This window comes from Mytilus edulis, chromosome 10 (assembly GCF_963676685.1).
Source record: "Mytilus edulis chromosome 10, xbMytEdul2.2, whole genome shotgun sequence".
Classification (NCBI taxonomy): Eukaryota; Metazoa; Mollusca; class Bivalvia; order Mytilida; family Mytilidae; genus Mytilus; species Mytilus edulis.
In genome coordinates this window covers 17,475,317-17,547,405 of record NC_092353.1, presented here as the reverse complement: position 1 = coordinate 17,547,405, position 72,089 = coordinate 17,475,317, and the positions used below count along the sequence as shown (strand labels likewise).

Sequence of the window (72,089 nt, the reverse complement as noted above, 5' to 3'; positions counted from 1 at the left end):
CCATAGGCCGTAATGGTAACGTTTTCTTCTGTTGCTCAGTCCATATCGTTAACTTGGATATGTGTGATGGCGCGTTTCGAAGCTGAGACATTTTGACATATGTGGTTAAATTTTCGGGGTACGAAGTGAGATTACTTTTTCCGTAAATTAGCAAACCCCGAGTATCCTTTTGTGATGCGGCTCCTCATGGTAAATAATCCCATTTTTAACACAAAAAGTTCTTTGAAAATTTAATACTTTGAACACATTTAATAGCTCCATAGATTTTACACATTTATTCTGTGTTCCCCTACTTTCTAAATTAACTCAAATGGTTAAGCTCAGTCACTTGTTTATCATAGAAAAGTGTCAAATATTACTACACAGAGAATTTTTGTTTACACGTGACTTTTGAGTTCCTCATTTCAAGGCGCATTAGGGATCTTATCCCAAATGGGCAACTTTGAACCTCTGTGGTGGCCAGACGGGCCCGGATCCCAGAAAAATATTTAAGTGGGGAATAGCTAGGGTCAATACCTTTAAAATGAGCTAGGTCCGGTTCGGAACTTTGCCGAAGTGATATGCCGAAGAGTACCGAATGTGTGGTCGATATGAAAAATACGTAATGGGCAACTTTGAACCTCTGTGGTGGCCAGACGGGCCCGGATCCCAGAAAAATATTTAAGTGGGGAATAGCTTGGGTCAATACCTTTAAAATGAGCTAGGTCCGGTTCGGAACTTTGCCGTAGGGATATGCCGAAGAGTACCGAATGTGTGGTCGATATGAACAATACGTAAATGGGCAACTTTGAACCTCTGTGGTGGCCAGACGGGCCCGGATCCCAGAAAAATATTTAAGTGGGGAATAGCTTGGGTCAATACCTTTAAAATGAGCTAGGTCCGGTTCGGAACTTTGCCGTAGGGATATGCCGAAGAGTACCGAATGTGTGGTCGATATGAAAAATACGTAAATGGGCAACTTTGAACCTATGTGGTGACCAGACGGGCCCGGATCCCAGAAAAATATTCAAATGGGGAATAGCCTAGTAGGTCAATACCTTTGAAATGAGCTTGGACAGGTTCGAAACTTTGCCGTAAAGATATTCTTAGGAGTTCCGCATGTATGATTGTTGAAGAATCTCAATTAATGCGTTGTGTTTTCTATATTCGTTTAATTGTAGTGATAGGTAATGAATAATACAATAACGTCACTCACTATAACATTATAGTTACAACGTTACCATAGCATAATGTTTGTACTTTGAGTTTTTTCCGACGTTCTTGGGGCCGAGAAAACTGAAGTATGTAACGAATAATTACACGGAAATGTAAGTTCACAATATAGATCAAAGAAATTTAAATTAATGTCCATCTCAAATTAAAGAATCTAGTTCCTTATTCTCAACTGATCACAACTAAAGTTCATTCATGGATTTTTTTTCTGCCACATACGGTAGCTTCACTCCTTATGCGTAGTAAGTTTCTTTCCTGTATCTATTTAGCGTCTTGACTCTACCAGTTGAGGATGTGCTCGTTCGTGCTCGTTCGTCTAGGTAGCAATTTACCTTCTTGGAAATTTTCTCAAATGGATGATCTACTTTGTACGAGCCATTGTGATTTGTCTTGTGGTCTTCTTTTGGCAACGGTCGTACCTGAAGGTATATCATCTGAACGGTCATGTTTCCATAGCAACTTTGCCGTGGACTTTCCTTTTTCGCTGTGTTCTTGTCTTTAATGACGTTTACCATAGCTGTAGATGTTGTCGGATGGTTGATGTTTTTATTTATTAGTCCTGATAACACACATCCGAGAACTTTGACTGTACAACGATGGGTCCTTTTCCTCTTATAACTCTGTCCTCGATAATTTACCAATAGTAGACGTCAATTTCAAAACGTTCTGCACTTAAGTTTAAATGTGTCAAGTTCCTTGTAGTCTGTGAAATCTTGTTTTAAATCGGAACGGCAATCTCTGTAACAATGAGTGTGTCGATATGGACTTTTTCTCCTGTTTCGGTCTGTAACTGTATTGTTGCAGTGTCTAATTAGTTGCGAACCTTCTGGGATAAATCTCAAATCACAGACGAATAAATGCTTACTTTCTGTAGGATTTATTTCTAATTTATCAGTTAATTTCTGAGTTATAAAATAAAAGAAGGCTGTGCTCCCTCGTCAAATAAGATGTTACATTTTACTTCTTGGTCGTTATTTACAACTGGTGCAGTTGTTGTTTTCAGAAGAATGTCGTGACTCTGATATGATAAATACATTACTGTAGTCTCGTTTGATGTTCCAACTACGTTGATTGCTGACTGTTGTATTGTAGGCTGCGGTGTCACACCTGGAATTACCTCTTTTCCTTTACATATACTAGTATGATGTATTCCGTTACACTTTTTGCATCGTTCAGTAGACTGGCATGCGGCCACTTGGTGTGACCCTTAACAGTTAAAGCATAACTGTTTCTGTTTTACAATTTGATTTCTTATGTTTGCGTCTGTTACTTCAGGGCACTCCGTCGGATAGTGCTCAGCTAAACAAAATATACATGTATGTGTATTTACCTTCTTACGTGTGTCTGTGAATTTGCTCTTGTATGAATTTGATTACGTACCCATAAAAAGTGCAGTGGCGTACAATATGTCTAAATTCATGACTCCATCGCCAGCTACAAGTATTTCAATCTCTTTAGTTATTTCTTTTCGTAGATTATTCAGTATCAAGTTATATCTCCCGCGTTTTCTTGCAATAGATTTTCTTATGGCAATCGATAACTTGTCCAAAACTAAAGCGAACCATACATCTCAGGTGTTTGACAAAGTGACTCTAATCCTCGCACATATGATTCAAGTTTGTCTCCGTAAGACCTCAAGCTAAATGCATCATTTGTCGGTGCGGGTAAGCTCATGAGTGATTTCATGTAAGCATTAAAAATTTTGTGTGGGTTTCAAAATCTCTCTCTTATCAAACAAACGGGTGTCTCATAATTGGCGTATGTAAGAGCAAATCTTGCTATGGTTTGGGCGGCGGTTCTTATAAGCTGGGCTTTCAGATAACTAAATTTCTGTATTGGTGTAAGGCTACTATTTTAGTGTATAGTACATTCGTAAAAATCCCAAAATGTGCTCCACTGCAAAACATACCCGTCAAAATGTGGCTAATCTAATTTAGGTAATCTATGGTTTATATTACTAAATACATTTGGTAGTTGGGCTGGTGGTTGTATATACGAACATTCTTCCTGCTCTGTTGCCGACATGTATTGCCTTTAACGTCAGTCACGGTACCATAAATGTTACAGAATCTCAATAAATGCGTTGTGTTTTCTATATACGTTTAATCGTCATGATAGCTTATGAATAATACAATAACGTCACTCACTATAGCGTTACCATAGCGAAATGTTTGTATTTCGCGTATTTTCCGACATGATTATTATGAAAATTATGTTAAGGCACAACTTTAAACCCCAATAGCGGTCAGAATTGCCATGATCCCAGAAAAATATTAAAGCTCGGAACTTTGCCGTAAGGATATGCTAAAAAGTTCCGAATATATGGTTTGTAAGTAAAGTACGTTATATGAATTTCGGAACCACTGTAATGCAGATGGCTCAGGATTATATAAAAAAGTAGTGAATAGCCTGGGTTCATACCAGTGGTGTAAAATAGAGAGTGCTGTCACACTTTCAATTTTAGTAATTAACAGTGAACGTGAAAGGAAGAAGGTGACAGGGAAAAAGAAAGTGACGTCATATCAGTAAGTAAAAGTAATGCCATTACACAGGTAAATTAGCGTCATGGTGTAAAAGTTAAAGTAGTCTGATTTAAAACTGTTTACTAAGGTGTTTAACGTTTTAGGATAAGGTGTGTAAGGGTAAGGGGTGTTAGGGTTATAATTTGAATAGGAGTACAGGGTGATGTTTTTTAAATCGAAAAATAAACAGAATATAGAAATATTTTTTTTAAGTATTAAGATTATGATGGCATCTTATATTCATTGATCTGAATACCTTTGTCACAAAAGAAAAACAAAAATGGAAGGACCTGCCAACAAGCGAGGTGAACCAAATTATTGACACTACAAGTGTGGATGAAATATTTTGTGATAGTTACCTACTAATCTTGAGGTCAAGGAAGTTGGTAACAAGTAAGATGTGGGCTTATAGTGTCTTGTAGTACGAAACGAGAACGTTGGAAGGACCGTTCATCAGACGTACGATCGCCTACACCCTAACTAGACAGAAAACCGCGTAGAAGTACGTGTCCTTGTTTTCCTTTTCACATCTAATAAACATTATATTAAAAAAAATACCAGTGGTGGTTAGGGGTGTAAAATTGAAAAATAAATCATCATAAAAGACATGTGTGTGTAAGGTATTAATTTATTAAATGAACAATGGCATTAACAAACAAAAATATACCGGGTCCGCCTAGATTGTCATTTAATATACATAATATACATAATAAAGAGGTTGCGCTAGGTTTATAAAGACAATACCAACTGGACATTTACAAATAACGGTAAACTAACTACATCGAATGGCAAAGGATTTGGGGTTAAAAGGATATAGTATAAACCCAAAAAGAAGTGTTGGTAAAGCTTATTGAAGACAAAACGCATCAAGTGTTACCCAATAGAGATGTGTTCACTAAAAATGAATTAATACTAAAAGAAACTTGGTATACCTTATAGATCTAGGTAAAGGAAAAAAGATTTCAACAAGACATAGCTAAGGAACCTGTTATTAAGGTGAAAGATGGTAGAAAAGAACTACAGTGCTCATTGGACCATTTGTTAATTTATTTTTAAGGCAAGTCGAAGTGCTTTACATACATTTGATTAGTAAAATTTCAGAAGCACACAACTTAAAGTAGGCATCGAAGGTGCTTCTAGTACAGTTGGTAAAAACAAACCTTGCAATAGGTGACAGTCCACGTTTTAGGTCAACTCAAGTTAGTATTACTGAATCAACCAACTAAGACACTGAGCTAACAGTAATGATAGAAAAGGCAAAAGAAAGCATCGTAACTTGCATGCGTGATGGAAGTGAGTGAACGTAAGTCATATTGTAGAAGTACACCTTCATATGGATAATTTGTGTCCCTGAAGTGTAAGTCTTACCTACGCCTTTCAGTAAAACTAGCACAGAAGAAGGCCATTATTAACGTGAGCTCAAAATCACATCATGAAGAGGTGGATCAGAAAAGTACATTTTTCGAGTGAGTCAATACAAAAAATAGGAAAAGGAGTTGAACAAAAAGGGGAAGGGGCTAGTTATGTCCTTGAAACATATTGACCACATTTTAAAGGCTAATTACTACCATGTATACTTTACGTGTTTCGGTATGGTGTTGAAATAAACAACAACTATTAAGAAATATTGTGTAGTGTACCCGTTAAGAATTCAAAGAACATCAGAAAGAATAGAACTCACACAAACATGTTGTATTTAACCAATGCTACTAAACAACATTAATGTTGGATAAAAAGTTTATCACATTTGTTCAGTCCCCAAGTGTCATTCCACAATGGTAAAGTGTGTTTGTCGAAGATGTATGAACCACTGTTGAAGTGAGGATTTTTAGACGAACATTTAGTGTATCGTGATAATCGGAATGGAGTGAAAATCGAGATTCCAGAAGAAGATACCTTTACAATATCTTACAACATAGTACAAACGTAAAATGCGATTTCCTTATGTTATTTATGGTGACATGCAATGTAGCTCAGAACAGATAGACACTTGCCAACCTGACAAATTAAAAGCTTACACGGATGGTAACCAACAAAATACACCTTCTGGTTTTACTACCGTGTCAAGTATGCTCATGGGGAATACAAAGAAACAAAAGTGTACTCAGTGGAAAACATTATCAAAAGATTTGTGGCTTGCATGGAAGAGATAATGAAGGAGATTGCAGACATGTACATTGATAAAAAGACCTGGTGATGACTGAAGAAGATCCCCAATGTTTTACAGCGAGTTAAGATTGTCACATGTGCGATGATGAATTAGATGACGACAAAGTACGTGATCACGAGCACTTGACAGGTAAGTATCGTGGTGCAGCATATACAAAATTGTAACTTAGACTGTCAATTATCTATCTTTGTTCCCATTGTGTTTCATTACTTAACAGGGTATGACCCCACTTGTTCGTAAAGGCGTTGGGGTTTACCGATGGTGAAGTGAATTGCATTCCCAACACTGATGAAAAGAACATATTTTTTTTCTAAGAAAGTGGATGGGTAAGAAATGCTTTTCATTGATTCGTGTAGGTTTATGATGAATTGGTTCGACACCTTATATAGGTAGCTAAGAATGTAAAGTTGAACCAAATTTAAGGTATGAAAGTCGTGATTTGGGTAGTACAATGAATAAGTGATAAAAAAATGTTTATCTCACGATTTCATGAAGGGTCATTACAACATGACGAAAACACAACTAATATCTGCTGACCGACTTAACAATGAACACATTAGTGTGGCTGACTATGCTCATGTACAACATGTGTTTACCATTTTTTTTAGAAATTTGAAACAGTGTTGTTCCCACGGGTTGGTATTAACCAAAATGCATCGTTTGTCAAAATTTTAACAATCAATTTGGCTTAAAATTTTCATTGACCTGAACACTAACCTTAGAATCATAGCCAGCATCGTATCTGAAAAGTATTCTTTTAAACTGATGAACAACTCAATGTTTGAAAATACCCTGGAAAAGACACGTTAACGGGTGAATATAATATTAATGACTACTGATAGGCAACCGTTGAAACTAATAGCTAAACACAACTGTGACCAATTCGTGGTGTATAACGAGTCCATGGTAGTAGTAAACATAAAGAAAACCAAACTAACGTTTGACAAGCCTGTATACTAAGGAGCATTCATCTTAGACATTTTAAAGATTTTAAATGTACGACATTCATTTGGACTTTGTGCGTAAAACCAACGGGAACAAAGTTCGACTACTGTTTACCGACACTGATAGTTAAGCATATTAAATTCAAACCGACGACTTTTACAAAGACATATCTCACATTCAAAACAAAATTGACACATCAAACTATTGTATGGACAATCCGTTTTTGGAATTCCGACCAACGTCAACAAAAAAAAAAGATTGGTATGCATGTGGTGGTCAAATGATGGCTAACTTTGTAGAGCTTCTTACAAGATGTGCTAATATCGAATGGATGATGGTCAACACACCAGGAAAGCCAAAGGAACGAAGAAACAAGTCAATTGACAGAACATTACATTTAACAATTACAAGACGTATTTGGTGACCTTTTAACCCTTCCATTATGAGACCTGGAACCCATTGGACGTGTTAGTTTAAGACGACAACCAGCAAAGTGTATTGTGATTCTTACGGACTTTCATTCCCCCTTACGTAATGGCAAATTACTTGAAACTTAAGATCTACTACATCACCGATGAACTTCAGATAAGAGCACCAGTGATCTGTGGACACTTTTGTTTGTACATTGTATTTGTCACAATTGTTGTCTGAAGGAAAACCTTGATGAAGTTGCGTTTCCAGGACAGACAAATTTGGACTTTATGGAAATTGAGAAATAAATAGGAGTCAATTGCTTGAAGAATTAAACATGAACAACAATTGTATCACTAACATTAAATCTCCGAATAATAATACGGATGCTGCAACAAAACGACGAGTCATGCGTCAATTGAAATACTATAGGAACCAATTAAAATTACAATTACAATCCGCGTGTAACCAGATGTAGAGGGATATACAATGACTAGAGAAAGGATATGATACAACCATTAAAGAACTCGAGAAAAAGGAAGATGAGTTTAAGACCACTCTGCACCAAGAACTGGAGGTAAATCAAATTAAAAACTCGACACATAAAACATTAATGAACTCTTGAAACTTTAGTTGTCAATAGAAGCTTAAGAGCAAAACAAGGAAGATCTAGAGAGTCTGAGGATGTGTTTTATATCGAAACATGCTGATGTGAGATTAAAAGCCGTTAGTGGTTTATTATTTAATAAAGACGTAGCCCAGATGTTTAAGAGCCTTCACCACAATACTCGCATAACGAAAGTATCCTTTATAATCTTGGGCAAATTGTCAAAGACTATACTTGCTAAAAGGTTGGTACTCCATATATATATCTGATTGTTTGAATCAAGAGTTTAGGGACTTAGGTTACCCTTTTCATCGAACAAAGACCTGTTTCACCCCAAACCTGTTTTGTTTTCGCAAGACCTTTCCAATGCGATTCAAATCCTGAACCGTCTTTTTAAATTAAGGTTCATAAAAAGAACCTTGTTATTCTTCGTCAGTAAAATCCTTGATGCGATACCTGGGCTAAAGTGTTTAGCACTTAGGACAACAGTTAAGACTTTTCTCGGTCCACCTTTTTAAACATTCTTTTCTTTTAAAGTTTTAAAACTGTGTCCGTCCCCTACTTTAAATTTAACCTGTTTCAATGAAAGAAGGTTACCATACAAGTTTCGTACACTTTATATTCGTGTTCTTTTTAATAGTATTATTAGAAGCCATCTTAATTGATCTATATTTGGAGGTGTTGTACTAATGAAGGCGATTATCCACTATAGGGAATCTAAGGTGTGCCTTAACGTACTTTTCATATTAACCACACATGCTTTTGGAATTCTTAGGCTTATCTCTACGGCAAAGTTCCGAACCATACCTAGCTCAGTTTGAAGGTATTGACCCGAGCTGATCGCCACTTAAATATTTTTCTGGGATCCGGGCCCGTCTGGCCACCACAGAGGTTCAAAGGTGTCCCTTAACGTAATTTTCCGTATTAAACACACATTCGGTACTTTTCGGCATATACCAACGGCAAAGTTTCGAACCGGACCTAGCTCATTTTAAAGGTATTGACCCAGGCTATTCCCCACTTAAATATTTTTCTGGGATCCGGGCCCGTCTGGCCACCACAGAGGTTCAAAGGTGTCCCTTAACGTAATTTTCCGTATTAAATACACATTCGGTACTTTTCGGCATATACCAACGGCAAAGTTTCGAACCGGACCTAGCTCATTTTAAAGGTATTGACCCAGGCTATTCCCCACTAAAATATTTTTCTGGGATCCGGGCCCGTCTGGCCACCACAGAGGTTCAAAGGTGTCCCTTAACGTAATTTTCCGTATTAAACACACATTCGGTACTTTTCGGCATATACCAACGGCAAAGTTTCGAACCGGACCTAGCTCATTTTAAAGGTATTGACCCAGGCTATTCCCAGCTTAAATATTTTTCTGGGATCCGGGCCCGTCTGGCCACCACAGAGGTTCAAAAGTGTCCCTTAACGTAATTTTCCGTATTAAACACACATTCGGTACTTTTCGGCATATACCAACGGCAAAGTTTCGAACCGGACCTAGCTCAGTTTGAAGGTATTGACCCGAGCTGATCGCCACTTAAATATTTTTCTGGGATCCGGGCCCGTCTGGCCACCACAGAGGTTCAAAGGTGTCCCTTAACGTAATTTTCCGTATTAAACACATATTCGGTACTTTTCGGCATATACCAACGACAAAGTATCGAACCGGACTTAGCTCATTTTAAAGGTATTGACCCAGGCTATTCCCCACTTAAATATTTTTCTGGGATCCGGGCCCGTCTGGCCACCACAGAGGTTCAAAGGTGTCCCTTAACGTAATTTTCCGTATTAAACACACATTCGGTACTTTTCGGCATATACCAACGGCAAAGTTTCGAACCGGACCTAGCTCATTTTAAAGGTATTGACCCAGGCTATTCCCCACTAAAATATTTTTCTGGGATCCGGGCCCGTCTGGCCACCACAGAGGTTCAAAGGTGTCCCTTAACGTAATTTTCCGTATTAAACACACATTCGGTATTTTTCGGCATATACCAACGGCAAAGTTTCGAACCGGACCTAGCTCATTTTAAAGGTATTGACCCAGGCTATTCCCCACTAAAATATTTTTCTGGGATCCGGGCCCGTCTGGCCACCACAGAGGTTCAAAGGTGTCCCTTAACGTAATTTTCCGTATTAAACACACATTCGGTACTTTTCGGCATATACCAACGGCAAAGTATCGAACCGGACCTAGCTCATTTTAAAGGTATTGACCCAGGCTATTCCCCACTTAAATATTTTTCTGGGATCCGGGCCCGTCTGGCCACCACAGAGGTTCAAAGGTGTCCCTTAACGTAATTTTCCGTATTAAACACACATTCGGTACTTTTCGGCATATACCAACGGCAAAGTTTCGAACCGGACCTAGCTCATTTTAAAGGTATTGACCCAGGCTATTCCCCACTTAAATATTTTTCTGGGATCCGGGCCCGTCTGGCCACCACAGAGGTTCAAAGGTGTCCCTTAACGTAATTTTCCGTATTAAACACACATTCGGTACTTTTCGGCATATACCAACGGCAAAGTTTCGAACCGGACCTAGCTCATTTTAAAGGTATTGACCCAGGCTATTCCCCACTAGAATATTTTTCTGGGATCCGGGCCCGTCTGGCCACCACAGAGGTTCAAAAGTGTCCCTTAACGTAATTTTCCGTATTAAACACACATTCGGTACTTTTCGGCATATACCAACGGCAAAGTTTCGAACCGGACCTAGCTCATTTTAAAGGTATTGACCCAGGCTATTCCCCACTTAAATATTTTTCTGGGATCCGGGCCCGTCTGGCCACCACAGAGGTTCAAAGGTGTCCCTTAACGTAATTTTCCGTATTAAACACACATTCGGTACTTTTCGGCATATACCAACGGCAAAGTATCGAACCGGACCTAGCTCATTTTAAAGGTATTGACCCAGGCTATTCCCCACTTAAATATTTTTCTGGGATCCGGGCCCGTCTGGCCACCACAGAGGTTCAAAGGTGTCCCTTAACGTAATTTTCCGTATTAAACACACATTCGGTACTTTTCGGCATATACCAACGGCAAAGTTTCGAACCGGACCTAGCTCATTTTAAAGGTATTGACCCAGGCTATTCCCCACTAAAATATTTTTCTGGGATCCGGGCCCGTCTGGCCACCACAGAGGTTCAAAGGTGTCCCTTAACGTAATTTTCCGTATTAAACACACATTCGGTACTTTTCGGCATATACCAACGGCAAAGTTTCGAACCGGACCTAGCTCATTTTAAAGGTATTGACCCAGGCTATTCCCCACTAAAATATTTTTCTGGGATCCGGGCCCGTCTGGCCACCACAGAGGTTCAAAGGTGTCCCTTAACGTAATTTTCCGTATTAAACACACATTCGGTACTTTTCGGCATATACCAACGGCAAAGTATCGAACCGGACCTAGCTCATTTTAAAGGTATTGACCCAGGCTATTCCCCACTTAAATATTTTTCTGGGATCCGGGCCCGTCTGGCCACCACAGAGGTTCAAAGGTGTCCCTTAACGTAATTTTCCGTATTAAACACACATTCGGTACTTTTCGGCATATACCAACGGCAAAGTTTCGAACCGGATCTAGCTCATTTTAAAGGTATTGACCCAGGCTATTCCCCACTAAAATATTTTTCTGGGATCCGGGCCCGTCTGGCCACCACAGAGGTTCAAAGGTGTCCCTTAACGTAATTTTCCGTATTAAACACACATTCGGTATTTTTCGGCATATACCAACGGCAAAGTATCGAACCGGACCTAGCTCATTTTAAAGGTATTGACCCAGGCTATTCCCCACTAAAATATTTTTCTGGGATCCGGGCCCGTCTGGCCACCACAGAGGTTCAAAGGTGTCCCTTAACGTAATTTTCCGTATTAAACACACATTCGGTACTTTTCGGCATATACCAACGGCAAAGTTTCGAACCGGACCTAGCTCATTTTAAAGGTATTGACCCAGGCTATTCCCCACTAAAATATTGTTTTGGGATCCGGGCCCGTCTGGCCACCACAGAGGTTCAAAGGTGTCCCTTAACGTAATTTTCCGTATTAAACACACATTCGGTACTTTTCGGCATATACCAACGGCAAAGTATCGAACCGGACCTAGCTCATTTTAAAGGTATTGACCCAGGCTATTCCCCACTAAAATATTTTTCTGAGATCCGGGCCCGTCTGGCCACCATAGAGGTTCAAAGGTGTCCCTTAACGTAATTTTCCGTATTAAACACACATTCGGTACTTTTCGGCATATACCAACGGCAAAGTTTCGAACCGGACCTAGCTCATTTTAAAGGTATTGACCCAGGCTATTCCCCACTTAAATATTTTTCTGGGATCCGGGCCCGTCTGGCCACCACAGAGGTTCAAAGGTGTCCCTTAACGTAATTTTCCGTATTAAACACACATTCGGTACTTTTCGGCATATACCAACGGCAAAGTTTCGAACCGGACCTAGCTCATTTTAAAGGTATTGACCCAGGCTATTCCCCACTAGAATATTTTTCTGGGATCCGGGCCCGTCTGGCCACCACAGAGGTTCAAAAGTGTCCCTTAACGTAATTTTCCGTATTAAACACACATTCGGTACTTTTCGGCATATACCAATGGCAAAGTTTCGAACCGGACCTAGCTCATTTTAAAGGTATTGACCCAGGCTATTCCCCACTAAAATATTTTTCTGGGATCCGGGCCCGTCTGGCCACCACAGAGGTTCAAAGGTGTCCCTTAACGTAATTTTCCGTATTAAACACACATTCGGTACTTTTCGGCATATACCAACGGCAAAGTATCGAACTGGACTTAGCTCATTTTAAAGGTATTGACCCAGGCTATTCCCCACTAAAATATTTTTCTGGGATCCGGGCCCGTCTGGCCACCACAGAGGTTCAAAGGTGTCCCTTACCGTAATTTTCCGTATTAAACACACATTCGGTACTTTTCGGCATATACCAACGGCAAAGTTTCGAACCGGACCTAGCTCATTTTAAAGGTATTGACCCAGGCTATTCCCCACTAAAATATTTTTCTGGGATCCGGGCCCGTCTGGCCACCACAGAGGTTCAAAGGTGTCCCTTAACGTAATTTTCCGTATTAAACACACATTCGGTACTTTTCGGCATATACCAACGGCAAAGTATCGAACTGGACTTAGCTCATTTTAAAGGTATTGACCCAGGCTATTCCCCACTAAAATATTTTTCTGGGATCCGGGCCCGTCTGGCCACCACAGAGGTTCAAAGGTGTCCCTTACCGTAATTTTCCGTATTAAACACACATTCGGTACTTTTCGGCATATACCAACGGCAAAGTTTCGAACCGGACCTAGCTCATTTTAAAGGTATTGACCCAGGCTATTCCCCACTAAAATATTTTTCTGGGATCCGGGCCCGTCTGGCCACCACAGAGGTTCAAAGGTGTCCCTTAACGTAATTTTCCGTATTAAACACACATTCGGTATTTTTCGGCATATACCAACGGCAAAGTTTCGAACCGGACCTAGCTCATTTTAAAGGTATTGACCCAGGCTATTCCCCACTAAAATATTTTTCTGGGATCCGGGCCCGTCTGGCCACCACAGAGGTTCAAAGGTGTCCCTTAACGTAATTTTCCGTATTAAACACACATTCGGTACTTTTCGGCATATACCAACGGCAAAGTATCGAACCGGACCTAGCTCATTTTAAAGGTATTGACCCAGGCTATTCCCCACTTAAATATTTTTCTGGGATCCGGGCCCGTCTGGCCACCACAGAGGTTCAAAGGTGTCCCTTAACGTAATTTTCCGTATTAAACACACATTCGGTACTTTTCGGCATATACCAACGGCAAAGTATCGAACCGGACCTAGCTCATTTTAAAGGTATTGACCCAGGCTATTCCCCACTAAAATATTTTTCTGAGATCCGGGCCCGTCTGGCCACCATAGAGGTTCAAAGGTGTCCCTTAACGTAATTTTCCGTATTAAACACACATTCGGTACTTTTCGGCATATACCAACGGCAAAGTTTCGAACCGGACCTAGCTCATTTTAAAGGTATTGACCCAGGCTATTCCCCACTTAAATATTTTTCTGGGATCCGGGCCCGTCTGGCCACCACAGAGGTTCAAAGGTGTCCCTTAACGTAATTTTCCGTATTAAACACACATTCGGTACTTTTCGGCATATACCAACGGCAAAGTTTCGAACCGGACCTAGCTCATTTTAAAGGTATTGACCCAGGCTATTCCCCACTAGAATATTTTTCTGGGATCCGGGCCCGTCTGGCCACCACAGAGGTTCAAAAGTGTCCCTTAACGTAATTTTCCGTATTAAACACACATTCGGTACTTTTCGGCATATACCAACGGCAAAGTTTCGAACCGGACCTAGCTCATTTTAAAGGTATTGACCCAGGCTATTCCCCACTAAAATATTTTTCTGGGATCCGGGCCCGTCTGGCCACCACAGAGGTTCAAAGGTGTCCCTTAACGTAATTTTCCGTATTAAACACACATTCGGTACTTTTCGGCATATACCAACGGCAAAGTATCGAACTGGACTTAGCTCATTTTAAAGGTATTGACCCAGGCTATTCCCCACTAAAATATTTTTCTGGGATCCGGGCCCGTCTGGCCACCACAGAGGTTCAAAGGTGTCCCTTAACGTAATTTTCCGTATTAAACACACATTCGGTACTTTTCGGCATATACCAACGGCAAAGTTTCGAACCGGACCTAGCTCATTTTAAAGGTATTGACCCAGGCTATTCCCCACTAAAATATTTTTCTGGGATCCGGGCCCGTCTGGCCACCACAGAGGTTCAAAGGTGTCCCTTAACGTAATTTTCCGTATTAAACACACATTCGGTATTTTTCGGCATATACCAACGGCAAAGTTTCGAACCGGACCTAGCTCATTTTAAAGGTATTGACCCAGGCTATTCCCCACTTAAATATTTTTCTGGGATCCGGGCCCGTCTGGCCACCACAGAGGTTCAAAGGTGTCCCTTAACGTAATTTTCCGTATTAAACACACATTCGGTACTTTTCGGCATATACCAACGGCAAAGTATCGAACCGGACCTAGCTCATTTTAAAGGTATTGACCCAGGCTATTCCCCACTTAAATATTTTTCTGGGATCCGGGCCCGTCTGGCCACCACAGAGGTTCAAAGGTGTCCCTTAACGTAATTTTCCGTATTAAACACACATTCGGTACTTTTCGGCATATACCAACGGCAAAGTATCGAACCGGACCTAGCTCATTTTAAAGGTATTGACCCAGGCTATTCCCCACTAAAATATTTTTCTGAGATCCGGGCCCGTCTGGCCACCATAGAGGTTCAAAGGTGTCCCTTAACGTAATTTTCCGTATTAAACACACATTCGGTACTTTTCGGCATATACCAACGGCAAAGTTTCGAACCGGACCTAGCTCATTTTAAAGGTATTGACCCAGGCTATTCCCCACTAAAATATTTTTCTGGGATCCGGGCCCGTCTGGCCACCACAGAGGTTCAAAGGTGTCCCTTAACGTAATTTTCCGTATTAAACACACATTCGGTACTTTTCGGCATATACCAACGGCAAAGTTTCGAACCGGACCTAGCTCATTTTAAAGGTATTGACCCAGGCTATTCCCCACTAGAATATTTTTCTGGGATCCGGGCCCGTCTGGCCACCACAGAGGTTCAAAAGTGTCCCTTAACGTAATTTTCCGTATTAAACACACATTCGGTACTTTTCGGCATATACCAACGGCAAAGTTTCGAACCGGACCTAGCTCATTTTAAAGGTATTGACCCAGGCTATTCCCCACTAAAATATTTTTCTGGGATCCGGGCCCGTCTGGCCACCACAGAGGTTCAAAATTGTCCGGAGGGTTGTCACCATCAATTAAGCAGTCGCTGGTAGGTGTTCACTATACATTAATTTCTTTTCTTTTTTGGCTTTCCATAAATATTTCTATTTATATGTCTATATGTTTCTGGAGTAATCAGATTTTGTTTCATGTTTTATATATTAAATTACATCTTTGGTGAATCTTCGGTAATGTTTGATTGATAAAATTCTATATAACATAAAGACAAATATGCAACTTGTATCAGGGTTTATATTCGAGGACAACGAAAATTTATGACAGCTTGAAGGGGTCATAAAATGGTATTTTTTCCCTCATGCTTTTTAGTGATTTTCAACTAAATTTGAATATTGAACTGACTGCTAGCAGCCGGTTGGATATTGAATATCAATTATCGCATGTCAAATAACGAACAGACCGCTAACTTCACATACATATTTAAAACGGAATGAAATGCTTTAAAAATCAGTAGAAACCGTGAAATTATCGATTTCCGCTGTTAGATTGCATTTAACTAAGATTTAGCGATTTTTGGAACGTTTGAGCCGCACGCAGTTTTTTGGTTTTTAGACATATCATCAAAATTGGCTGCTGGAAAAAAGTGGCTGCTATCTTGATTGGCCGATAAAAGTGGCTGCCAGCTTGAGTCTGGTAAATGTTTTTCATGGTTTAATTTCTTAAATCACACGGTTAAAGATTTTTATATTTCGGCAATAATTTCATATATAATATAACTATATTATCCTATCAAAAAGAGCCAGCTTCCACTCAGTTCATTTCACCTCAAGGCTTTTTTTTAATTTTACCATCTTTATTAAATTTACGTACGTTTGTAGTACAAAAAGTGTCATCTTTGAAGTCTAACAATAGTATAAAATTGAGAATGGAAATGGCTTATTCCGGATCAAGAAAGTTTTGACAAATTTTTAGTACTTGTCCAAACATGCAGATGGTGTTCTTGACAAACGGCCACATTTTGTTGCAGGAAAAGCTACACATTTATTTTAATGGTTTTCGAACCTTCAGTTAACATTTCATAAAAATCCATAAAGGTTTGACAAAGTTATTGATGTGTGAAAAAAACTTTAACTACAGATTGAACTCAAATGTTTAACGACGCCGACCCCTAGGTTGATGACGAAATTTAGGATCAACATGTCTCTTACTCGCGGCATTAAGGTCGCAGACTTGACAAAAAGAAGAGATTCAGATGAGTATTAAAAAATAATCCACAATTATCTGTTGAACAGACTCTTCAGAAAGCTATCCGTAATTCAATCCAAGACCCTGAACAAAACTGACCAACTGCTACAATATATGTACATATAATCTAGAGTTCACCAACACTATTATTGTTCTATAATAATTATAGACTTCTTCTGACATGATTTTATCCTTCTTAGATAAACTTTGTATAAATCGAGATAAAGACTGTCAACATGGCTGTGAGACACTTAACAATAGCGGGCATCTGCCTTATATTTATCATTCATTATGTAAGTTTTAAAATGGTGCAATTTAAACATATTTGCCAAAAACATGTTAACTTTACTCATACCTAAACAAACTGAGTAAAGTCTGTTTGGATAATGTACTTAGGATTTGCACTGCAATGTAACTACTTACGTTATTGAAAGGTTTCAAAAATTAAATGAGCGACTTTCACGGAATTCAGACGTTTTGCACTTGAACTCGGTACCAGGATACAAAATTGTTTCGGATTTAATCTATTAGATGCAAATTCAGAGCATTTTAAAAATTATTCGTAAAACTGGTAAACATTTTCGACAACTTTTAAATCTATTTGAATTTTACAATGCTTTTGTTTGAATGTAACTTCTCGAAACATTTCCATAATGTGTCTTTATAAACTTTTTTTTAAATCAGTCCATACATGACAACTCAATACATTGTCCTTGTCAGTAACAGTTGCGATTTCTGTAGGTATATACTGCAAGCGTAGTTACTACAACCGCAGCTGCCAACCATCATACAACAACCGCAGCTGCCAACCATCATACAACAACCAAACGTCATCACCATCATGGACACCATGTAACTCATAGTGCGGAAAAGATAGAAAATGACCACTTATATTTCCATTACGACAGCTATTCCATTGAGGTAGTAATTTCTAGATAGCATTCAATTTTTATTACAATATCACGATATTGTTATTCCAAATTAAACCAGAATTTGTATGCATAACGACATGTTTTGTGGCCATTGTTTATATTCTCGAGAATTTATGAATTAAGAAACACAAAAATTAGTGACGTATGAAAACAGTAAAAACAGTAATTTTGTCATCCTTTACTATCTATTTCAAAACCCAATACATACAGAATAATACATGGCAAATTCCGTAGCATATGTCGTATCATCCCTAGACACCAATATCAGCCCAAGGCTGTGCAAGTCATGTGATACGGATTTTGCCATGTTTTGTACACTTTATCATATATTTCAACAGAAGAGTATTATATTATATGAACTATTTTCTTACCCATAGCACTGGGTTACCTTCAGTTCTGCCCACAGACCACAATTAATTCTTCTATCAGTTCTTTATAACCTTTTGCATCATTAAAAAAATTGCACCATGCACTTTTGTCAAACTTTTTGTGTGTGTAATGTATAGTCCTAGTCCAAATATATATCCAAAATTCAGAAAGATTGACGCAATCACTTTTACAAATTTAGCCAATACACATCCATACCCCTATTGACAAGTCAAGAGATGTTCCGAAAACTATGGAAGCGCATATGGTACACCCCTTGTAAAGTTATTTTGTTGCTAATAAGTCGGAATTATTAGTCAAGTTGTGTGTTATAAGCTGGAATCTTATCATCAAGTTGAAGTCAAGTTGTCGGAATGATGTAGAAAAATTGTTTTACAATGTCGACTTGCTGATATAAATATAATGGCATAGTAATAAGAAGCCGGCATGTTGAATTCAACTTGTTAATTGATTAAGTCGACAACTTGTTTATTTGATATTAAATCATCATGTTGAAGTCAACTTGTCGGAATGCTACAGAAAAAGTTTTAATTACAATGTCGACTTGCTAATATAAATGTAAATGACATAAAATAAGAAGTCGACTTGTTTATTAATTAAGTCAACTTGCTTATTTGATGTTAACTTTATTCGTTCTCACGGTCAGATTCCCACGGTCCGTATTTTACTTCCTGTGCTGACACATTAAAGATGGAGATCGACAGCAACAACATCAGCGGGAGCAGTGGAAACGAGTCATAAGTAAGTTTATATTTGTTTTCTTTGGAGACTTAGCGTTATATTTTAATATGAAGCAATACTGAACACAAAATGAAAAAGATCATAGGGAGAAAAAAACGTTATTGTTTGAATGAAAGGGCATTGAAAAGTTACAGTTTAACGTGACCTGTGATAAGATCTAGAGTAAGACGTCTGCTATTATTAAAGATATATTCTACTTAAAGGGTTTCACCCCTCTCCCCACCATCCCATCACAAGTACACTACCCGTTCTGTACGACTGTCAATGAAAAATGGAAAAAAACTGAATGGTCCCTCCCTTTCGCCTTTCAGAGTCCTTTGTAGATCAATCTCCATGACTCATTTAATTCATAACAGCTAAGCAAAAAAAAATTAGTAATCTAAACAAATAATTTGATTCACAACTAGCAGGGTGGATCTTGTCATTTATAAGGGTTGGGTATGGGGATCCTAGCCCACGATAAAGGGGAGTTCCAACTATATGTCCCCATTCAATTGCATTGATCTTCCAAATAAATGTAAAAAAGGGTTCCAACCCCTGACCCCCTGGATTCGCCACTAATGCCAGGTAGACAAGCATGATGCGAAACGAAATATGTGTTCACTTTATTTTGATATTGACCGATTAGAAGATTTTGCTATTCATTAAACATTTCAATTGAAGAAATATCGTCTATTTCAGCTGCTTGGTCACCTGCCCGTCTAATAAATGGTCAAAGACTATGGAATCAAACAATATTTTAAAGGTAATGTTGAAAGTAAAACAAAGAAATATGTTGCTGACATCGAACATCAAATCAACACACTTTGGCTTAAAAACAAACAAAATTTGTCAAAACTTTCTTGTATAGTTTTTATAATGTTTTTCTTCATTTAGACTAATCAGCTCCATCTTCGTGGAAAGTATGAAAAAGGTTTAATACTGTATTGTGATTTATTTTTTGTAAAAACTGCACCTTAAACGGCCAAAAATTACAAAAAATAAAGGATTACCAAAATAGGAAAAATGAGCACACATTTACACGGCTCTAGCGAAAAATATAGTGAACCATGATATAAAGTTTTCTTCATATTTTGTCTAGCATGCGCAGTAAAAGCGAGACATGTAGGTACGGTTTTACAGGCGACGGTGAATATATGGCGTTAACATTGCAACCAAGTTTGCTGTTCATGTCTTTATCTCGTGAAGCATAACGAGTAAGGTTCTTATATTTAGGATGCAGATTTCCTACATATTGTTCTTGCCAGTCAGTCATGTGCCATTTATCTTTGACCTATTTTAAATGCTTGAATGACCCTGAAGAACTCTAATAGTCAATTTTGCAACCGAGTTTACTGCTTAAGTCCATATCTCAAGAAATAGAAGTCTAAGGTTGATAATATTTGGCATTAACGTCTCCAACTACAAGGGGATGATAGTCTGAAGTGTAATTTTAGCTTTGACTTAGGTTGATGATATTAGACAAGGAGGTTCCCCACTACCAGGGGATGTCATTTTGATACCTGTAATTTGATCTTGGCCTTGTTTTTATGGTTGATTGACTTTGACAATATGCGACCAAATTTTATAAATTAGTCAATGATTGATAAAGAACTAGATATCATGTTTAAGGAGGCATGATGTTACAACAAATTTAGCAAAAATTGAAACATATTTTTTTCATAACAAATTTTATTCATTAGGTACACTATTCGTTGTTTCTTTAAGTGGTACAAAATCAACCAAACAAAATAAATTCGTTTAGGCATCAGATGACTTTTAAAATGTTTATTCGATTGCAATATGCTGGAAGAAGATATGTCCTCTTGTTTGAAAATGAAAACATGTTCAAATGTAAAAATATCATATGCTTATACCTGATACCTATAACGGGTAAATTTAAAAATGAAATATGTTATAAATATCGCCATGAAGATTTATTTTGGATTGTCAAAACTTACTGTGTATTTTTCCATCTCGTATTCCATTAAATGTGAAGGCGCAGCGCATTTCCTAGTAGTTTTATAGTAAGCTGATGACGTCACAGTGAACACCCTATTTAGATATCAAGCCAATCGGATTTTTCATTTTATCATTACATCATACGTGTAATTTCTATCTTTATGTTTCAGTTACTCTGTTGTCTCCTTTGTGTTGCTGATCATGACGTTACAGGAATACCTTACCCAGGTGATGATGCTTCTGTGCCTGAACTAGTCCAATACTATCATCAATTATGCTACACGTCCCTTCAAATATGTGGATTTCTCTTGTTTGTTCACGGAACATTCATGAGTTGTTCCATGTTAAAAAGACTTAAGAGAAGATTAAATATCAGACGGCGTAACAACCAGTCGCCATTACCTACAGTTGTAAGGACAATCCTGGCTTTACACCGTAATAGCCTGTCTAATGTTGGATACAGGTATATGTGGAGGACTCTGAACATAGGCTTTGGACTTTGCGTCACACAATCAAGAGCAAGGCTTTGCTTAAGAACAATAGACCAACAGGGTGTACTTAACAGATCACATCGAGTTCTTCGAAGGAGAGTGTACTACAATAGAGGACCAAACTATCTGATTCATGTCGATGGTTACGATAAATTAAAACCCTACGGCATAGCTATACATGGGGCAATCGATGGATACTCTCGTAAACTTTTATGGTTGATAGCAAGTCCCTCCAACAATAACCCCAGATATGTCGGTTACTGGTATCTTAATTGGATCAAACAAAGAAAGATGCTTCCAAGGGTTGTTCGATCGGATGCAGGAACAGAAAACGTCATAATGAGGGATTTACAAAGATCGTTGCGACATAATCAAAACGATGAAATGTCGGGACAAAATTCTTTTCTCGTCGGCAGATCTGTTGCAAATCAAAGAATAGAAAGGCTTTGGGGTACACTAAAAACGAGTTTCACCCAGTTTTGGAGAAACCGTTTCCAGGATTTCCAAGACACTGGACTTCTTAATGTATCGTGTCCAGTACATAAAGAATGTGTTCGATTTTGTTTCCTCTCCGTTATCCAACATCAATTGGACATGTTTGCTGAGAACTGGAACTCACATAGAATAAGAAGACAACGTGCTGAAGTTGTAACACCAAGTGGTATTCCAAATATGTTATACTATCAGCCAGAGATCTTTGGTGGAAGAGACTGTTCATTTCCTTTACCATGTAACTTACAAACAATTGACAATCTCATAGAGGAATATACAGAGAACTTTCCAGAGCATGGCTGTAGCAATGAATTTATTAACATTGTCGAGTTGCTTACTGGAAACAGACGAGATCAGTTTCCCATCATCACATCATACGATGACGCAGAGCTATTGTTTCGGACATTGATTGCTGCCTTACCGAATTGAACATTTGCTATACATTTTTTATACAATAATGATTTTGCATAAACATTTTTTTAGAAATTAATTATATATATAATATAAGTAGGTTTGATATTTGGTTTTACCATACAAGAATTAAATCAAACAAAATTACTAGGAGTTATTATATACTGTTTCTTGGTCTAGATTTTTTGTTGTTGATTATGGTAAATATAAAAGAAAATACTCTCTACGCCTAGTTCAGCATGATACGATCACATTTATCAAGGGAACAAACAGTAGGGCAAGTGTTGACACAAAGCTCATGCCTGATTTGTAACGCCTGGTCTCGGCACAAAAAAGTTTGCCAATGGGATATGATATTCCTATGTTGATCGCATTCGTTTGAATGGTTTTGTTTCTACTTTCTTGTACTCAAGGATCTAGTTTAATGACAAACTTTTTGCGCCAATACTTTAGGATATGAAACAAAAGACTATTAAGAGGCTGTATCGCTCACATCAACCGTGGCTACATAAGCCAGCCCAATTTAGACCCCGATATAATATGTATGTTCCCCGTTATTGCCCATCAAGGATGGATATAGCACTGCTTGAAAAGTGTTCATACAAAAACAAATGTTATCAAATTTGGTCTCAGTAGTTTTGTTTAAGATCTTTGATCCCCCTGGCCCTCAGCTCAGGGTCCAATGTTAAACTATGTTGTTAGTAATTCCTGCAATCTTGGGTTATAGTCTTGAACCTACCAGACATAGTTTGCCTGTGCATTTTAAAAGATCATTGTGACCAAGTTTCATTGTAATTTGCACTGTACTTTTAGAAAATATCTTTCAATAAATTTCGCCATATGGTATAATCTCAACTACGTTCGTCACTGGCAATCAAGTTGGATTGTACCCTGTCCTGCCGAACACAATTTTGCTAGAAGGCCATCCAATGATAAGTTTTGCTTCAATTTGCTTAGTAGTTTCTAAGAAGAAGATCTTTCTATGCATTTCCAAATAAGATGCACTTACACTACGTTTTCCGCGGGCGGCCATCTACGATTGGAGACATACCTGACAGATATATTTATTGTAAGGATTTACTAGTAGTTTGTTTGCAATTAGTTCTATAAATTCTGTGTAAAAATGTGCTCCGTAGAGCGTAGCAAGTAACGACCGTATAAAGGGTACATTCGGGTAAGTGTTGACACAAAGTAAATGTAGACATATTAAATTGCTAGACTCCATCCAATTCAATCGCCCCGAAAGGGCCAATCACATCTCTAGACCCGATTTGGGCCTCTTGTTTGTTGGAAACGATAAACAAAAAACTTAAAAAATTAAGTAAAACACAATGTATGAAATCTACAAAATAAAAATATAAATCTATAAAGTATACACATGTCGAACAACATTTTTCGTTTCATCAAGTTGAAGCATTTTCAGTCTAGATCCTTTTTGGTACTCTTCTTTTTCAAAACCGCCAACAAATTACATAATCCATTAAAATACCTTCATATGATTTCTGTTCCAAACATCTTCATCAAAATCGGACAAAAAAAAATTGATTTCCAATTTGTTCTTGGTTCACCCCTTTTGGCCTTGTGTTTCTCAAAAACGGTAAATTCAACATCAAATATTTAAAACTATCTCCTACAGGGTCCAATGTGAAATCGTTGTTCCCCTCGGAGGCCTTGGATCAAACAAAAACCGGCCGGAAACAATTTGCAAAGGGAACTAGGTTTTGTTCCAATTGGTTGTTTTGAGCAACTGTTTAACTATGTTCCCGCTATGCCAGATCGTTTAAAAAGAATCAATACAAGAACCAATGTAAACAAGTTTGGTTCCAATTGACCTATAATTGTTAATGTTTGTGTCATTTTGGTCTTTTGTGGATAGTTGTCTCATTGGCAATCATACCACATCTTCTTTTTTATAAGTAAGTTCAGAGAAGATATTTGAATGCATTTCATACAAGTGAGGCAGTTAGTAGATAGATATAGGAAGATGTGGTGTGAGTGCCAATGAGACAACTCTCCATCCAAATAACAATTTTAAAAATTAAACCATTATAGGTTAAAGTACGGCCTTCAACACGGAGCCTTGGCTCACACCGAACAACAAGCTATAAAGGGCCCCAAAATTACTAGTGTAAAACCATTCAAACGGGAAAACCAACGGTCTAATCTATATAAACAAAATTTATTATGTCATCATTATTTCCCTTGTTTAAAACTATAAATTTCATATTTCTTTATTTGATGATTTAGATGAAGCTTATTCGCTATATATTTGTTAAATAGCATAGCTTTTGCTATTTGAATTCATTGGTAAAGGATATCTATTTATATTGTAAAGTTTAATATTTGCACCGTCGCAAAACCTTTGAGAAACTTATATATTTTATAGAACTCGTTAACCGGATTTTAGGGACAAAAATGTCGGTTATTGATTGGGGATGTACGGCGACCGGGCGGGCGGCAATCAAATGTTGTCCGTGCATTAACTCATGAACCGTTCAACCAAAGCTTTTAAAATACTAATAACTAAATGAAGGTCAAGTTCAATAATGGCGAATTTGACTTTTACCGTTCAGGAGTTATGGTTCTTAAATGATGGAAAAATGGAGTTTCCAGTCGTGTCCGTGCATTAACTCATGAACAGTTCAACCAAAGCTTTTAAAATTTTAATATGTTGTTACTGACAACTAAATGAAGGTCAAGTTCAATAATGGCGATTTTGACTTTTACTGTTCAGGAGTTATGGTTCTTGAAAGATAGAATATTGAAGTTTCCAGTCGTGTCCATGCATTTACACATGAACTGTTCTACCAAATCTTCCCAAATTTTAATATGTTATTATTGATGACAAAATGAAGGTCAAGTTCAATAATGACGATTTTGACTTTTACCGTTTAGGAGTTATGGTTCTTGAAAGAATGTGAAATGGCATTTCCATTCAAGTGGTTGCATCTAAGCTTTTCAAATTTTAATATGTTGATACTGATGACAAAGTGGAGGTCAAATTTGATACTGACAATTTTCACTTTCACCGTCCATCAGTTATGGTTCTTGTGATATTGGCAGGACAAAAATAAATGATAATAAATCCGGTTTGCTGTCGTTGTGACAGCCAGCCTCTTGTTTTAGATTATTATCTTGAATTCTCTAAGGATTGATATTCAGTCCAACCAAGGAAAGCCAAGCTCTCAAAACAGAATTTAGGTTAGTGCATTTGCTACATGCCTCCATAGTACATTAGTGCATTTGCTACATGCTTTCTAAGTACGAGTTTGAAGATATTGAATGCTCCATTTCTGATTACCTTTGGCATGTGATAATAAAAGTTGTACTTTGTTAATTAAATTATATATTGTTTTCAGTTTTTGGTTTTCATTCACTTAGATATATTTTAGCGCATCACATTTGGCATCAGTCATTTCTATTACATCAGTTTACAAACTAGAACTAGTATCTCAATTGTTTGTAAAACAATTGAAAGGTCTTTCCTGTTAAAGTGATGTTTTCGTAATGTACTTTGTACGACCTTTCGTTTGATATACGACAAGCATACCTTCTAAAACTTTTCGCTTATAACACTTAATGGTCTCATCCGCCTAATTTTTTTTAGATCGGAAGTATGATATATGTAACATAGAGTATATGAGCTTTCATTTTATATGCGACAACTCCATGTTCTAGAAAGTTTGATTTTTGCACTTAATAACCCTATTCAACTTATTTTTGGAGGTCGGGAATTTGATATTTCATATGTTCATATCATGACCTTTCATTTGATATACAACAACCCTATCTTAAAAGAAAATGTATTGTTTGCACTCAATAACCTCATTGGCCAAGTAATTTCAGAGGAAAAGATTCTTCAATGTTAAGGTCCTGTTATGTTTTGATATGTTACATGTATGTTGTCAACAATTTTTGTTTAGAAACGAACTTACTGGACTAACATTTTAAAGCAAGTGATCCAAGGACCATTGTGACTAAGTTTCAGAAAAGATCTTTGATGTATTTTTCCTTATTAAAGGTCCATTGTTAAACTAAGTTCCATGATGTATGATATGTACTGGAACGGACCTTGACCTGTCGAACACAATTTTCAAAGGGTACCATTTAAGAGTCGTTGAGACCAAATATGCTTCTAATTGACCATTTAGTTCCAGAGGGAAACAATTGTGAAAGTTTTACCATAGGTTTAAATGTTAAACTCTGTTAACAGCTGTTGGTCATCTTGGAAAATATCTTTGAATGTTTCCTATAGGGTCGAATGTTTTAATGTTTCCCTCTTGCGGTAATCTTGGATGGTACCATAAACTGCTGACATAATTTAATCAAAGCACCGTAAGCGCTGTAGGCAGTTAACCAAAAACCAAGCCAAACATAATTATAAAAACTGTGGCAATGTTGCTTCAATTTTTTTAAAGATTTTTTTAAAATGAACAAACATTAGACAGTCATATATTGTACATTTATGTTCATTTAATGAATTAATCATTAAGGCAAATAATTCATATTTTGTCAAAGTTTTAAAAGCATCGCATATATCAAGTATATTTTTGTCATGGTAATGAGTCTGCAGTGGTACAAGTTTGCAATGATTGTAGTTCTTCTAGTTGATAGTTAACGTTGGTATAAGTTGACTGTTAGTAGTTCAAGTTGCCTTTAGTAAGAGCTTGTAAAAGTATGAATGGACTTGCTTCCCTGGAAAGAAAACTGAGTTTGTGTTCAACAGTACAAAAGTTATGAGACACAAATCAGACAAATGTTTACTACTACAAGGATCAAAGGTGAGGTCTGACTAACCTGTCCATAGTAAATGTTAATGTCCCCCACCTTCACCCCAAGTTTATGATGTCTGAGTTTGGAATAAAATGGCAGGTAATTATAAAAACAGTTGGTCAAACATTCTTGGGCTTGAAAGATATGTTTTCTTTATAATGAGCCATATGAAAATGCAAATTTTTATAGGACCAGTAATAATTCAAATTATAATTAAGGGAAATTCTTTAAACCTACTAATTATTTTCCATCAATAAAATTTTACAATTATCAAAAAAAAATATTGTTACATAATGCTGTTATGAAGTCTTTCAAACAAAACTTCAATAATTATTCATTCCTATGGTCACCGAAAATTGGGCAAGATCTAGTACACGTTGGTTAGGTCTATCAAAGTGACATAGATATAGGACGATATGGTGTGACTGCTAATGAGACAACGCTCCATCCAAATAACAATTTCAAAAAAGTAAATCAGTATAGGTCAATGTACGGCCTTCAACACGGATCCTTGGCTCACACCAAACAACAAGCTATAAAGGGCCCCAAAATTACTAGTGTTAAACCATTCAAACGGGAAAACCAACGGTCTAACCTATAAAAAAAAAACGAGAAACGAGAAACACGTATAAATTACATAAACAAACGGCAACTACTGTACATCAGATTCCTGACTTAGGACAGGTGCAAACATTTGCAGCGGGATTAAACGTTTTAATGGATCCAAACCTTCTCCCTTTTACAGAAACAATAGCATAACATCACAACATAGAAAGACATGCATATGTGACGCCTATGAGATTGACATTGTATGTCATTCAATCTTTTTGAAATGACAAACAGGAATGAATATGATTTAGTTTAGGAGTTGGTTTTTCAATCTTTTACAAGTTCTCAAAACACACACAAGAGGGGATGGGGTGACCCTAGGGACTGCCCTAATATTTCATTTAATGTTTTTGTATCTTGTCCCATACATGCATATATATGGTTTGGGGTGAGGATCTCAATCGTTATCAAGTTTTCAAACAGGAGGGGTGGGATGATCCTTGTATATTTCATTTGATTTGTTATGTTGTCCAATACATGGATATATATTTGAGGAAGTATTATTTGAAACATCAGTGACTAGCAGACTTATAATCCAGATGAAATAAAGTGGAAAATTTTGGATATAAATTTCTGTTTCTAAGTTATCAAACAGGAGTTTGTAGGGTGACCCTAAGGACTCTCCCTATATTTCATTTGATTAGTTCTCAATCATGAATATATATGGTTTAATTTAAAGGTGGGGATCTCGACTGTTTCGACTCGGGGGATTATAAACAACATAAGGAATCCTAATGTGCTCTACTTCCTACGTGCAACTTCAAAACTTTTGGGAAAATCGATCATTTAAGGTTTTTCTGGTCATATCTTTTGTAATCCAGAACGAAAAGTATGAAAAAACTATCCTTTAAGTTATAAATAGCAAAGTTACCAGCTAGATAAGAACAATGGCAAGTATTTCAGCATTTATTGGGTAGAACACAAATCCAGGGTGCTTGCATAAAGCAGCTTAACTGCATAAAAAGGTTACATTCCAAGGACCACCATGATCAATTTTGATCCTTATTGGCCAAAAACTTTCAGCTATCTTAGATTGTGTTTCCCTTTTAAGTTCAAATGTTCAATTAAGATCTGTGGCATGTTGTTAACCATCTTGGATCGGACCCGAACCTTCTGGATACCCATTTTGACCATGTTTGGTTACAATTTGGCAAGTAGTTTCAAAGACTTTCCTTATGGTCCAATGTTTAACTATGTTCCATGCTGGCAGTAATCTTATAATTTGAACCTACCAGACACAATTTTTAAAGGACGCCATCCGTGAATACTTGTGATAGAGTTTGGTTCTAATTGGCATAGGAAGGAACAGATCTCACAATTCATGCCATACCAATATGCAACCACAAAAACTGTTTGAGGCCATATAAAATGAAGTCCGGGATAAAGAGGAAGTGAATGTTTAATTGCTCTCTGATTGCACCCAGGGTATGGCATTAATACATAATGAATTGTCCATCAGGATTCAAAGATGGGTAGTTGCTGAGAAAAATGTGATTAATATTCGGTGAAGTCATCACTTTATTAATTCCACCCAAACTATGAATTTACCAAGTCAAACTGAACTGCTATCGTTAGCTAATAGCTGTTATTTACCAGTTCTTCATATTTTTGGCATTATTTTAGCTGTTCTTAGCATTCCATATAATACCAGTTTGAAAAAACTGTCTAATTTGACCATTTCTTAGCAGTCATGGTACCTTTTAAAGTGTTGTCAATTGGACAACAGTTATGACAGCAGTTCCATAGCAGTTAGATAGCTGATTGGATTTTAATCTTTGTTATAAAAATACTTGGACCTGACTTGTGTTTTCAGCTTGAAAGTAAACCTTCATTTGAATGTGCATTTTTGGCTCCAAACTGTGTGTAAATTCTTGCTAGTGAAAAACTATTTTTGTCAATTATAAATTATAATTTAGGCTAAATGGAATGCATTCACAAACCCACAGTACAGTAAGTTGAAGTTACAGTTAATGCATGTGTATATTCTGACATAAATTTGTAGGGGAAAACAGAAATTACACAGACAGCCCAAAAAGGGGGGATACTGGTTTATTCAAATAGAATAGTTGATGTTGGCAGGAATGTAATAAACTAATATCATATACTTGCAGTGCAAGATGTTATTTGAAAATGAAGATACGACTATTTTAATATGATTTTGTTAAAAAACAAAAATACATCATATTCATTATTCAAGACTTGAAAAACGGGGAGGGAGTATTAGGTAAACATAGGCTGCAAATAGCCGATTGATTATGGTGAATATTGACCAAACAATCCATTTTATGAGTTTGACTGTCCCTCTGGTATCTTTCGTCCCTCTTTTAATGAAGTTGATGTATGTTACTGAAGTTTGTTTCCAAAATTGGAAACATAATTTTGGAAACATAATACAATGTTTTACATATTACATAACATTATTATTACGTGTATTATTTTTTTTTTTTTAAATCCAAAAGAGAAAGAGAATTAGTATAGTTTCACCACTGCAACAAGTGTGTTGCAATATTTCTCCACTGGAGACAGTTAATTTTCAATATTGTAAGTGCTAGGCTTTCTTAGTTTTTTTTAAATTTTACTGTGGAGAATGGAGAAATATTGTAATACACGAGTTATTAGTGGTGAAATCTGTTTCTCTGATGTACAGCTTAGAAAATCAACTTAGCACTTTGTATGAATATGCATTATTGATAGCTGTTAGTATACCAGTTCTCATGAATATTCAGTGCTGACATCAGTTTTTTTGGGGTACATGTATCTCATTTAAAATTTTCGTCACAAAAACCTGCTAATAATTGTGAAGGCTAAATAAACTGCTATGAAATGCCTATTATGCAAACTAGCCATTGCCTTGAATTTGTCAACTGTGAATGCTAATGAACTGCTGTCATTAGTTAGAACTGTGAATGCTAATAAACTGCTGTCCACTTTGACTTGGGTTATCAAAACATTCAAGTATTCATTTTAAAAAGTTGAATCTACTTGACTTTATACTTCATCTGGGCACTGATTGAGTCAAAATTAACAATGAAACAGATGTTATTAGTATCTGTTATTCTTGTATCTTTCTTTGTAAACGCATTTTGTATGTTCAGTTATGTATTGGTTTATTAGGACCCAGCTACAAAATGTGGCTGATGCCTTATAGTGATCAGGTCGTCCAGACATAACACAGTGTCCAGGCTGTGCCTCTTTATATAATTGGCATTACAGTACTGCAACTGATCTCAAAAGAGACGCTTAGTTAACAGTTTAATGTTCATTTTTTTTTACATAAATAAGGCCGTTAGTTTTCTCGTTTGAATTGTTTTACCGGTCTTATCGTGGCCTTTTATAGCTGACTATGCGGTATGGGCTTTGCTCATTGTTGAAGGCCGTACGATGACCTATAGTTGTTAATGTTTGGGTCATTTTTGTGGATATTTATAGTTGCCTCATTGGCAATCATACCACATCTTCTTTTTTATAATATAACAGTTCCGGAATAAAACACGGCTGCAAATTGTTTTAAATGATAGACTAGTATATAGATTTAAATTTCTTTCTGTTCATAAAAAGTTTTGTGATCACATTTTTGTATTTTAGCACTTTTAATTGGGTATACACCTCAATTTACGGTGTTAGTAGTCACCTTTAAATCCCAAAACCAAAATCATTTTGTTATTTATTGACTCTTTTTATTAAAATTTTCGATGCACACATAATCAAGGATCATTGGACTGATGAAGACATAAATTTAATACCATCTTCGAGTAAAACTCTCAAACTTAAAGTTGGCAGTTTCTAAGATGGAAATTTAACGCATTTGTTTTTGGAAAACAAGAAAATATATGATTCAAAAGTAATATTTGACGTTTCAGAGGACAAATCATTATTATTGTGATACTGCATGCAAAATTTGTTGGGCAAATTCCAAAGTTTTGTAAAAAAAAAAAAAAAAAAAAAAAAATTAAATTATCATTTAAAGGGAAACCGGTACTACAATATATTACATTTCCCCAACATTAGGTTGGCCTTTTGTGTACCCAAGGCAGATGAAGGAAGTCAACTTAGAAACGCCGTGATTGGATGCAAGAGTACAATATATTTTTTTTACTGATCTATGAATATTAACCTGCAGTGTGTATATTTACAATAAAAATTTAAAAACCCATTGAAGATTTTCTAGAGAATATTCGAAAAGACTTCCAAAATTTCATAAATTTGGTGTAAAATGACGGCGGGCATGGATAACACTCAGCAATGATGATCTAGTTTTAAAATTGTTTTCATCCTACTTTCCAGATATGCCAGACCTAAATCAGAAACTCGCTGCAAATGTTTGCACCTGTCCTAAGTCAGGAATCTGATGTACAGTAGTTGTCGTTTGTTTATGTAATATATACGTGTTTCTCGTTTTGTTTATATAGATTAGACCGTTGGTTTTCCCGTTTGAATGGTTTTACACTAGTAATTTTGGGGCCCTTTATAGCTTGTTGTTCGGTGTGAGCCAAGGCTCCGTGTTGAAGGCCGTACTTTAACCTATAATGGTTTAATTTTAACCGGATTTTTGTGACAAAAATGTCGGTTATTGATTTGGGGATGTACGGCGGGCGGCCGGGCGGCCGGGCGGTCGGGCGGTCGGGCGGTCGGGCGGGCGGGCGGGTGGGCGGCAATCAAATGTTGTCCGTGCATTAACTCATGAACCGTTCAACCAAAGCTTTTAAAATTTTAATATGTTATTCCTGACAACTATACGAAGGTCAAGTTCAATAATGGCGATTTTGACTTTTACCGTTCAGGAGTTATGGTTCTTGAAAGATTGAAAAATGGAGTTGTCCGTGCATTTACGCATGAACTGTTCTACCAAAGCTTCCCAAATTTTAATATGTTGTTACTAATGAAAGAATGGAGGTCAAGTTCAATAATGACGAATTTGAATTTTACCGTTCAGGAGTTATGGTTCTTGAAAGATTGAAAAATGGAGTTTCCAGTCGTGTCCGTGCATTTATGCATGAACTGTTCTACCAAAGCTTCCGAAATTTTAATATGCTGTTACTGATGACAAAATGGAGGTCAAGTTCAATAATGACGATTTTGACTTTTACCATTCAGGAGTTATGGTTCTTGAAAGATTGAAAAATGGTTTTTCCCGTCGTGTCCGTGCATTTTCTCATGAACCATTCAACCAAAGCTTTTGAAATTTTAATATGTTGTTACTGATGACAAAATAGAGGTCAAGTTCAATAATGACGATTTTGACTTTTACTGTTCAGGAGTTATGGTTCTTGAAAGATCGTAAAATGGCGTTTCCATTCAGGTTGTTGCATTTACTTATGAACCATTCAATCTAAGCTTTTCAAATTTTAATATGTTGATACTGATGACAAAATGGAGGTCAAATATGATATTGACGATTTTCACTTTCACCATTCATCAGTAATGGTTCTTGTGATATTGCCAGGACACAAATAAATGTTAATAAATCCGGTTTGCTGTCGTTGTGACAGCCTCTTGTTAAATTGTTATTTGGATGGAGAGTTGTCTCATTGGCACTCACACCACATCTTCCTATATCTATCTACTAACTGCCTCACTTGTATGAAATGCATTCAAATATCTTCTCTGAACTTACTTATAAAAAAGAAGATGTGGTATGATTGCCAATGAGACAACTATCCACAAAAGACCAAAATGACACAAACATTAACAATTATAGGTCAATTGGAACCAAACTTGTTTACATTGGTTCTTGTATTGATTCTTTTTAAACGATCTGGCATAGCGGGAACATAGTTAAACAGTTGCTCAAAACAACCAATTGGAACAAAACCTAGTTCCCTTTGCAAATTGTTTCCGGCCGGTTTTGGTTTGATCCAAGGCCTCCGAGGGGAACAACGATTTCACATTGGACCCTGTAGGAGATAGTTTTAAATATTTGATGTTGAATTTACCGTTTTTGAGAAACACAAGGCCAAAAGGGGTGAACCAAGAACAAATTGGAAATCAATTTTTTTTTGTCCGATTTTGATGAAGATGTTTGGAACAGAAATCATATGAAGGTATTTTAATGGATTATGTAATTTGTTGGCGGTTTTGAAAAAGAAGAGTACCAAAAAGGATCTAGACTGAAAATGCTTCAACTTGATGAAACGAAAAATGTTGTTCGACATGTGTATACTTTATAGATTTATATTTTTATTTTGTAGATTTCATACATTGTGTTTTACTTAATTTTTTAAGTTTTTTGTTTATCGTTTCCAACAAACAAGAGGCCCAAATCGGGTCTAGAGATGTGATTGGCCCTTTCGGGGCGATTGAATTGGATGGAGTCTAGCAATTTAATATGTCTACATTTACTTTGTGTCAACACTTACCCGAATGTACCCTTTATACGGTCGTTACTTGCTACGCTCTACGGAGCACATTTTTACACAGAATTTATAGAACTAATTGCAAACAAACTACTAGTAAATCCTTACAATAAATATATCTGTCAGGTATGTCTCCAATCGTAGATGGCCGCCCGCGGAAAACGTAGTGTAAGTGCATCTTATTTGGAAATGCATAGAAAGATCTTCTTCTTAGAAACTACTAAGCAAATTGAAGCAAAACTTATCATTGGATGGCCTTCTAGCAAAATTGTGTTCGGCAGGACAGGGTACAATCCAACTTGATTGCCAGTGACGAACGTAGTTGAGATTATACCATATGGCGAAATTTATTGAAAGATATTTTCTAAAAGTACAGTGCAAATTACAATGAAACTTGGTCACAATGATCTTTTAAAATGCACAGGCAAACTATGTCTGGTAGGTTCAAGACTATAACCCAAGATTGCAGGAATTACTAACAACATAGTTTAACATTGGACCCTGAGCTGAGGGCCAGGGGGATCAAAGATCTTAAACAAAACTACTGAGACCAAATTTGATAACATTTGTTTTTGTATGAACACTTTTCAAGCAGTGCTATATCCATCCTTGATGGGCAATAACGGGGAACATACATATTATATCGGGGTCTAAATTGGGCTGGCTTATGTAGCCACGGTTGATGTGAGCGATACAGCCTCTTAATAGTCTTTTGTTTCATATCCTAAAGTATTGGCGCAAAAAGTTTGTCATTAAACTAGATCCTTGAGTACAAGAAAGTAGAAACAAAACCATTCAAACGAATGCGATCAACATAGGAATATCATATCCCATTGGCAAACTTTTTTGTGCCGAGACCAGGCGTTACAAATCAGGCATGAGCTTTGTGTCAACACTTGCCCTACTGTTTGTTCCCTTGATAAATGTGATCGTATCATGCTGAACTAGGCGTAGAGAGTATTTTCTTTTATATTTACCATAATCAACAACAAAAAATCTAGACCAAGAAACAGTATATAATAACTCCTAGTAATTTTGTTTGATTTAATTCTTGTATGGTAAAACCAAATATCAAACCTACTTATATTATATATATAATTAATTTCTAAAAAAATGTTTATGCAAAATCATTATTGTATAAAAAATGTATAGCAAATGTTCAATTCGGTAAGGCAGCAATCAATGTCCGAAACAATAGCTCTGCGTCATCGTATGATGTGATGATGGGAAACTGATCTCGTCTGTTTCCAGTAAGCAACTCGACAATGTTAATAAATTCATTGCTACAGCCATGCTCTGGAAAGTTCTCTGTATATTCCTCTATGAGATTGTCAATTGTTTGTAAGTTACATGGTAAAGGAAATGAACAGTCTCTTCCACCAAAGATCTCTGGCTGATAGTATAACATATTTGGAATACCACTTGGTGTTACAACTTCAGCACGTTGTCTTCTTATTCTATGTGAGTTCCAGTTCTCAGCAAACATGTCCAATTGATGTTGGATAACGGAGAGGAAACAAAATCGAACACATTCTTTATGTACTGGACACGATACATTAAGAAGTCCAGTGTCTTGGAAATCCTGGAAACGGTTTCTCCAAAACTGGGTGAAACTCGTTTTTAGTGTACCCCAAAGCCTTTCTATTCTTTGATTTGCAACAGATCTGCCGACGAGAAAAGAATTTTGTCCCGACATTTCATCGTTTTGATTATGTCGCAACGATCTTTGTAAATCCCTCATTATGACGTTTTCTGTTCCTGCATCCGATCGAACAACCCTTGGAAGCATCTTTCTTTGTTTGATCCAATTAAGATACCAGTAACCGACATATCTGGGGTTATTGTTGGAGGGACTTGCTATCAACCATAAAAGTTTACGAGAGTATCCATCGATTGCCCCATGTATAGCTATGCCGTAGGGTTTTAATTTATCGTAACCATCGACATGAATCAGATAGTTTGGTCCTCTATTGTAGTACACTCTCCTTCGAAGAACTCGATGTGATCTGTTAAGTACACCCTGTTGGTCTATTGTTCTTAAGCAAAGCCTTGCTCTTGATTGTGTGACGCAAAGTCCAAAGCCTATGTTCAGAGTCCTCCACATATACCTGTATCCAACATTAGACAGGCCATTACGGTGTAAAGCCAGGATTGTCCTTACAACTGTAGGTAATGGCGACTGGTTGTTACGCCGTCTGATATTTAATCTTCTCTTAAGTCTTTTTAACATGGAACAACTCATGAATGTTCCGTGAACAAACAAGAGAAATCCACATATTTGAAGGGACGTGTAGCATAATTGATGATAGTATTGGACTAGTTCAGGCACAGAAGCATCATCGCCTGGGTAAGGTATTCCTGTAACGTCATGATCAGCAACACAAAGGAGACAACAGAGTAACTGAAACATAAAGATAGAAATTACACGTATGATGTAATGATAAAATGAAAAATCCGATTGGCTTGATATCTAAATAGGGTGTTCACTGTGACGTCATCAGCTTACTATAAAACTACTAGGAAATGCGCTGCGCCTTCACATTTAATGGAATACGAAATGGAAAAATACACAGTAAGTTTTGACAATCCAAAATAAATCTTCATGGCGATATTTATAACATATTTCATTTTTAAATTTACCCGTTATAGGTATCAGGTATAAGCATATGATATTTTTACATTTGAACATGTTTTCATTTTCAAACAAGAGGACATATCTTCTTCCAGCATATTGCAATCGAATAAACATTTTAAAAGTCATCTGATGCCTAAACGAATTTATTTTGTTTGGTTGATTTTGTACCACTTAAAGAAACAACGAATAGTGTACCTAATGAATAAAATTTGTTATGAAAAAAATATGTTTCAATTTTTGCTAAATTTGTTGTAACATCATGCCTCCTTAAACATGATATCTAGTTCTTTATCAATCATTGACTAATTTATAAAATTTGGTCGCATATTGTCAAAGTCAATCAACCATAAAAACAAGGCCAAGATCAAATTACAGGTATCAAAATGACATCCCCTGGTAGTGGGGAACCTCCTTGTCTAATATCATCAACCTAAGTCAAAGCTAAAATTACACTTCAGACTATCATCCCCTTGTAGTTGGAGACGTTAATGCCAAATATTATCAACCTTAGACTTCTATTTCTTGAGATATGGACTTAAGCAGTAAACTCGGTTGCAAAATTGACTATTAGAGTTCTTCAGGGTCATTCAAGCATTTAAAATAGGTCAAAGATAAATGGCACATGACTGACTGGCAAGAACAATATGTAGGAAATCTGCATCCTAAATATAAGAACCTTACTCGTTATGCTTCACGAGATAAAGACATGAACAGCAAACTTGGTTGCAATGTTAACGCCATATATTCACCGTCGCCTGTAAAACCGTACCTACATGTCTCGCTTTTACTGCGCATGCTAGACAAAATATAAAGAAAACTTTATATCATGGTTCACTATATTTTTCGCTAGAGCCGTGTAAATGTGTGCTCATTTTTCCTATTTTGGTAATCCTTTATTTTTTGTAATTTTTGGCCGTTTAAGGTGCAGTTTTTACAAAAAATAAATCACAATACAGTATTAAACCTTTTTCATACTTTCCACGAAGATGGAGCTGATTAGTCTAAATGAAGAAAAACATTATAAAAACTATACAAGAAAGTTTTGACAAATTTTGTTTGTTTTTAAGCCAAAGTGTGTTGATTTGATGTTCGATGTCAGCAACATATTTCTTTGTTTTACTTTCAACATTACCTTTAAAATATTGCTTGATTCCATAGTCTTTGACCATTTATTAGACGGGCAGGTGACCAAGCAGCTGAAATAGACGATATTTCTTCAATTGAAATGTTTAATGAATAGCAAAATCTTCTAATCGGTCAATATCAAAATAAAGTGAACACATATTTCGTTTCGCATCATGCTTGTCTACCTGGCATTAGTGGCGAATCCAGGGGGTCAGGGGTTGGAACCCTTTTTTACATTTATTTGGAAGATCAATGCAATTGAATGGGGACATATAGTTGGAACTCCCCTTTATCGTGGGCTAGGATCCCCATACCCAACCCTTATAAATGACAAGATCCACCCTGCTAGTTGTGAATCAAATTATTTGTTTAGATTACTAATTTTTTTTTGCTTAGCTGTTATGAATTAAATGAGTCATGGAGATTGATCTACAAAGGACTCTGAAAGGCGAAAGGGAGGGACCATTCAGTTTTTTTCCATTTTTCATTGACAGTCGTACAGAACGGGTAGTGTACTTGTGATGGGATGGTGGGGAGAGGGGTGAAACCCTTTAAGTAGAATATATCTTTAATAATAGCAGACGTCTTACTCTAGATCTTATCACAGGTCACGTTAAACTGTAACTTTTCAATGCCCTTTCATTCAAACAATAACGTTTTTTCTCCCTATGATCTTTTTCATTTTGTGTTCAGTATTGCTTCATATTAAAATATAACGCTAAGTCTCCAAAGAAAACAAATATAAACTTACTTATGACTCGTTTCCACTGCTCCCGCTGATGTTGTTGCTGTCGATCTCCATCTTTAATGTGTCAGCACAGGAAGTAAAATACGGACCGTGGGAATCTGACCGTGAGAACGAATAAAGTTAACATCAAATAAGCAAGTTGACTTAATTAATAAACAAGTCGACTTCTTATTTTATGTCATTTACATTTATATTAGCAAGTCGACATTGTAATGTAAACTTTTTCTGTAGCATTCCGACAAGTTGACTTCAACATGATGATTTAATATCAAATAAACAAGTTGTCGACTTAATCAATTAACAAGTTGAATTCAACATGCCGGCTTCTTATTACTATGCCATTATATTTATATCAGCAAGTCGACATTGTAAAACAATTTTTCTACATCATTCCGACAACTTGACTTCAACTTGATGATAAGATTCCAGCTTATAACACACAACTTGACTAATAATTCCGACTTATTAGCAACAAAATAACTTTACAAGGGGTGTACCATATGCGCTTCCATAGAAAACTGTAAATATTACCTTTTTGCACTTGGCCTAAATCAAAGTCAGTTAAAATACAACATCCAAAAAATTAATTTATTTCACCTCTCTTCTTTCATTTCCACCAAAAAAAATCTAAGAAATGAGTGAAGAAGGGAAAGGAAAAAAATTAAGGAAAAATACACTCTAATTAAAAGGAATTATATTCAGCCATTAATTGATGTCTTGGGCCTATTAGTTGAGGTAGGGGTGTGTAAAGGGTATGCGTCATCAAAGTTGCGCGATATGGATTAAACAGCAAGCTATTTATCAAATATGAAAAACTACTGTATTTACTACTAAACATATGATAAAGACATATACCATCTCCATGACAGCTATAATACATTACACTAGAACACAGCCGTGATATCGCGGGTCCGTGACTTAATTAAAGTATATAACTATTTTAGTATTGGTATTGTCATCTGATAAAGTCATGCTCAGCTTTCTAAACTTTCAAAATCTTTCTGTTTGAACCCGTCGACCTGGAACTTATTATTGGTAATATTAATCATTTGGAAAACAAAAGGGCCTGAAATGGAGTATTTTTCAAGCAACAGCATTGCCATAGTTATAAATAAAGTTCAATTCTTTGGTTCAATGTTTTACGTCATGCCGGACAACAAATTGAAAACTCTACCTTTACACCTCAAGTTATTTTAATTCCAGACTTTTAGTATTCGTATAATTTATTTACTATAACATACAGAGACTCTCTGTATTCTGTCTATTTTTTTTTCTCTGAAATATTTACTATCTAAGGGGTCATATACCAGTTGCATACATATTACTATAAGTAAAACATGTGGAAACAAGAATGTGTCCATAGTATACGGATGCCACATCGCCACCAACATTTACTATGTTTAGTGGACAGTGAAATGGGGTAAAATCTCTAATTTGGCATTAAAATTAGAAAGATCATATCATAGAGAACATCTATATATAATACTAAAATAACGAGGTCTAATTTATCAGCCGTCATGTGGTAAAAACGACAAATCAAAGAATTCAACTTTATATAAAGCTTACATAGGACAATGGTGTTGATTAAAAATTACACCACTCCCTTTTGTTTTCCACATAATTAATATTGCCAATAATTAACAAGTTCCGGGTGGAATCCGATACTGATACCAATAGTATATTTACCTGACTGTTACCTTTTACCTTATCTGTACGTTCCACACCTGACAGGCGCACCACCAAACGGTGTATTTGGGATTTTGCTATAAACACGGGTCATAATCACAGGATTGACGCTACTTAGTTTGATCATTGTCACATTGTTCCTTTTTGTAGTATTTTAATCAGTATGACTTTCTAAGATGACAATAATTCATCGTAGTTTACAGGTGGATAAACGTGAAAACATAATTGTCTCTAAGGAGGTATAATAGTTTTGGTTCTTGCGATCTAAAAACCATGATATGGAGATTGCTCTGATTGGCTTATTTATTTTTCATTTTGTAATCTATCATACGATTGGTTGTTCTTGTTTAAAACCGGAAGTCTTATCTATGACTAAAAGTCAGTCTGATAACGGAAACAATATCCGGACACCTATTTTGTCGTTTTTCTCCCAAAATAACTCAATCTGGATAATCATAAGAATGGATGACAAATGCGACTATGCATGTTACATAAAGAACACAGAGGCATGATGATTCATTTATTGTGGAAGGAAGAGAAGCGACACACAAAATGATGTCTTCTCGTTTAATAGTATAGATACTAAGCTCAAACCATTGATTTATACGACAAGACTCGTAGAACTTAACTTGACATGAATACAATGTAAAGGAAAAGTGTTTATGTTGTAGAAACTATTGGTGGCAAAGCAACACACTACCTGTTATGCGTACCCACTGTCTTCGATGGAAATACAAAATATCCATAAACCAGCGACAGTTTTTGAATTGGAAGTAAGTACACGTGATATTAGCCTAAAAATATAGGGGAACATATTGTAAGCCTAAAGGTCATCTCGATAACAATTCTGTCTGATGAACCGCAGGAGATGCGACGAGAGCGCTAACAGAAACAATGTTCGATTTATGATGTGATTTTTTGTGTTTTTTACTTTTAAACTATATATATCGAATTGTTAAAAGTCTTGAACATAGATAAATATATCTAAATAAAAAAGTCCAATATTTCCGGATTTAACAAATTTAAATTCATAAAAGTTAGACCATTGTTACTACACGTTGTCATGGTTGTGACATGACGTTGTCCATGAAATAAAGTAGTTCCAGTAGGCGGGGCTTATAGTTGAGGTCATTGACGTATAAAGCTAACGTTTATACGTATAGCTTTATCTGTATATATAGATTCTACCACTGCATCGAGTGTGATACGATATTTATCCACTCGAGACAGTTAAATTTTCAAATTTAAAACGCGAGGCTCGCCGAGCGTTTTAAATATTTAAAATTTAACTGTCGAGAGTTGATAAATATCGTATTACACGAGATGCAGTGGTAGAATCTGTTTCTCTAATGATTTTCAAACAATATGCAGGCAAACGTATTCCTTCTTTTCGAATGATCTGAAAGATGTGTTCTTTCTATGTGACGTCATCAGGCATGGTCGCCTTTTTTCATGCCGTCACAATAGGAAATTCAGAGGAAAGCAAATTAAGAACATTCGACATCATAATCGGATTTTAACCAATGAAGACCTGAGATAAACAAACCACACGTTGATTAAATTTGTTTATACAATGGGTGCTGAAAAGGAAAAATTGACGAAGAATTAGAGAAAGTAAAATAGCTGATAGCAGTATAATATTTAATATTCACAAGTAGTGAAGTACTTTCATGTTTTACAACAATCTGCAGGTGAAAGGCGAATAATTGTAACTACAAGACGGTAGTTAAGTACGTAACGTCATAAAACAATTACAAAAGGGAGATAAACGTTCTAAAGTTAAGGAATAACAGTACTGTAGTTGAAGAGTTGCCACCGTCAATTGTAGATTTGACGGTCGCAAATACAGTGTTACTGGCGACGCGTAGCGGAGACAGTAAAACGGAGATTTGCGACCGTCAAATCAAAATTGACGGTGGCAACTCTTCAACAGCAGTACTGTTATTCCGATTCTAATGCATTACCAAAAAGAAAAAAGACGATAAAACTTGAAAAAATGTCTAAATAAATACAAATCCGCGAAACTTCATGAATGATTTTGGCACAAAGACGTCATGGCTAAACGTGACGTCATACAAATGAAAACTTACAAACTGGAGGTTATTACGTTATCTGTACCCTTCAAATTCGAATAAAATTACATCAAAACGGCGAATTCGAGGTAGGTGTTGTTTTATTTTCGATTATATAGTAGTAATCGAACATTTGTTGATTCATCAATTCAAAATGGCGGATCCCTCCTTAGTTACGCCTGGTCAACTGAGGATTTGACGGCAACTTTCAGCCAATGAAAAAAATTGTTACATCCAAATTGCATTAGAATAAAATATGGAAAGCCAATTGTAACGCTATTGAAAGCCAAATACGCATTTAGTTTTGGCTTGAATTTGGTTATAAAATATTGTTCCTTTATGGATCTTCTTATGTCATATTCTACATTTATTAATTTTATAGAACGGGAAAATTTTAAAAAGCCCTCTACCTTAACGATCTTAATGTTCGCTAAGAGGGATTTTCCTATATTGCTGCTGTCGGATGTGTTGTCGATGAATGCGTGTTCTTTCCACTAAACTATTACCGGTTTGTCCGATGTAAATTTCTTTGCAGCCGCAGCATTCAATGCAGTAAATCAAATGTTCTCTTTTACACGTCATGTTGGTATTGGCATATATCGTTTGTCCGCATTTTGTCTTAAGTTCGCTTCCGATATATATATATATATATGCACACGTACCACAAAGAGAATCTGTGCATTTCAACACCTTGAATTGTTTTTTCCTTTCGGTTGGGTCGAACCTGGCACGGGTCAATAGACGTTTTAAGTTCTTAGGTTGCTGTTTGCCTTGTACCAACGTTTCTTGGTTTATAAGGGTACTTAATTTTGAATCTTGTCCAAGAATTGCTAAATTTCTCCTCGCTACAGAAAATATATTCTGTGTGACAACAAACGGTATCTTATAATTTTCGGTAGATTTTTCAATTGTTGATCGTAATAGGGATTTGTTTAGCCATTTGAATACCTCTTTTGATTAAGCTTAAAGGATGTTTTTGTGCAACAAGAAATACTTCGAGTTCTTGCAATCGTTCATCCCTTAATACTTCATTCTCAACTACTGTGCATATTTTCCTGACTAGACAGTAGGGTATGTTTCTTTTTGTATGCGATGGATGGAATTTTTCCTTACCTTGCCAAATTTTTCGGGATTTTTCTTCTTCCTTAGAAATATTGCCTATCCACATTTCATTCATTTTTTCGGTAATGTTACCAGTTGAAATGCGTCGTATCGTCTCCATCATTTCAGAATCTAGTGCTATATATTTTTGTTTGTAGCGAGCTTGTTTCCTCTGAAAAATAGATATGTTAGTTTGAAAACTCGAAATCGTTAAGTCCCAACGTAGCTTGGTTTCTTCATCTGCTTCTCCTTTTATCTCTTTAATAAGATACTTTCTAGGAAGAATCGGCGATTCCTTTGAAATCCAATGCGAATATTTTTCTACATATTTGTCTCATTTAAAAGCATTCCAGTAAGTTTGTTTCCTATCGTTTGGACATTTCCTTTACATCTTCCATGATTGTTACCGTTTACGGAATGCTACTTTTTCCAAATTAGAATCATTCAGTTCGATTATCCATTCTGGTGTACTGGTATGTACCTGATCGATTGAAGGCTGATGATTGATAGTTCCAATAGCATCTTTCAACTTCAATATCTCTGATTTAATGATTCCTGTATCGGTCGAACATCTGATGAATTATTTTCGATATCCTTCAACATACGGGGCGCCGAATGGGACTCTTGTGGTTTTGTACTCAAAATTCAATTTTGTACGGACAAAAGTGACTTTTGTTCAACAAAAATAAGTTCAGTTTAACAAAATTTGTATCATACTACAAATTTAAAATTTTGTCATACAAAATTATCTATCAGCGGACAAAAGTCACTTTTGTCATGACAAAATTCATTTTTGTTACACAGACTTGAATTTTGTTACCTAATTTGAAAATTGGGCGACAAAAGTCAATTTTGTATTCAAATTAGTTTAGTTTGGTTTCTGTGAACTTATTTGCATACAAAATCGACTTTTGTTACACAAAATTGACAAAAATGAATTTTGTCTCAACAAAATTGACAAAATTGACTTTTGTCTCAACAAAATTGACAAAATTGAATTTTGTCTCAACAAAATTGACAAAATTGACTTTTGTCTCAACAAAATTGACAAAATTGACTTTTGTCTCAACAAAATTGACAAAATTGACTTTTGTGAGACAAAATTGACTTTTGTCTCAACAAAATTGACAAAATTGACTTTTGTCTCAACAAAATTGACAAAATTGAATTTTGTCTCAACAAAATTGATTTTTGTCTCAACAAAATTGATTTTTGTCTCACGAAAGTCAATTTTGTCTCACGAAAGTCAATTTTGTCTCATAAAAGTCAATTTTGTTGTTACAAAATTGAATTTTGTCGTCACAAAAATGAATTTTGTCGTCACAAAATTGACTTTTGTCTCAACAAAATTGACAAAATTGACTTTTGTCTCAACAAAATTAACAAAATTGACTTTTGTCTCAACAAAATTAACAAAATTGACTTTTGTCTCAACAAAATTGATTTTTGTCTCAACAAAATTGACAGAATTGACTTTTGTCTCAACAAAATTAACAAAATTGACTTTTGTCTCAACAAAATTGACAAAATTGAATTTTGTCTCACAAAATTGAATTTTGTCTCAAAAAAATCAATTTTGTCTCACAAAAGTCAATTTTGTCTCACAAAAGTTAATTTTGTCTCACAAAAATCAATTTTGTCTCACAAAAGTCAATTTTGTCTCACAAAAGTTAATTTTGTCTCACAAAAGTCAATTTTGTCTCACAAAATTGAATCTTACCTCACACAATTGACTTTTGTGATTTAATTTCCAATTTTGTATGCAAATATGTTTATATTTGCATACCTTTTAGACAAAATTGACTTTTGTCATGACAAATATGAATTTTGTCTACAAAAATGAATTTTGTCATCACAAAAATGAATTTTGTCTACACAAATGAATTTTGTCATCACAAAATTGAAGTTCTCACAAAACAAGTCTGTAGCACATAGTTTTGTAAGACAAAAATGATTTTTTTATGACAGAATTGAATTTTGTACAAAACCACAAGAGTCCCATTCGGCGCCCCGTACAACACTGATACTTGGAAGTCAGACTTGATCACTAACATAGTTGGCTTATCTAATATATCCCCGAGAAGTCTCTCTGTTTCGCTGGCTTTCTTTGTTGCTTCTCTGGCCATATCGGCGTATACTTAATAAACATATATCGAATTGTCATATATGTTCTGCGTCGGGAGGTGCTTCTATTCGAATACCTTTTCACACAGTCATGTCATAATACGATGTAAAGATTAAATTCATTCTTATCTGTGTGGACATTCCCCATTGTACCGAGAAACAACAAACTTGATTGATTTTCAAATATATTAACTTTCCGAATAGGCATCTTAGACTATTTACCGGATTTGTTATCATAAGCAACACGACGGGCGCCACATGTGGAGCAGGATCTGGTTACCCGTCTGGAGCACCTGAGAGCACCTCTAGTTTTTGGATGGGTTTGTGTTGCTTATTCTTTAGTTTTCTATGTTGTGTGATGTGTCTTGTTGTTTGTCTATTTGTCTTTTTCATTTTTAGCCATGGCGTTGTCAGTTTATTTTCGATTTATGAGTTTGACTGTCCCTCTGGTATCTTTCGTCCCTCTTTTAATTGACACTTTACAAAAACAAACATCTGTAGCAAATGAAAGTAACACTATATAGAAATTACATGCGGCCGAATCGCTCTTCTGAATTCATCTTCATCAGTAACTCTCAACAACAAAAAATTAAAAGTTATTGGTGTATAAATACCTGAATAAGTTAGAAGCCATATGACCAGAATACATCTCAGAAGAATGACTGAATTTATCTTGATCAACTTTGCCTTTGGGAGTTTGCAACCCTAATTTTCTGTCATGTAGTTTATGTGTAAACAATGTATGGAGAGGACTTATTCAAGCAGGAATAACTTTTGTAAAACCCTTTTGTTTATTTACAAAAATATGATATAAAACTCAACTTTCAGGACCGGTCAGTTTATTTCTAGCAGTAGTTACGGTGAAATATTAATCATTGTATAACCAGAGTCAACAGTGTGTCAGTACTTTTTTATTGGGAACACTCTTTTAATTTTTATATATGTATTGTCCTATACTGTTTTAAGATCTGAGCACAGAAGACAAATTCGTTGTCACTTAACATCATGTCTCGTCCGTATGATAAGAAATAACTCTTTATGTTTCGGTCCGTCCGGATGCAGATTTAAATTGTCTAAGGCCAAATAACATGTTTTCGTTTAAAACAATGACTTTGAGAAAACAACCTATTCCATTTACGGCTTTGTCGGAGAGAGTTTGAACCTTGCTTTTCCTAATGATATTAATAAATGATGATATAAATCATGTCAGTAACAATGCACTAACTACTGAGCTAATAAATTAATAGAATTGCGGACTGACAACTCTTCAGAAGCCGTATCGATCCAGTGCCAGACAATTGAAGTAACATTTAATGAATTAAAATTATAGTACTTTATTAAAAAAAACAATTATTCCGATTTTTCAAAAACAACAAATACGTCATATCAATAGGTTTTATTTCCATCGTATCTCAACATGTATTACGGCGACTTACGAAATTGTGTTCTGTTGAAATATCAATTCCTACTTATATAAAAAATACAAAAAAAATCTTCTGAGAAATCATATTATTATAAATTATATTGAAATGTTGGAAATAATAAGCAATTGTAATTTATCTCCGTTATACGTTGTGACTGTCTTTATCACATTTTGAAACTACGCTGTCTTCAAATTATGGTAATCTATTTTATTAAAACGATATTGTTTTAGAAACTAGGACTCGGGGTCATCTAGGCGGAGGTTATAAAATTAAAGCTACAGTAGTTCATCCATGTTCAAATCTCATAAGTCGATTTCGAATGGACAATAACTGAGAGAATCGCACTATCGCCAAAAGGGACGAAACGTCTATAGAGTAAGAGTCACCTGCTATGCATCATGCATCACCGGCATGCAAAGTCACACGTAGTCAAAATGTTACACTCAAGAATTGGAAAGAATCGGTAAAATTACAAATTAGACGACTTTACATCAAAGACATCAAAAGATGTAATTACGCAAAACATGTGATTGCTTTTAGTGAGTTGAGACACCGATCAATCGTTATCGATCAACCCATTCATGGTGTTTGAAGTATAATTAATAATTTAAATGTATACATCAAACTTATTAGACAACAAATAGTGAAGAAAAGAGGGGCGAAAGATACCAGAGGGAACGTATATTAACGAGTTAAATGTAAATATTCAGAATTACAACTCTGATGGTGGATTCGCATGTGGTTTTATGGAGCATTTACCAACTCTTGCTGAACAAAGTGACAATTGTCAATTTAACCAAACATATTTTGAACAGGTAAACAACGAGTATGTTGAGATTTTAAATTTATGGAAACATGACTTTAAGGGAGTTCGCTTCTCAGTTTCAAAATAACTACCTTTTCAAAATACTAGTTTATATTGATAGGGGATTAATAAAGAAATCAAAAGAGCAAAAAAATGTATAGGTCAATGTGCTTGTTTTCGAAATATTAGCCATTGAAATTTTGGCGGGAAAATATTCTCTCTTGACTTTCATAGCTTAATCATTGACAAGTTTTAGTTCTCATAAACTATTAAAAAATAATCAAAATGTTATAAGTCTTTTACAGATGTCTTATCATTATACATGTAAAAGATTTATAAAAAGAAAAATCGGGGTCAATGGGCAAATACTTTTAAGGCATTCAAATGAATAAAAACCAGAGGATTCCGAAAATCTGACAAAAATCCCAAACATGACAAGTGAAATTCCTTAAACACAATCCAGTCAGAAAGCAAGAAGTTAACAAGACGCCGACCTATACAAAGCTTGTGTAAATGATTTACTCAATGAAATGTGTAATACTGGATTTAGAGGCCATATTATCGGAACAATAAATGGTAGTGAATAAACTCATCATAGATACCAGGACTAAATTTTGTATATACGCCAGACGCGCGTTTCGTCTACAAAAGACTCATCAATGTCGCTTGAAGAACCCATATCAGCTGATGATTAGTCCATCAATTCTTACTTTCAGATAGAAGCACAGACATAAGTCAACATAGCAAATGACTACATTGAAAGAGAATCATACATATTACAATCTACGCAAAGTATTGTACTACTTATACAAACCGACAGCACATGATTTAACACTACTAATGTATAATTAGGAAATACCAACAGTTTATAAAAACCACACATTTATATATCAAACAACAAAACACAACTTATAACAGCAGAAGAAAATGTAAAGACAGCTAGAAGAGCTTCGTATAGTTTAATAGCAATCGGCTTATATGGAGTAACATAGACTACACCCCTGTACTGTTATACCAACATTTAAAATCTACATTAAGCCTATCTTACCCAATATAGTGATGACCAGTACCAAGTTTCTAAAAAAGACTGCAATCCTTTTACTAGACGGCGAAAACACAAATTATATCATTACCAAGTAGCTGACCCAGCTATATAAGGCCAAATACAACTACAAAATAAACCCTTTCCTCCAGACTCGAGTATTGTCGTGATCAGTATGAGACACGTATAGAAAAATATTAAGGCCACCTAGTGTTTAGATAATTTGTCAAGTTGAAATCGTCCAAGTCAAATGTATTGAAACAATTCAAAAGAAACAATAAAGACCTACAACAAATAGTTGAATAACATTTCAATTTGAACAACGGCAACCATTTACAATGTTCCTCTTTTGGGAAACGCACATTTGAGATCTTAACACGTTTTTATAATCTCGACCAGTGGACTAACAAAACGCACCTAAAATTATACAATATAAAAGTGATTAACTTTAAGATTGGATGTGGTGTATATATATTTGTGATCCTAACTCCGTATCAAAATCGGTCAATATCTATGATAACTGATTTTACTATACTTCATGTTAAAATGCCATATCTTGATGGGCTAATACGAGGGTGTTACTAGTAATTTACTCTATCATATACTTATAGAAAATAATGGTATAATTGTACCCCATGATAAAACTATTTTAACACCCTGAAGTACCCCAGTACACCATGAGGGGTAGCCGAAGGGTATACAGGGTACTGAAGGGTGTTAAAATATCCATATCTACGGATATGAACGTAGATTACGAATTTATCCCCGGTCTTAGTCCGAATCGGGCGAGTTTTATGGAAATTCGGGCACAAAGTGATGAGTGTAACGTGAAAACAACGTTTTTTTCATTATCTAAAAAAGTTTTACTGAAATTTGGAAATTTTACATATTTTTTACGGGTTGTAGGGTTCTACCAAAGGTTGTAGGGTACTACCTTTGGTAGAACCCTACAGGTAGTCAAATATAAGACGTTTTTAATACGGAGACAGAGAAACTGGATTGAGTCAAATGTGGCGCTCAATGTTGTGAGAGTTACGTCATAGATGGTGTGACTTCAACGTGTGTCATTTGCATAGCTAGGTCAGTAGTCCCATTCCTTGTAAATGTGGCAGTCAAGTGATGCATTTAATGAAATGAGTGTAAATGTTCGGCATAATAGGACAAAATCGTTAATGAATTAAATATTTAATTACAAACATCATGGATAATCTACATAATTCAATATTTCACAAGGAGCAATCATGGAACTAAGGAATAAGGAAAACTTGGGTGAAGTTCACCGGGATAATGGTTAGCAACGTCCGGGGATATGGGTTAGCAACACCAAGGGGCTATGGGTTTTGTAACGACGTGCGTTAACCAATCAAAATCCTACTTATATACTAAGCCGGGGATAAGACTTTTGTTATCAACTGCTTCCGGTTTATACCAACTGCTTCCGTTTCATATCAACTGCTTCCGGTTATTATCGCATGCTTTGCTGTAACGTTATCGGACGACATTCCGACGTCATTCGGCAAATTCCAGAAAATATACCTCACTGGTATGTTTCATTGTGTAAAACATAACAAAGTTAGATACAAAAAATAATATAAGGAATCAGGAAAATATATTAGTAAAAAATGCAAAACAAACATTAGAACAACAAAAAGTTTTAAAAATAGTTTTTGTCTGTATAATTTATGTTCTGTTGAAGTATATGATAAAAAGAACATAACATGTCATTTTTCATATCAGACCCCTTATCAGCCCATGGTCAAAATCATCCAGCTTCGCCGCGGTTGACAATGTTTTCTCGGGTAACAATCTGCTCTATCACCCTCGCAGCTATGTGTTATTTATATAGTAGCTTTATTAACAGTCAATAGCAAATGTTGCATGCATATTGGGTGAGTACGAACACAAATAAACAATTCGGAAACGGGTAGAACCGGGTTTTTTTGTGTCGCCACACCGACTTTTTTGTGATGTAAAAGATAAAACTCATTCCCTTGGGGGTTTCTCTCCTTAGCTAGAATATTCAAACTGAATTAACAACTTTTAAACTACAATAAACTATGTTGGCTTGAATAGGAAAGGATATCCAATTGGGTATAAATTTCCTCAATTGGAATCATTTAACGTACATATTCATTTTTTTTATTTCAATGCTACAAACATATGATTATTACCAATCTTTGAAAAAATAGATGTAAAATTAGAAACTCACCAGAGATATGGTATCAGGCCTATAATTGTGTATGCCAGACAATAGTTCCTTCGTCACGATAATCATCGGTAATGGTCGAAGTAAAACAGCTATATCAAATACGAAATTGTTTAACTTTAAATTTTTCAGAAAATAATGTATAAATGACACAGTACAGGCATAAAGAATCATATAAATCGTACTTCAATTTTATATACATTTTTGAAATGTTTAAATGTTATCTTCAAATTTCCCTGATTATCAATATTTCTATAAGTAAATAAATCATAAACCCCACTCTTTATATCTTTTTTGTTAGAAATTTTACACCCTCCCCCCTCCCCCCCAAAAAAGAAATTGAAGTACTTACGAACCTTTTATTAGAACTACAAGCTGGGAAACCGAAAACTGTTTTTTAAATTTATACCCGAGTTCTTCCAAAGGACAAATGCTGTTTTATTTATGACAAAATAGTTAAGAAATTTTACCAACATTATCTTCGGAAAGAATAAAGGAATGCAACTAGTTGAATCATTCCAATGTCTTCGTCATTTTTTAAATGTTTTCATGTTAGTTACCGGTTCCGAATATGAGCGTGCGTGTACTAGTATATATAGAGCTTATTTGTCTGAGACCGGGGGTTTTTTTTGCGTGCTTTTTTTAGGTGGCGAAAAACGACTTAATATATTAACTGATGCACATGCATTTGGATTAATATATCAGACCTTAACATGTCAGTTTACACTCGCAGCCTTCAAATGAAAATGCTGATGAAGATGTCAGTTGGCTGTTAAACTTCCAGTGACAAATTAGAGAAATATTCATGCTTGTTGTTCGGTGTGAGCCAAGGCTCCGTGTTGAAGGCCGTACATTGACCTATAATGGTTTACTTTTATAAATTGTTATTTGGATGGAGAGTTTTCTCATTGGCACTAACGCCACACCTTCCTATATCTATATACATAATAATATGAAATGCGTTTAAACAATTGTCACACTGAGTCATACTATTAACGTGCTATACGAGGAAGTGCCAAAATAAAGGAAAATAACAAAGGGAAAATTCTAAACGGAAAGTCCCTAAGTAAATTACAAAATCGAAAGCTCAAACGCATCAAATGAATCGATAACAACCGTCATATTCTAACCTTGAAACAGGCATTTTCTTATGTAGAAAGTGGTGGATTAAACCTTGTTTAAAGCTAGCTAACCTCCCACTTGTATGCTAGACGAGAAGACATGTTACCCAAAATGTTTTTACTCTTAGTCCTTATTGCCATGAGCACCAATGACCATGTGCTTTTGATAGAGCAACACGTGCTTATTTTTTAGTTTTTTGTTTGACCCCACCGGTGTTCGAAGTTATAGCCTTTCTAGTTAAAATTTCTGCAATCCAATTAAAATATTGATATCTGATTACGTTATACTACATATGAGTAGTATAACGTAATCAGAAATCAATATTTTGATTACATTCAAATTTCTGGATCCTCCCCCGATACCTCCATGGACCCTACGTATAATATTAAAGTTTATAACAGCCTACAACCCTGTATATCACGATCGTTGAGAAGCAAGATTAGGGGAGATGCATCTTGTATAATCAAAAAGCGCTTAGCAAATTTGGCAAATGGGAAATTTGTGTATTTTTTTCTTTAATTTTTGCTAATATGCATGGTTTATATGCCATTTTGTGCTTCTTTGTTACATATTTGTTTTGTTTTGTTTTTTTTGTGATTAAGATTATAACACAATGTTGACTGCTGTACCCCTATTTTTTACATTTTTACCCAGTATTTCTGTTTGTTTTGTTTACGCATCGGTGTCAATATAATGGAATTTGATGCGACTGTCATACAACTGCGAGGTTTAGCTACCTATAATACCAGGTTCAACCACAATTTTTCTACATGATAAAATGCCTGTACCAAGTCAGGAATATGACAGTTGTTATCTATTCGTTTGATGTGTTGAGCTTTTGAATTTGCCATTTGATCATGGATTTTCCGTTTTTAATTTTCCTCGGGGTTCAGTATTTTTGTGATTTTACTTTTTAAACATTCATAATCTATTGATATGTGTAAATTATTTGACAAACTGACAAAGCATGACCACCTAATAAACGTTAAAAGTGACACAAGTTTGAAGACGGTTAATTTTTTGTTTTAGAAGGTTTAAAGTTTAAATTTAGCTCATTACACTATCTTTGTGACATTGAACTTTGCACTACAGGTATGTGTCCGTTTTCAAATATGTATTGAAAACTTATAAGACATTTTGAAATTTAAACACGAAATGGCGTTATCACAATATATTAAACGAGGACAGGCTCCTGTATCATGCATTTTATGTGATAAAGAAACTAAAATCAACTGGTAATGTTTAAATTACAACATGCTAATGTGTACCATATGCAAGGACAACATCCATATAAAGTACCAATCTGCAAAGGACCATAAAATCATAAAAATAAAGGAAATCGGTCAGTATCCTGAAGAAATGGATTTAAAACACATTAAGTGTAAAGAGCATGATTGGCAATCTTGTGCAATGTTTTGTTTGACGTGTGACATCTCAGTTTGTACAACGTGTATTTCGAAAATCCACAATGGTCATGGATTAGTAGAAATAAATGAAGGATCTAACATTAAAATGGAAAAATTGAAAAATGAACACAAAAAGGCAAAAGAAAAAATTGATGAACTTACGAAAAGAAAACGTGAAATGAGTCACGTTGATATTGCAAGCAGTCGACAATACAAGGATTTGATAGAGAAAATCGAGGCTCAAAATGCCAAAATAAAAAATGCAGCAGACAAATATACTGAAGAAATAAAAAGGGATGTAAGTAAAAAATTGAGCGATTTACAGAAGGAAAAAATTAGCAAAGTTGACAACGTTATAGATAAAAAATGGAAAACAACACGTTTTATAATTTATTGCGTCCGAAGCGCTTTTCTGGATTTACCTTCATCAGGAACGCTCAAAGCCAAACATTTGAAATCCGAAGATGTATAAGAACCGAAAATCGTTGAAGAGCTTTATGTCAAAAATACCTAAAATAAATAGCCAAATTCATCTAAAGCCAACTTTGCCTGAGGGAGTTGAAGCCTAAGTTTCATAATAATTTCAAAATTTATAAACAAACAATTTTAGTAAAGTTTGTTAAATCATGTCAGTACCGAAGCACTGACTACTGAGCTGATGATACCCTCGGGGACTAATAGTCCACCAGCAGAGGTATCGACCCAGTGATGTAAAAAATGGAAAACAACACGTTTTATAATTTATTGCGTCCGAAGCTCGTTTCTGGATTTACCTTCATCAGGAACGCTCAAAGCCAAACATTTGAAATCCGAAGATGTATAAGTACCGAAAATCGTTGAAGAGCTTTATGTCAAAAATACCTAAAATAAATAGCCAAATTCATCTAAAGCCAACTTTGCCTGAGGGAGTTGAAGCCTAAGTTTCATAATAATTTCAAAATTTATAAACAAACAATTTTAGTAAAGTTTGTTAAAACATGTCAGTACCGAAGCACTGACTACTGAGCTGATGATACCCTCGGGGACTGATAGTCCACCAGCAGAGGTATCGACCCAGTGATGTAAAAAATGGAAAACAACACGTTTTATAATTTATTGCGTCCGAAGCGCTTTTCTGGATTTACCTTCATCAGGAACGCTCAAAGCCAAACATTTGAAATCCGAAGATGTATAAGTACCGAAAATCGTTGAAGAGCTTTATGTCAAAAATACCTAAAATAAATAGCCAAATTCATCTAAAGCCAACTTTGCCTGAGGGAGTTGAAGCCTAAGTTTCATAATAATTTCAAAATTTATAAACAAACAATTTTAGTAAAGTTTGTTAAATCATGTCAACACCGAAGCACTGACTACTGAGCTGATGATACCCTCGGGGACTTATAGTCCACCAGCAGAGGTATCGACCCAGTGATGTAAAAAATGGAAAACAACACGTTTTATAATTTATTGCGTCCGAAGCGCTTTTCTGGATTTACCTTCATCAGGAACGCTCAAAGCCAAACATTTGAAATCCGAAGATGTATAAGTACCGAAAATCGTTGAAGAGCTTTATGTCAAAAATACCTAAAATAAATAGCCAAATTCATCTAAAGCCAACTTTGCCTGAGGGAGTTGAAGCCTAAGTTTCATAATAATTTCAAAATTTATAAACAAACAATTTTAGTAAAGTTTGTTAAATCATGTCAGTACCGAAGCACTGACTACTGAGCTGATGATACCCTCGGGGACTTATAGTCCACCAGCAGAGGTATCGACCCAGTGATGTAAAAAATGGAAAACAACACGTTTTATAATTTATTGCGTCCGAAGCGCTTTTCTGGATTTACCTTCATCAGGAACGCTCAAAGCCAAACATTTGAAATCCGAAGATGTATAAGTACCGAAAATCGTTGAAGAGCTTTATGTCAAAAATACCTAAAATAAATAGCCAAATTCATCTAAAGCCAAATTTTGCCTGAGGGAGTTGAAGCCTAAGTTTCATAATAATTTCAAAATTTATAAACAGACAATTTTAGTAAAGTTTGTTAAATCATGTCAGTACCGAAGCACTGACTACTGAGCTGATGATACCCTCGGGGACTGATAGTCCACCAGCAGAGGTATCGACCTTACAAACACTTAGTTTAAATGCAGGAGCTGTCATTCATTCGCACAATTTCACTCAAGTATTAACTGAATACGAGACACTGTCCCAAGCCATCAATTTAGCCGAAACTGGTCTTGGTACAATTTCATTTCTTCCAACAGAGATATCTCCGTATATCGTAGGATCGGTGCAAGTTGTTCCAAATGATGTCCGTATGAGATTCATGAAACAATTCAAAACCGACATTGCGTGTGTGTTTAATTTATCAGCTAGCCCCGATAATTCGGTATTTATAAGTGATAATAACGTACTACAGAGAGTGAAACCAGAAGAACATAGACTGACAGTAGTATCAAAATATGATATTGACGTACGGGGAATGGCAGTTACACAAAATGGCGACCTCCTCCTGTCCTCGTGTGGATCAGTACTAAAACAAATAAATAGTAAAACAGGGGAAATTACGGAATCCATTTACACCGTACATCCGTTATATCATAATACCGTACATTCGACCAAAGATGGCAAAGTCATAGTGGGAGCTTATTCAGGAAAAGCATGGCCTGCCAATGGTAGACGAGTTATCATTGTAATGAAACAAAATGGTGAACATCAAACTATATTTGAATACGACAAACATAGCATTCCGATTTTCACACGCCCTACGAGTATAACTAGCACCGATAATGGGAACATATGTGTTGTGGATGAGTTTACGGAAGGTGGTAGAGTAGTTGTGCTGAGTCAACACGGAGATATTCTACATATCTATAGAGGTCATCCTGATATCGATTCTCACGGTGAACCGTTCAAACCATTGAAGATAGCAACTACACCGTCTGACAATTTGATTGTCACAGTATTGAACAGTGATACACTTCATATCCTCAATAACTGTGGACAACTAATGACACATTATAATATGCGTGATATAGGAATAAGGTATTCTTTTTCAGTCTCTTTCACGAGAACCGGTCAATTGTATATTGGATGTACCGGAGCTGTGGGAGAATCAGAACAAAGACAATTGTATCAAGGGAATATTTGTGGATGCTAGACACAAAATGATTATCATTGTATTTACTTCTAACTTTCTTAAGCACTTTTGAGAGGAATGGTGATTTACGTCATAATTGTTCATTTTGCATAATTTCCAAAATAGAATATAGTCTGGTCAATTAACACTAGATTAAAAAATGTTTGTACAGTTTAATCCTTTGTTTGCACAAGTTTTCCTCCTATTCCCACATGAAATTTATCCTAGATTTATAAAAAGTGGGAATAGAGGGAATGGACCAATTAGAGGTGTATCAGGTTAGACTATCTAATTAAATATGGTCATATAACCTGATGTAAACATATACACAAAGATATAGCGAACTCGTACAATCGGATTTTTTTTGGGTCTGTTTGATTTCATATTATAGAATAAATCATATGTTGATATGTATTTTTAACTATATAAGAATGAATTTTTGTGGATCGAAACAGTCAACCAAATGGTTTACCATTGTTTCACCTTTAATGTTGATTTTCTTTCTTTTTTAATAGCTGAACACGGCTAGTTCATGCGTAACACATCTCTAGCTAAAGGGTTAATTGACCTTCAAATGAATACGATTTCAATGAGGTCAAATTATGCACTTGAAAGTGAATAAATCATCAGCGATGTTTCTTAGCTTATTGTGACAAAACTTGCTGCTAAAAGCGAATTACAATTTAACTATTTCACTTTCATTTGTGATTGAACGAAAAAAATACATATTCTGTCTCGTAGCTAGTATCCCTTTAAGTACTGCACTGATAGTTCTTTGTTGCGATAACGTTAGGGGTTCCATAGTTATATATAAGTCCGATACTTGTAAAGTATGTATGTATTGAGGTGCCCATGCACATTAAAAAACGTTCTTTTTAGTATCTTATTTACAGTATAGTGTATTGATTTAATGTATAATAGGTAGATTTATGCATAAGGCAAAATTGTTTTTATTTTTTTTAAATTTAAGAATTGCGTCGCACAGATTGAATAATAAGCGACTGTAAGCAAACTAAGCCTACTTTAAGATATGCATCTTATTTAGCAATGTATATAGAGATTAGAGGTGTTTTAAACTCCTATGAGTTTATGATATAGATTTTAAATTTTAGATATAATGATGTAAATAAATATAATATTTTTATTGTTGATATGTTTTACTATCCATCCTACCTAATTCATTCAATCATTGACAGTATAAACGTTTGCTCTATACTTGAATATAAAGTTTAATTAATTTAAAGAACACCATACACTTATGCTTAACGAACATGGTCCAGGTAATTTGACTTGGTATGTAGACATAAAATGTAGAGGATTTAATATACAAATGAGGAGAATGATGTTGTCTGATTGCCAATGAGTTCAAATAGATGGATGTATACGATTATGTCCAACATGGTCACATTTTCTGTATTGAGGAAAATTACTTCTTCATACAAAATATGATGAGTATATAAACCTTTTAAGGTTATACACGAAAGGGGTAGGTCAAACCCATAGACCTTGTGCTATCCACTACGTTGGTCAAAATTCGGCATATTAAAGTCTTATCCTTTGGCGGGAAATTGCTATAGGTATTAAATGTTTGCGGAACTTTTGTTGGGCAGTAGTTGTTCTGAATGCAGTGTCAGTCGCTTTGAATGATATGAAACCATCTATTTAATTCAAAATAGATGCAAACCTAAATCGGGCCTAATCACAGCAGGGAATTATGCAAAATTTGATTACCCTGTAATAACGATGCCTAAACTGTGTAGTTTAGCTGAAGTAGAGTATTTAGTTTTCTTTTCTTTTTTAACACCAGAAATTTTCCCGAATTTTCATCAGGTGCGCTGGTGACAAAAAATGTGACAAAAAATTTGATGAAAGCCAAAAATAATCTGCAAGCTTTTAAAACAAACCCGACAAAGGGTCTAAACAGACCTATCAGTTTCTGCTTCGTTCATGAATATGATACGGTGACGTGTAACGGTCTTGACTCGAGGTTTCTTGTTAATTCATTTGAAGGAAAAAAAGAAGATAAAAGGGGGGGGGGACCGACTGTTATATTTTAACCAATTGCAAGGTTCGTTAAAGTGCAGTCATTTAAAAATATTTGAGGTCCACGAATTTTATTTTTATAAGATTATTCAAAAAGTGTTTCCAATTTTTACATTTTTGATGATATTTGTTTTACAATGATTGGAGTATATAGTAGTTCTCCATACTTTTATATATTGTATGATATATTTTAGGCTCATGTCCTCCATCAGATACAAATAGATGCTTACTATAACTGGACCCACGACGACATTTCTGTCAGGAGTACTTATTACACGAAATTCTGTCCACATGATGGCCACGTCTTCAGAGTACATCGTCTGTGAAATGATTTGACAAAAGAAACTACCAGTGTTCTTTAACCTTTCAATTCAGAAATATAGAATTTAAAAGGATGTCTTATTGTTTCATGCATAAATGTTTGCACCTGTCCTAAGTCAGGAATCTGATGTACAGTAGTTATCGTTTGTTTATGTAATTTATGCGTGTTTCTCGTTTCTCGTTTTTTATATATATATTAGACCGTTGGTTTTCCCGTTTGAATGGTTTCACACTAGTAATTTTGGGGCCCTTTATAGCTTGTTGTTCGGTGTGAGCCAAGGCTCCGTGTTGAAGGCCGTACATTGACCTATAATGGTTTACTGTTTTTAAATTGTTATTTGGATGGAGGGTTGTCTCATTGGCACTCACACCACATCTTCCTATATGTATTAACTTCACAGTTTCCTGAAGAACACGGATAATAATTACAAAATGCAGTAGGTGATACACCCAGTGCACATGATACATCGGGAATTTTCTTAGTAAGATACAACTTCACGGTGCCTTATATAGATCATTGCATTTCATAACACACAAAAATGGGGAAAAAGTCATTACAACTCCTCGGTGACATATATAGATCAATGTATGTCATTACACACAGAAATGGGAAAAAGTCATAACAACTCCTCGGTGACATATATAGATCATTGTATGTCATAACCCACAGAAATGGGAAAAAGTCATTACAACTCCTCGGTGACATATGTAGATCATTGTATGTCAACTACACAGAAATGGGGAAAAGTCATTACAACTCCTGGGTGACATATGTAGATCATTGTATGTCATAACACACAGAAATGTGAAAAAGTCATTACAACTCATCGGTGACATATATAGATCATTGAATGCCATAACACACAGAATGGGAAAAAGTCATAACACACAGAAATGGGAAAAAGTCATTAAAACTCCTCGGTGACATATATAGATCATTGTATGTCATAACACACAGAAATGGGAAAAAGTCATTACAACTCCTCGGCGACATATATAGATCACTGTATGTCATTACACACAAAAATGGTGAACAGTCATTATATTCCATGAAAACTGTATCAGCGATCTGTCAACTCAAAAGTAAAGGATCGCATGTCCTACAATGAAAGCAGTTTAGGTGGCGACACCTGTTTTATTGGTCTCTCATTACGAGGTACATGTCTACATGATCAATGTAGAATGGCAGAGTATTGTTTTTTCTCATTTTTATTTATTCAAAACTTCGCTTAACTCAGATTGTATAATACTATAGTTTGACATATTGTGATGTCGTGTGTTTATTTTTGAAGAACATACGACAACTATAAGAAAAAAAATATGAAGATGTGGTATGATTGACAGAGCGATAACTCCCCACAGGAGACCAAAATGACACGAAAGTTAACAACTATAGGTAACCGTATGTCTTCAAATTGAGTAAAACAAGTACCGCATAGTCAGCTCTCGAAGGCACCGAAATGACAAATGTAAAACAATTTAAATGAAGAAAAAAACATGTGTTATAGAGGTCTCAGAAGGTTAGTGATAATCGATATGGCACTTCATATTCAGTTTGAAATCTGCAGAGTATTTGAATATTTTAGTTTTTGACTATCGGGCTATCACTTTTCAATCATTTTTTTCTAGTTTATCCTGAATATACAACTTCCTCTGCGGATACTTACACATGTATGACCATGTATACGTCTGAGGACTTCATTGTCTTTTTTTTTAATAAAGCGCTTCCACACAAATTAGATATAACCAAATCAAATAGAGTAAATTTGAAAGGTCACTCTTTAAAGACTCTATTTTGTGTGTCCATGAAAAATGTACCTCAATCAAAGTACTGCATTTATATCATGCCTAATCTGACCCAGCAATTTGACTGATAGATTGATTATTTATTGCTTATGTAACATTAAATATTGTCCTCCATGAAATATTGCCTGTCGGACAAATGTTCATATAAAATATTGTCCACTGACAGTATTTCATAATGAAATATTGTCTTGGACAATATTTCATTATGAAATAGTGTCCTTGTCCATGAAATTTTGTCACCTCCTTCTGGACAATATTTCACTATGAAATTCTGTTCATGACAATACTTCACTAGGAAATACTGGCTTTGAAAATATTTTTTAATCAATTATTTCACAATTAGAAATAGTACACATTGAGCATGCAGCATGCACATTTTTAGAGTAGAGAATTTATATTATTGTTAATAGTGAGTTTCAAATTTACATAGATACATTTCAAATGGTTAATTATAGATTAAAGAATTGTCTAACAAAGGTTTCATTTTATTACATTATACTGTACAAATACATGTATAAGTAATGTACTGACAATCGCTTATTTTGTAAATATAAACACAGGTATGTGTCACAGAAAAAAATTCCTATATACCTTCTCTAATATGAATATATGTTGATAACCTCCCCTTCATGAGACAAAATTTAATGACAATCTGTCTATAAAATATTGTCTCAATACTCAGAAATATAACCAAAATATAACCTCCCTTTAACAGGACACAATTTCATAGTATTTATCTATAAAAAAATTGTCTTTTTCTACACAAAATATAACCTCCCTCTAACAAGACAAAATTCCATAGTATTCATCTGTGAAATATTGTCTATATACAGCACGACTGGTAATCTACACACGCAGAACATTTGGTTCTGCAATGAAAACCATGAGAGGATTTTCCGGTTGTGCTTGAGTGGAGTAATTGTCACCGCTTCAAAAGGTAGATTCAAGATTCAAGATTCAATAGTTTATTAAAGTCTCACCACATACAACATGATTAAAACAAGATACAATTATAAAATTAATTATACAGTAAACATAGTTAAAACAATTAAATACATGTATGTGCCATTCTTAAAAGAATTATGAGAGACTATTAAAATACAAATAATACTTATTCGTTTTATAAAATACTACAAATACAGTAGTTACTATACTATATATAAAAATATTAATTTTCGCGAACCATTTAGGTCACGGAAATTCCAAAATATGGCATCAGTAAGGAGAGTTGTGCAAATAATGTGAATACACAGAACCCCCATCCAAATTATCTCCAGCTAAAAGTATTCATCTTTTTCTATTTTATATGTACTAACAATGTTCCATTTTTCTATAATTTCGATTAAAATATTCCAAAATCTGAGTAAAATTAGATAGAATGCCCCAAATAAACATTGTCTGATTGGTTGAAGTACTGTGGCGTCGATGCTTAGCATAATAAGCCTCGATGTAAAGCACACGCTTCACAGGAAGAAGGAGAGTTTTACAAATAATGTGAATACACAGATCCTCCATCCTATTTTTATTTTGATGGAAATGTTGCAGTGTTCATCATTTCTGTTTTGATTCTGCTCACAAAATTCCATTTTTTCTATAATTCCGATTTAGATATGTGGAACCCGCAATAAAAATAGATGGCCTCAATCACGTGGTTTCAATGATTTAATAGCAACGCAAAAAATTCCATTAATCATGTTGTACTTTGTTACCAATCGGAACTACTCGGCCTTTCTGGTTGCACGAAGTGAATAGCCGAGTAGTTCCGATTGACGATTGTTACATAAGCCGAATCACACATACGATCTTTGCGCTCAAATGTAGTTCTTGGTGAAGTATACAGGTAACTTCGTTTACGAAAATTTATACACACTTTTTCATTAACATATTATCAGACTTTTGCATATTCACGTTTTTGTATGCTGAACTGTAGTCGAATTCAATTCTATACATTTTTTTTTACGTGAAGCAGTAGGAGTAAGAATATTTTTTCGCGCCAATTTAAGCAGTTTCATCACGAAGAACAAAATTATTTATTGTTATTTTCGTGAAATTTTAGTCATATAGTTTATCAATTAGAGAATTTTTTGTAAGTATTACTTATTCATGATAAGGTTCTACTGATGTGCTTCTTTAGACCTTTTTGACGGTCCGTTTTATCCCATTTATCTCTCCGATGACAGAAATGTCAACTCGACCTATTCGTGTCGAAAGTGAAAATCCATCTATTTGATGAAATAATTTTTTCTTCAACGGTTCATGCATTATTTTTGTATTATTTGATAACCAATCACATTCACGTTGCATGTTTGCATGAAAATGGTTATGTATTGGTGAATTGTAAGGGCGATGCAACATGCGAGGTCAGTGCGCGATCACGTGACATTATTATTTGTAAACAAACATGCTCCCCGTGTAACACGTGTCTGGATTATCCTTTCAAAGTGTTGTGAATTTTTCAATCACTATTTTATGATATATTTCTTTTTGTTTTTAGGTTTGCATATTAGTAGTCCAAGTGAATTAGACATAGTTCTGAGTCGTGTGTGTTGTTTTTTTTATTGAATTAGAAGGTAAGTCTACATAAGTTATATTTAACTTAAGTTTAAAAAGATGACTCCACTTTCACTCTATATTTAAAACCCGCATAATAATTTAAACAGCATTTGCTCTGCTTGAATGTTAATTTGCCCCTTCCCCGTCATTTCCCAGTGACGGATCCAGGAATTTTCATATGTGGGGGCCCACTGACTGACCTAAGAGGGGGCCCGCTCTAGTCACGCTTCAGTGATTCCTTATATAAGCAACCAAATTTTTTCCCAAAAAGGGGGGGCCGGGCCCCCCTCTAAATCCGCCTCTGTTTCCCTTTTAAATTTGCTCAAAAGTCATACTTTCAGTCCATTTCGTTGACGGCTGATTTGTGATTTTACCATCTTAACTGCAATTTTCATATTGAACACATTTGACCATTCAGTATGAGTTCCCAAGTTTTTGACTTATATGAAGGAGGCTTTAGGTCATGTTTTCCTAAACATCTTATTGCTATTTGTCTGTCTGGATTGTTATACCCATAAAATCAGATAGTGATGAATATGCAAGTTTTCAACAATCCCAGACAATACACCTTATTGCTATTTAGTCCAATCTGGCAAAACCAGTCACATGTAAAACTTCCTGTTTGGGTCATGCGGCTGAAAATAGAGGTTTTTCAGTAGAGAGCTGAGGGAGGAAAAACTTTAGAAAGCGATTATCAAGAAACTTTAATATAGTATGATCCACTTTTTTCGAAATTAAATTGAAGTAAAAATTATTTTGTTTTAAGTATTTAAGGTAAGTTAAAAGGGTTTTCATTAAAAAGTATTGTGCATGGTGAATTGTTTCAACGGCCCCCAGATAGCTTCAACTGGATGAAAAAGTTGTGTAATGTTAGAACTTATCCGGTATGGAATAAATAGCGATTAGGTGTATTGACATCCACGGAAAAAAATAGGAAGTAAGGTGCATGTACACATGTATCTCCCCTTTAGGTTTTGATAAATATTGGATATGACATTAAGAAGTTATAAAACTGTATTCTTTGAATATGTTTCTAGCGTAACATGCACGCTTAGTACTGCTTTTTATCAGATATTTTATAACTTATGTCTTAAAATTCGGGTTTTATCCATTCCAATAGGTGGATTTAAGTTAATGAGAAAAATGCTCTGTTCACTAACTCAGCAATGCTTTAACTGTTGTGAATGTGAGCTCCCTTTTGCTATTATTAGAATCTAGATTTACATCATTCATTTTCAACTTATGAGTTCTCCTTTCATTCAAAAGGTAGATTTCAATGTCTGCTGGTCACTTGACAAGAAAATGCACTCAATGATATTATTTGCCTCAATTTACACCTGGAATGCAGATTTTCCACTAAAATAAATGTCGTTTACTTAGTAATAAATAGTTTTGTATATTACTATCATATTCATGTTTTCATTTGACATTACGAAAGTGCTTTTGAGATCCAGGATTCTGACTTGAATAAACAGTGTTTGTAACACATGGTTTCAACCGTTTCTTTCCCTTCCCTTAAAAGTATCTTTCAGTTTTAAAACTACCTGATAATAATACAGAGTTCACACCTAATTTGAATTGGATTGACATTAACTAATTTGAATTAGTTTAATTCACATTTGAAAAGGTTTACATCCTACCATCAATTGTAATTTGAATTGCAATGCGCCTCAAATTAGCTTAGCTGTCTGAATGACGTTTACTTTTAATTTGTATTAACAAAAACATAGTTCAAATGCGAATGTAAGTGAATTGTTTGTCTATCTATGGTCAATTTTTAGCCACATTGTTGAATTTTATTTATGGAGCTTACTTTTCATTTACATAAATTTAAGATTAATATTTCTGAGTGGTACGTTACTTATAAAGGGGGTGGATTCCCAGATATTTAATGAAATTGTATTCAGTTTATGGTTTGTGGGCCTCTTATTTGGGGTTATTGATATCAATTGAGGTGTAAGAGGGAAACCAAAATAGTGAAAGATCATTGAAAACCTGATCTATTAAAGTTCATTGATACATGTGTATGTTTAATCAGCCAGTCAATTTAGGTATTTAGAAATCCAAGATTCAATAAAAAATGAATTCTTCACTTGGGAATATGTAGAATAATTCACTCAAGGTGCAATCAAACTTATTTATTTCACTTTTTGATTTCTCTTTATTTCTTGGTCTCTTAGTAGGTGTTGCAGATTAGAAGTATTTTCTTACCATAGTATTGTTAGTGTTCCGGATCCTGTTCAGTAGTTAATAGTGAAAATTTAGGTAAGTTTACATTATGTTTATAAATAAACTAAGCCCATGCTAAACTAACTCTAATCTTGCTGTATTTTCCTCAAAATTTTTGAAATACACTTGCATAATATAATAAGAGATTGGCATAAGCTTTCTTCTTCACACTGCCCTCAAAACTCAGTGGCAAAATGACTAGTCTTAGGCAAAAAAATAGTATATGTTTGTTTACCGTTACCTGATGACCTACCCTAATTTTAGCGCTAACCCTTAGTCATTTATTTTCCTCTTAAAAGTGAAAAATAAATAGAACTTGTGTCACGAGGGTAATAAGGGTTGCCAATAAATAATATAATAAGAGATTGGCATATACAATGTAATTATAATAAGCTTGCTTCTTCACACCACCCTCAAAACTCATTTTAGAATTGATAGCAATACAGTTTTTGTGTCTTTTATTAAACTTAACATTTATACGTTATTCACACACTTTAACAGTGCTTATTGAAAATTGTACCAAAAAAAACGTTAAGTAGGCGGTACTAAGACTGGAAGAAAATTAAGACGCTTAACATTTTTTTATGACCAGAACAATTTCTTTGCGTTGTATGTATATAAACAAATCTCATGTCGATATATAACATGTACAACAATCAAACATCAACCCACACCAAACTGGCTGTAGTTGAAAAACATGAAAAGGGAAAATACAGTGAAATTTGGAGAATTTATATTATCACATGTACATGCATTTGAAATATATTTAAAATATTTTTTTCAAATTTTTTAGTTTTAGGTTCCACCTAGCTACCATATTAGAAAACTGGGATTTAAACGCTAGTCTATTAGAGGGATATTTCCAGTGGCGAATCCAGAAATTTTCATAAGTGGGGGCCCACTGACCGCCTAAGAGAGGGACCACTCTGATCATGATCCAGTGGTTCTCTAAATAATCAACCATTTTTTTTCCAGACAAGGGGGGGGGGGGGGGGGGGGTTGCTCTTAATTTACCTTTGATTTCATTGGTTATAATTTTTATTTTATCATGAATCAGATTTGAACACGACTTGGGGAATGAAGGTAAAGACCGAATGTCAGTTTTAGTCTTATATATGTACTTTAATTTTAGTCTTACATGTATTTATGTGTACATATATCACTGATTCAGTGGCGATGGTGACTAGCTATATATAGACACTGACAAGTCTTTGATAACATTTTATAGTTTTGAATGTTTCTTCATCAGTTGACTAAAATTAGGTGGAGGTATATTTTTATTTCCAACAGAGGGGCACTCATGCTCAACCTATATCAGTTTGTGCATGAAGCGATTGATAGTTGCCAGACACTGAATGATTATACCACCAATTTGTGAAAGTTTTAACCTACATGTATGCATATATACTTTAAATACAATAAAAAAAAAATCATGTCTTTTTCAGGACTGCTGATCCAACCATGTAGAATGGCATGTTATTGAGATATGGTTCTGGTTGATGGATGTTCATGAAGGACCTGTAGTACAAAGTATATCACTGGATTGAGCTCTCGGTCAAAGTGTATTATTAAAGTGCTTTGCTTTGAGCTCAGTTCATTGTTATGCAATTCATTCATTGTGAAATAAAGATTTTACAGACAACTCTCATGTACAAGGATGTCTCCAAGTATTATCATTTCTATGTACAATGTAAGTAACAGGGAGATAAAAGCATTTTTTTCTGTTTGAACCAAACATTATTTGTCCATTGACCAAAATTGTTTTGCTTTCACCAGCTTTGAAGGAGATATTATCAAAGAATTGATAGAAAACAGCACAGAAGCTTACTTTCTAGCTCATCAGGCCCAAGCATCATGTTAGGCATTGTCATTACTAAAAACCAATAAATGTCTTCTAATCTGAGGATCAATTCAACATTTTAAGGTGTTTTACTAATGATACTGACAAGCCACCACAAAGATATACTGAGTGCCAATGAAAACGCAACACTTTTGTTTTTCAAAAAAGTCTGATAATTTTTATTTATTTTATATTAGAACTTTGTAAAGTTGGTTGAAAATGACTTTAAAGACAATTGTCTACAACTTTAGGGTTGGGTGATTTTTGGAACAAATGCAAAGTAAGGGTTATTTTGAACGGACATAAACCGAGTTCACCGCTTTTCAACATACGCACCATTTTCACGATTTTGTCATTTAAAGCTTGGCTAATGTCATGAATTTTCCCGCCCTTATTGTAAGGAAACTGCAATAAACATCTGAGTAAATGCCAGGACTTTCTGACAACCAGCGACATGCAGTTTCGGGCATGATCCAATGAAGCCTTTCACAGCACACAATAACCCAAATCATCCACAAATTCAACAAAAATGGATCAGTTAATGATAAGCCACATCCCGGGGTTCAAAAAGCAAGAAACGCTCAGTAAAACCGATACATTTGGTCTTTAACATATCCGATATCGACTCTGATGGATGTCCAAAGGTCACGTGAGTTCAATGGTGGGCACGGTAGATCCTATGGAGCAATTTCAGTAAAGCACTATTTGCGCAGAAATTCAACGGTTAAAGAGGACCACAGTCGACATCTAAACGGCTGTCTGGTGTAAACATCGAATTCTTTAGACCAAAAATCATTTATTATGTACCAAAAATCATCAGTGGTGGTTACATAGACGTTTGGCACCAGCCTTGGCCAAAAGTCATGCGTTTCGCCAGATTTAGGTCCGATAGAGCAAATTTTGCATCAGATTTGACATGGTTTAGACGATGAAAACCACCACCAATATCATAAAGTCAGCTTGAGTTTGCTTTACAGGACAAGTGGAATAACATTCCCCGAGATCACATTAAACGTCCGGGATAATCAATTCCACGGCGCTGACGAGATTGCGCTGCACAACGGGGTTGTAACATTTTTAGTTAGGACTGTGATTTGATGATTCGACATTGGATGTTTCGTTTATCTATTGCGCCCGAAAGATGACAATGAAACATTTTTGTTTGATATTGATCTATTGTTAGAATTGTTAATTTTCAAGAACAATTCAGTTTGAAAGATTATGATTTCTAATATAAATTTTATTTTTGAAAAACCAAGTGTTGCGTTTTCATTGGCACTCAGTATATATAAATAGAACCATACAAATAGTTAGCAAATACATATTAAAAAAGATGTGATATGATTGCCAATGAGACAATTCTCCACAACAGACCAAAATGACATAGAAATTAACAATTACAGGTCGCCGCACAACCTTCAACAATGAGCAAAGCTAATGCAGCATAGTCGGCTATAAAAGGTCTCGAAATGACAATGTGAAACAATTCAAAGTAGAAAAATAACAGGCTTATTTGTGTACAAAAAATAAAGAAAAAACGAATATGTAACACATAAACAAACGACAACCACTGAATTACAGGCTCCTTATATCATGTTCTCAGATATCATATCTCTGATGGCATCTCCCAATTTAAAAAAATCACGAAAAATTGAACCTATTATGTGTTGCTCTCCTAACTATAAAATGTATCCAAAATCAAAGATGTGGAACATATTCTATCATAATCATTTGGTAACTAATGCAATTAGTGTCTCTTCCATGCCTGTCTTGAACATAAAAACTAAACTAAATATAAAATAAACAATACTCCTAATGCTCCGGTTGGTTGTCATCGTGCAACACAGTTAACAACACATATAGGAAAATCATAGAACTACATTTATCATAAAACACTGTCAAACATCCAAACATTCTATCCACACTCATCTGTGTCCACACTTGTTAATGATATAAAATACTGTTTCTCCTTGTTAAAATGTTATTGCAGGTTTTGGCAACAATATTACAAATATTGGTATTTTTAAACATATATATATAAATTTTTCTTCATCAAACAAGTTTAAAAACATATCATTATGACACAATATATCAATAAAAAGTGCATGTCTTAGATCTTCATACAAGGGACAATTTAAAAGTACATGTTTTTCATCCTCTAAAATATTACAGTTAAAACAGACTCTTTCGTCTAGATTTTTTCTTTCATATCGACCAGTTTCAATTTTTAATGGTGCTACACCACATCTAAACTTTGAAAAAGCACTACGATGGCGCTGTGGCATTTTCTGTAGCAAATATTGCTCAGTGTTATAAGTATGTTTAAAAAGTTTATATGTTCTCAATTTACAACCGGTACTATATGAAAAAATTCTTGTACACCAGTCTTTTTTATATTTATCAAACATTTTCTCTTCTAACTGAGATATACTAAAACTATCAAGAAAATTTTCATTTATTTTACAATATCTTTCAAAATCAAATGATTTCAACATCTCCATAACTTTGTAGCACCAATTTTTTAATTTACAACTACCTTTCATCACTGACCATTTAAAAAATTTATAATTAATTCTATTATTGTCCATTTTTGTACATTTGGACCAGTGTCTAAAAATATTTATCCACTGTTTAACACATGATGGTTTCCAGCCCATGTCACATATGTACATTTCTAAATCTCAAATTTCTTATTCAACTGACCAAAATATTGAAAATCAGAGAATGCTATGCTGTGGTGAATACTTTAACATTTACTGTTGTACGTAGAGTTGAACTCCTACATAACCATTTGCCCCACGAGAAGTTGCTTTAAAAAGTGATATTTTAATTTTGAAATGGTTTTATTTACAGACCTACAAGTTCAAATTTAGTTTTTTTTTTTAGGGCAATGGGTATGGATGTTGTTTTTGGCGGCGTGGACGCTGTCCGGTGTTGATAGACGTGTTAATAATTCCAAAAACTACATTTTTTTCATTAATTCATGCGTGAGGGGATCGGTTCCGATTGAGGTCATCGTGAATGCGTGAGGGGAAGTACAAATTATATCTTTATATTCAAGCTATGAGTGGTTGAAACTTACCTAAATTAGGCTACATTGTTCATTAAAAAACACATTATAATTATTGTGTGCTTAGAAAAATTTATGAGATTGAATTATGAAAAAAATTGTGGGAACCTAGATTTAATAATATGTTTCACGAAGAATAAAAACAAAAAATGTTGTCAACGATAACCAAAAATACTGCAGAGATGTTGGGGAGTATCTCATTCGTCTTGATTCGTCCTAAAAAAAAAAGGTCGAATGCAATGTTGTTTAAAGGAAAACGTCCACTCTGTACTAATGAAAAAAAAATCAAAAATCTTTCTCTTTTCCCTACGTCTGAGAGTTTATCTAAAGCACTTTAAAAACTTTATATTCTTCCTCAAGGTCTTCCATCTGGTCTTCTCTCGTGGTCTACTACGTGGTCTTTTTCTATGACTTCTTCTATATCTTCTTCGTTGTCTAATACATGCTCTTACTTATGGTCTTCCTCGAGATTATCTTGGCTTTCATCGATGTTCGTGAATAATAAATTCTGTATATCTGCCTTTTTTGTTTCGAAAATTTCGTGATTTTGGGTGAACAGATTACGTCTAATATATATAGGTGTTGAAGTTTTGATCGGCGATATACTTTTCTTAGATATATGTGGTGATCTCTGTGACGTATATTTGACGACAGGACTACTCCCAGAGGGTTTAGTTCGCCTCGAGGGCTGTGATAACTTGTATCTCCATGGTTATTTGTAGAGAGTCAATTTTAGTCCTCGATCTATTCCTTTTTCCTTTTGAACAATGGCATTTTCTGAAATTGAACAAACAATTAATAGTTTGATTTCATTGAATCAGTGATCAGTTTACATCTATTAAAGTATAAGGATAAATCTGTGCTTTTTAATCAGCATTGATCACATTTATTGAGCCAACAAAAGTCACAAAGCCAAAGATTAAAACAATATTTGTCCTTTCCCTCACGCATTCACGATGTCCTCAATCAGAACCGATCTCCTCACGCAAGACTTAATGAAAACATGTAGTTTTTTGGAATTATTAAGACGTTTATCAACACCGGACAGCGTACACGCCGCAAAACAAACAACATTCATACCCATTGCCCGAAAAAAAAACTAAATGTGAACTTGTAGGTCTGTAAATAGAACCATTTCAAAATTAAAATGTCACTTTTTTAGGCAATTTCTCGTGGGGCAACTGATTTTGTAAGAGTTCAACTCTACGTACAACAGTGAATGATACCTGTATCTCTTCGTTAAAGTATTCACCACATCATAGCATTCTCTGATTTTCAATATTTTGATCAGTTGGAGTAAGAAAATTGAGATTTAGAAATGTACATACCTTCTGAAGCGGTGACAATTACTCTACTCAAGCACAACCGGAAAATCCTCTCACGGTTTTCATTGCAGAACCAAATGTTCTGCGTGTGTAGATTACCAGCCGTGTACAGACACAATTTCACTATGCAAATTTGTCCTTCTCTGGACATTTTTCCAAAGACGAGGACAATATTTCATGATACATAGTTATGAAATATTGTCTTGTGGTACAATATTTCATAGGACAATATTTT

At 35.2% G+C, this 72,089-nt stretch overlaps 2 protein-coding genes across 2 annotated transcripts; one reads left to right on the top strand and one right to left on the bottom strand.

Moving 5' to 3' along the window:
* The first annotated feature begins 17,065 nt into the window (after positions 1 to 17,065).
* On the top strand, positions 17,066 to 59,105 carry LOC139493538 (uncharacterized). The gene is made up of 4 exons (XM_071282030.1): positions 17,066 to 17,212; positions 17,661 to 17,840; positions 40,915 to 41,016; positions 58,905 to 59,105. Exons 1-4 carry the CDS (start codon positions 17,156 to 17,158, stop codon positions 59,034 to 59,036), a joined length of 471 nt encoding a protein of 156 aa, XP_071138131.1. The 5' UTR covers positions 17,066 to 17,155; the 3' UTR covers positions 59,037 to 59,105.
* LOC139493537 (uncharacterized) lies at positions 35,080 to 38,762 on the bottom strand. The gene is made up of 3 exons (XM_071282028.1): positions 38,561 to 38,762; positions 37,817 to 37,880; positions 35,080 to 36,450 (listed from the first exon to the last, which is right to left on the bottom strand). The coding sequence occupies exons 2-3, from the start codon at positions 37,838 to 37,840 to the stop codon at positions 35,209 to 35,211; spliced, it is 1,266 nt and encodes a 421-aa protein (XP_071138129.1). The 5' UTR covers positions 37,841 to 37,880; positions 38,561 to 38,762; the 3' UTR covers positions 35,080 to 35,208.
* Positions 59,106 to 72,089: the final 12,984 nt, after the last annotated feature.

Bases quoted from the DNA above. Each gene is read 5' to 3' on its own strand.
- LOC139493537 (XM_071282028.1), bottom strand. From the start codon at position 37,840: ATGGAATCAAGCAATATTTTAAAG. The intron at 36,451-37,816 runs GTAATGTTGAAA...TTTATGTTTCAG, and splicing joins AATCAAGCAATATTTTAAAG to TTACTCTGTTGTCTCCTTTG.
- LOC139493538 (XM_071282030.1), top strand. From the start codon at position 17,156: ATGGCTGTGAGACACTTAACAATAGCGGGCATCTGCCTTATATTTATC. The intron at 17,841-40,914 runs GTAGTAATTTCT...TTTATGTTGTAG, and splicing joins ACGACAGCTATTCCATTGAG to AAACTATTGGTGGCAAAGCA. The intron at 41,017-58,904 runs GTAAGTACACGT...GATATATTTTAG, and splicing joins CGACAGTTTTTGAATTGGAA to GCTCATGTCCTCCATCAGAT.